The sequence below is a fragment of the Eleutherodactylus coqui genome, chromosome 8 (assembly GCF_035609145.1).
Source record: "Eleutherodactylus coqui strain aEleCoq1 chromosome 8, aEleCoq1.hap1, whole genome shotgun sequence".
In the NCBI taxonomy this organism is placed as follows: Eukaryota; Metazoa; Chordata; class Amphibia; order Anura; family Eleutherodactylidae; genus Eleutherodactylus; species Eleutherodactylus coqui.
In genome coordinates, this window is record NC_089844.1 from 189,607,376 (window position 1) to 189,663,352 (window position 55,977).

Here is a 55,977-nt window from a genome sequence, read left to right on the forward strand (position 1 = left end):
TCTGCTGGTGGAGTCACTGTGTACATACATTACTTATCCTGTATTATACTCCACAGCTGCACTCACTATTCTGCTGGTGGAGTCACTGTGTACATACATTACTTATCCTGTACTGATCCTGAGTTACATCCTGTATTATACCCCAGAGCTGCACTCACTATTCTGCTGGTGGAGTCACTGTGTACATATCACTTATCCTGTACTAATCCTGATTTACATCCTGTATTATACTCCAGAGCTGCACTCACTATTCTGCTGGTGGAGTCACTGTGTATGTACATTACTTATCCTGTACTGATCCTGAGTTACATCCTGTATTATACCCCAGAGCTGCACTCACTATTCTGCTGGTGGAGTCACTGTGTATGTACATTACTTATCCTGTACTGATCCTGAGTTACATCCTGTATTATACTCCAGAGCTGCACTCACTATTCTGCTGGTGGAGTCACTGTGTACATATATCACTTATCCTGTACTAATCCTGAGTTACATCCTGTATTATACTCCAGAGCTGCACTCACTATTCTGGTGGAGTCACTGTGTATGTACATTACTTATCCTGTACTGATCCTGAGTTACATCCTGTATTATACTCCAGAGCTGCACTCACTATTCTGCTGGTGGAGTCACTGTGTACATACATTACTTATCCCGTATTATACTCCAGAGCTGCACTCGCTATTGTGCTGGAGAAGTCACTGTGTACATACATTACTTATCCTGTACTGATCCTGAGTTACATCCTGTATTATACTCCAGAGCTGCACTCACTATTCTGTTGGTGGAGTCACTGTGTACATACATTACTTATCCTGTACTGATCCTGAGTTACATGCCCTATTATACTCCAGAGCTGCACTCACTATTCTACTGGTGCAGTCACTGTGTACATACATTGCTTATCCTGTACTGATCCTGAGTTACATCCTGTATTATACTCCAGAGCTGCACTCACTATTCTGCTGGTGGAGTCACTGTGTACATATATCACTTATCCTGTACTAATCCTGAGTTACATCCTGTATTATACTCCAGAGCTGCACTCACTATTCTGCTGGTGGAGTCACTGTGTACATATCACTTATCCTGTACCAATCCTGAGTTACATCCTGTATTATACTCCAGAGCTGCACTCACTATTCTGCTGGTGGAGTCACTGTGTATGTACATTACGTATCCTGTACTGATGCTGAGTTACATCCTGTATTATACTCCAGAGCTGCACTCACTATTCTGCTGGTGGAGTCACTGTGTACATACATTACTTATCCCGTATTATACTCCAGAGCTGCACTCGCTATTGTGCTGGAGAAGTCACTGTGTACATACATTACTTATCCTGAGTTACATCCTGTATTATACTCCAGAGCTGCACTCACTATTCTGTTGGTGGAGTCACTGTGTACATACATTACTTATCCTGTACTGATCCTGAGTTACATGCCCTATTATACTCCAGAGCTGCACTCACTATTCTACTGGTGCAGTCACTGTGTACATACATTGCTTATCCTGTACTGATCCCGAGTTACATCCTGTATTATACTCCAGAGCTGCACTCACTATTCTGCTGGTGGAGTCACTGCGTACATATATTACTTATCCTACACTGACCCTGAGTTACAACCTATATTATATTTCAGAGCTGCACTCACTATTCTGCTGGGGGAGTCACTGTGTACATGCATTACTTATCCTGTACTGATCCTGAGTTACATCCTGTATTATACTCCAGAGCTGCACTCACTATTCTGCTGGTGAAGTCACTGTGTACATGCATTACTTATCCTGTACTGATCCTGAGTTACATCCTGTATTATACCCCAGAGCTGCATTCACTATTCTGCTGATGGGGTCACTATTTAAAAAAAATAAAACAACAAAAAAAACACAATTTGGAGGACTCTTTAAAAGTATTGTACTGCATTTTTTTACTCCTTACCACTGGAGGGCACTATTGTCTCAAACTAGTATTGGCAATATGGCTTCTTATTTGAGCCCACGTAAAATGGGTTTTACTAAGAGCTGCAGTTATCCACAGTATAGGGAATAACTTTGTAATCAGTGGGGGGTCTGACCAATGGAACACCCACTAATGCTAAAGCTCCATTTACATGGGATGCATGTCAGGCAAAGGATGCCCAACACTTGTCCCTGTGTGTCTGCGCTAGGTCACGGAGCGGCCAGCAGGGGGGGGGGGGGCAGTGCAGGAGATTTCTCTGGTCTCACTCCCCAGCCCCCTCCCTTGAGATAACATAGCGGATGTTCACTACTGAATGTCCGCTGTTTAAACTGAACAGTGAGCGATCCGCTGATCGTCCATCGTTTATGCAGCATAAAAGATCAGCAATGAAGCTCACTGCTCAGTTTAAACAGCAGCCGTTCAGTAGTGAACACTTACCTCCTGCACTGCCCCACCCCGCCCCCCCCTGCTGGCCGCTCCGTGAGCTCTGCTATCTCCCTGGCAGGAGCGTAGAGAGACACAGGAACGAGTGTTGGGCATCGTTTGCCCGACATTCGTCCCGTGTGCATAGACCTTAAGAGAGAAGGGCCCAACAGTCTGCATTACTGGAGCGGGGGTCGCACATGAAGCAATTCATTTCAAACAGCACCAGAGATTGCCAAGCCCTCGTTCTCGGCACTATCTGGCACCATCATCAAAACGGAGTAGTGGCGCACATACAGGGACCATCAGGATCCTCTGTAGAGGCCCTAGCAATTGGACTCTCAACTTTAGATCTTGGCACAACCCCTTAGTGACCAAGCCTGTTTGCGCTTTAATAACCATGCCAAATTTTGGAAATCCGACGTGTCACTTTAGGCCTCCTTTCCACGGGCGACAAAGTTGCGTTGCTACTAATCGGTTTTCAATGGGTTCTTTCAGGCTACAAAACATCTGTCATGTGAATGAACTAATTGGAAACCATGGGCTTTAGGCTTCATTCACATAGGTGACAGCATCGCCGTTAAAAAATCTCACCGATATCGCTGCGGTTTCTCACAATGAGACCGAGATTTTGAAGCGCTACAAAGTCGGGTGACTTTGTAGCACCACATGCAAGGATTTTCGGGGGAAGGTGGGAGGGCTGAACTAGAAGCCCCATCTTGAAAATAAGCCCTAGCTGCAGAAATAAGCGCTGTCCGGGGGATGCTGCTGCAGCTTCTTCCCGCTCCCTGGCACTAGCCTTCACATCTTCTGGACGGGGATTGTAAAATCCCCGTCGCCTAGAGGTGCTGGCTGTAATTGGCTGACGCTTAAGTTGCATTAACACACAAAGGTGATCGCTCAATAGATGGCTTTTGAGCGATCATTTTTGCATAAACTACTGCTTGGTACTAATGCCAATTAGTAGGGTGAGAGTCGCCAGGAGCTATAGTCAGAGAAGAGACTACCCGCTGTTCTCTGAATAAATCCCCTTTGTTCTGCCATGGGGCTGACAGCTGAGAATGTAATCAGCGCTCCCTGGGCAGAACACAGCGTGTGGTCCTTCTTATCAGCTGTTCTGCCAAACGATGAATTTTATGCGAAACTGAATTTCATCATTCAGAAGAAAAATGAAACATGGGCACATTTACACGCAACAATTATCGGTTAAAACATGGCTTTAGCCAATCAGAGACAGTGCTCGATGAATGGCTGTGATTGGTTCAGAGTGCTGGTTGTGATTGACTATGCGTCAGCCAATCAGAGGCAGCAATTCCAGGAGGCGGGGATTTTTCAATTCCTGTTCAGAAGAGATGAATGAGAACAGTGGCGGGGACCTGGGGAGAAGATGCAGCGGAGCCCCAGACAGCACTTCTAAGGTGATGTGTGTGTATAATGTTATTATATATATATATATATATATATATATAATAACATCTCATTTTTTTTTTCCCTGCAGCTTGGGCTTAGGTAGTGGCTTTCCCAGGATTTCCTACCGTGAAGGTGTATCGCACCGCACAAAAATCGCATTTTGGTGACCAGTGCGATTTTCGAGCAGGGTCTATTCTATTTCTAGACGTTTAGCGCTCATCAACGATGAGAAATATTAGAAGCCGGAGTTGGCTGCAGCATCGCTGTGACCAAAAACTTAAGTAAATCGAGGCAAAAACGCCATCCAGTCCAGCCACAGTAGAGATGAAAAAGTATATAGTATACAGGTATGCACGTCTCTGCCATGTGCAGGCGACCTACATCTGAGATAAAAGTAGTAATGCAAACTTTGTGGCATGTCTAAAGACGGGTAATTAAGGTAGGCCTGGTTGGGATGGACACGTAGGGCAATAAGACTGGCTTTAGCCAGCATATAGCACCGTGGTATAACGGCAGAAAAAGATTGGAAAGGGTTAATTGTGCATCCTATAGCAGGAAGGGGTTAATGCCTTGAACAGCTCTTGCATGCTTTACGACGCGCATAAGGGGGTTTACCATTAAAATCAATTGGAACCACTTCCGATCCTCTATTGCCTGTGAAACCTGTGAGAGAACCATAATTTCACAAATGCGAGGAGGCGTTTTTTTTTTTCCAGGTCAAAATAGTCTCGCATCTGCAGGCAAGTCGCACGTTGGCACTCGCCCGTGTGTAAGGAGCCTTAGCTGGGGACACAGAATTAGGTTCTTCCTGTGTGCACAGCTTCTACGACGACCACCACCTCCTCCCCTCATTTTCTATACCTACACGCTTCCCCATGGAAGACAGAAATCAGATAGGTCATCAGACTGCATGCAGTTCTTAGCCATCCACAGGGAGCACTAGTGCAGCCTTCCAGATTCTCCCCTGTGCAGTGCAGGCCTCGGGACCACTCGTAGTTGTAACTCACACAGGAGACAGACCATGAAGAACTTATGTGATTTATTGGTGGCAGGGTTACATATGAGGACTGAGGTGGCTGCTCAGGGATCAGCTGTGTCTTCCTGTAGGGCTGCCTCCAGCTGGGTCAGCTTGTGCTGCAGTAACAGTTCATAGTTGACATTCTCTCCTGCGCTGGCCGCTGTACATCTCCGGGTTCTCCCCACTGCCTTCCCCTTCTTCCGCTTGCGTGGAGCAGCGCCCACATTCTTAAAGACCATACTTCGCCGCAGTGGTCGCTGACTGGTGAGAACCAGTGTGCCACCCTTCATTACTGGCTCTTCAAAGATGGTTTCAAACTTTCTGCATGAGAAGAGTGCGTTAACAGGTCTGTTTCCTAATCCAGTGGTCCACAACCCTTTTTGGCACCAGGGACCAGCTTCAAGCAAGACCATTTTTACAAGGCCCGGCAGGGTTAGGCGGGACATGGGCGGGGCTTTGGTTATATAGGGCGGGGTTATGAAGGGGGTTGGAGTTTAGTGCATTCTTATTTAATTATGACATTTAGAATGTCCTGGCAAAACACACATAGGGCAGTATATAATCTATCCCCCCCCCCAGCACACACATAGGGCAGCATATAATTTATCTCCCCCCCCCCCCCCAGTAATAGACAGCCCCCACCCATCAGTAATTAGCAGCCCCTCCCCCTGTAATAAGTAGCCCCCCACAGTAATAAGCATGTCCCTCACCCCCCGTAATAAGCAGGCCCCGCCCCCGTAATAGACAGCCCCGCCCCCGTAATAGACAGCCCCGCCCCCGTAATAGACAGCCCCGCCCCCGTAATAGGCAGCCCCCCAGTAATAGGCAGCCCCCTCCCCCCAGTAATAGGCAGCCCCCCCCCCAGTAATAAGTAGCCCCCCCCAGTAAGCATCCCCCCCCCCAGTAAGCATCCCCCCCCCCAGTAATAGGCAGCCCCCCCCCCAGTAATAGGCAGCCCCCCCCCCCAGTAATAGGCAGCCCCCCCCCCCCCCCAGTAATAGGCAGCCTCCCCCATAATATGCAGTACCCCTCCCCCCCAGTAATAGGCAACCCCCCGACCCATATACTTACCACAGCGTCGCTCTGTCTGCTTGCCCTGATGTCAGTGTGCAGCCTGGAACGCTTCCTCCCCGAGTCCTCTCCTGCGGAACTAATGAGCAGGGGACTCGGGGAGGAGAATCCTGGCTGCACACTGAGGTCACTGAGTGCACCCCTCCCGCTACAAGCCATGCTAGAGGAGTCACATATAACCTTATACAGTTTTTGATGTCAAAACCAGGAGTGGCTGGTGACGGAATCTTTCTGCGCCACTCCCCCTCCCCCGTATACTTCTCTTTAACCTCTTAAGGACCAGTATTTTAGTCCCCCAGGACGAGACACTTTAAGAATTTTACCCATGTGGTGGTTTTACTGCCATATTTTGTCTTCAGATACCAAGATTTGTTTTTACCAGTGACATATAGGGCTTTTTTTCTTTCTTTTTTAAAATATTTTTCACTGACTTTCCAATTTTTTTTTCTTCATTGGGAGTAACAATGCTAAAAAGTTCATTTAGATTGGGAACGTCCTATATGGAAACGGGTTACTCATTTTGTTTGACATTTGAATATACAGTTTGTATCACTTGAATTACAGTGCACGCATCGTGAGTTTGTTGGCATTAGTCATTTTCATAAAATTTGTTAATATATAGTAATTTTATTCTGTAACTTTTTTAAAACTCATTCTTGTAACTTTTTTCCCCCCTCACCATCTATGTCCCCCATATCATAACAACTCTGGGGGTCATGCCCATTGTCATTTTATGTATGGGGGCACCCGGTGGTCATATGATCGCCAGGTGGCACAGTGAAATCAATACTTTCACTCTATCACATATCGGTCATTGAGCGCTACGTAGCATAGAAAGAAGGCATAAGCAGTTAAAAAGCCACTTCTCCAGGTAACAAAGTATGTTAGGCTGAATGAAGACAATGTCCCCATCTACTCTAGAAAGACGTCTAGTCCCCTCTTAAACTCTCCTATGGACCACATCCTCAGGCAGAGAGTTCCACAGTCTCACTGCTCTTACAGTAAAGAATCCCCTTCTATGTTAGTGATGAAACCTGCTTTCTTCTAGACGCAGCGGATGCCCTCTTGTTACCGTCGCAGTACTTGGTATAAACAAATCATGGGAGAGATCCTTGTATCGTCCCCTAATGTATTTATACACAATTATTTGGTTGCTACTTAACCATCTTTTTTCCAGGGTGAATAATCCAAGTTTTGATACCTCTCTGGGTATTCCAGTCCCGTCATTCTATGAACCCCCTCCAGCACTACAACATCTTTCCTGAGCACCGGTGACCAGAACTGTACACAGTATTCCATGTTAGGCATTATATAGTGGAAGATGTTCTCATCCCTCGCCTCTATACCTTTTAATGCACCCCAAGACTTTATTAGCTTTTGCAGCAGCTGACTGGCATTGGTTACTCCAGTTTAGTCTACAATCCACTAGTACCCCCAGGTCTTTTTCCATCTCACTTTTCCCTAGCAGTACCCCATTTTGTGTATATTGGTGACATCCGTTTCTCCTGCCCATGTGCATAACCTTACATTTGTCAACATTGAACTTCATTTGCCATTTTTCTGCCCAAGCCCCCAGCTTATCCAGGTCCGTTTGTAGCCGTACATTGTCCTCCTTTGTATTAATTATATTGTATAATTTTGTGTCGTCTGCAAATATTGATATTTCACTGTGCAGCCCCTCTATCAGGTCAATAATATATTGAACAGAATGGGGCCCCAATACTGAGCCCTGTGCCCCCCCCCCCCCCCCCCACTAGCAACGGTGGCCCAATCAGAAAATGAACCATTACCACCCTCTGCTGTCTATCTCTGAGCCAATTCTTTAACGAGACAACCCTGTAAACCCACTGCTAGTTTTTTGGCTTCAAAAACTGCATCAGAATAACCACATGCGGCCTCCTTCAAGGCAAAGATGGCCAGGTTCTCTTATTACTAGAACCACCAGTGAAAGTTCTAGACTGTTCTTACTTTTTCTCTGTCGGGGTGTGGTAGTTCTTATTTGTGTAGATCTCCTCCAGACTGAAGTCATCTTTCTCCAACCTTAACAAATAAAGAAACAAAGTTGCAGACGGGTACCTGTAGCTTTGTATCAGACTCCGCCTCACAGGAGGCTACTGCTCACATCATCCATAAGAACGCGATTGGCAATAACCAGTGACAATTTCCATGAAGAACACGGCACTCAGAAAGTGATGCACAAATAGATGTAAGAGTATAGCGGCCATCCATAAACACCACTTCAGTCTGATCCTGGACCTTCCTCAAGCCACTGGATGGCATCTGTAGGTAAAGATGGCAAGGGGCAACATTAGCAGCACTAGGAAATGTCACCTCTGTCACTGGAGACGGGCACTATGTCTTTTTGTGCCTCGGTTCTGAGTGTGGGGTTCCTTTTGGACATTGTCATTAGGTGTAGGAGCGGGTCTGGGCACAAGTCCTCAGAGGGCTGTGCGTTACGCATGGGGTTATCTTCTCCCCTATTGCATCTATTCCATCATCAGCTACGAGAGAATGGTGCAGGCTACAACAGGTCTGGTGCCAAAGGACCATTCAGGCTAGCGTGGCCATAAGCTCATCAAGCATCTGGTGGAAGCTTAGCTTCTATCCCATTAATTTTGGCATCACCTATGTGAGCAAAGCTTTTGTCGTGACGTCCCATCACATAGGACATAGCATGACCCTTACCGGACACGTTTGGGTAGGCCCAATGGCGTCAGCTTCTCTTCCTGTCTCAGCACCCTCTTCCGTATGCGGATGCTGGATACTTTATTCTCTTTGGAACGAGAATGATTTCCTGAATCCTGGAGTGGAGAGAGAAATGTTTATAGAGACACAAGGTGGACCGCTTCCTCCTCGGCCACAAAGAGTCCCATTTCTCACCTTAAAGTCAGAATCTGGAAGAGATTCCTTTGTTACCTGGTCCTCAACCTGACTGAGGCCCGGCTCTCTATCCTTATCCAAGCCAAGGCCAGCAGGAGACCCCTCACTGTGGACGGAGCTGGATGGGTGGAATCAAACACAACAATGGGGGTTGAAACAGAGGGTAAGAAGAGGTGAAGCCCGGACAGGTGTGACCCAGGAGACCAGGTGAGGAAAAAGTCAGAGGGAGACAGACAAGTAAGAGGAGCTACAAGCGGGGGCCAGCACCGCCTACTCCATCATGTCTAGACAACAGACAGAGCTTAAGCCAATCCCCAGGAGAAGCGAGGCAGATCCTCAGCATACTGCACATCTATCCAGCCCTTGGGGGTCTTACCCAGTTGGAGACTTTCGCATGTCACCCGGCTGGAACGGTGATTGCCTAAGCACAGACGGATGATTCTCCTTTCGAAGGCAGGACAAGGAGAAAGAAGTCAAGGCCAGCTTCGGGCACTCCTCCACTGATCCCAGGCTGTGCCGCCTCCTCCGGCAGCTATATGGCTCAGCAGTGGGCTCCATTACATCTAGGCTATGCCTCCGCTTGTGCCGCCTGTGGGGAAGTAAGGGGCAGGAGTCGTAGCGTTGTAGGGGAGGGCGGCACAATATGGATGGAGAATGAGAGGGCTCTGTTTGCAGTCTAAGGTTTGCAGGTATTGTTTGAGACGGAAAAGACTTTTCCTCCAGCGCTGAAGAGAGAAAGCCACATTCTTCACAGTCTACACCATGATGCACGGGGGACAGACTAGAAGAGTGGACGGAGTCCTCGGCCGCTTCTCCAGGAACACAAAAGTCCTGTTGATTCGGCTCATTAGAATGGGCACCAGCTTTCAAGTTACGGGCATCTTTTCGACTTTTTACTGGGGAGAGAAAGATTTCGGCAAAACTCTCCAACTTGGAACGCACACTGTTGAATAGTGGAACCAAGCCCCATCCAGGCTCCTCTTTGGGAGGTGATAATGGTGGAGGACAAGTAGGGAACGTGTGTGAAGGCTCCTTTGTGGAGACGGGCAGGGCTGTTGGAGATGGTGTGATAACTAGTGTAAGGAAGAATAGGAGATTAATGGCAGAAAACATGATGCAATGCTTTTATTACCCCGACACGCTACACAGTTTCTCTTACCCGGACTCCTACACAAGCTGACAGAGCCGAGCCGGTCACACACCGTCCAGTCTTCAGTCCTCGACTTTCTGCAAGAGAAGAACTGGTGATACACGGCCTCATGTGACATTCCCATGTTAGACTCTACAAGGAGACGGTCTATGGACAGGAACCTATGAGCACAATCGTATTCACCGACATGAAGCGACTCATGAGCAGGAGACACCTCAGTGGTAGAGCCAGACTCTACAAAACCAGCCGGCCCACGTGTGTTCACAGTACACAAGTATGACAATATTCATACCGCTCACAAGGGGGAGTCTTCATCTGCAGTTGCTCAACCTGCAAGATAAGGAAGGCGTCAGCTAAGACAATGGGAATCACAGGCAGCCCTCAACCACCATTTTTGTAGTGTCCCAGACTTCCAATGTGAACTAATGGGATTATCGGATGGACTTGATATACAACTCCTTGATTGATAAGTCTGCACAAGTGAACTCTAGACACTGACCCCCACCCTTCAGGCAATTACTCTAGATGCCCAGGCTGACATCTTGCCTCATGACATTACATTTGGGGTATAGGTTAGCACCCCATTAACTGGTTCGTGCAGCCTTGTCTGTTACACACCCTCCGCTCATCCAGTAAGAGGCGAGCACTGACCAGTGTATCACCAGTTGTGACCCGCCACTTGATTGGCCCACACGGCTCCAACATGGAGAAAAGAATGAGCAGAGATATGGACAGGAATTTCTTTTTTTAACCGGCATTTTTTCCCGTAGCGCACAATGCACCTAATATGAGGAGGCGCGCTCATCATGTATCAGGCACATCCTGGCTACACAGAAATGTACTGCAGGTGCGATCTGTAGTAAATACCAGCAATTTACACTAGTATCGCGCATAAGTTATAAATGTGTCGGTCTGCCCAACGCCCCCTTCTAATGAGCCACACCCTTTTCGGCAAAAGGGGTGGACAGTGGTGGAACCGCAGAAAGTTGCAAGTTTTTGCATGAGCAATCCTTACACCACTAACTTTATGCCAAAACCTGCTGTAGGAGGTCCCCCATAGCGTTACTACGGCCGTGTTCCTACCTCGTGGGCGATGTCTCTCAGTTCCACGGACAGAATCCTCCTTCTTTCTCTCTCCATTGGGGATGCCAGGCGGAGGGTGTGGGGCGAACCTCGTGGTGAGCTCATGGCAGGCGTGTGCTGAGGAGGAGTCAGGCAGTCATTCGGGGACGGACTAATGAATCATACAAAAAGTGAAAGTTATTAACATGCTGGTGAAGAAATCTCAACAACTGATAAATGGAAGCGCAGAAAAGGCGCTGAGCCATCTGATCAGCAGTCAGTCATTCGCTTTACACAGATGATTGATTAGTTGTTCGCCAAAGTTATAGAGGGAAACGGGCTGCAGAGTATTTCACAAGAGAAGAGATGACTGACTTTACACCAGAGACTACTTTTAGGTGAGCTGAAAGAAAACAACTGTATTCTGAATCATCCTGTTGGTGGATATGTTTGCACAAATCTTTGGATTCACCCTTTCGAGTGATTTGGCTGACAGCTGTTGGCGTGAAGGTTCTCATGGACGCGGCCACACGGGGCGGAAATCATGTGGAATTTTCAGGGCAAATACATCATTTCTGCATCCAAAACAGTCAGAACCGGCATCGTTGGAGCAGACTCTGACACGAAACCAGCTGCACATCTGTATCAGGTTTGGGGAGATCCAGCGCACCCCTCCCAGCCTTGAACCAGTCCCAGGCAACCTGCAGAGAAAGCCCGTCGCACAGCCTTCTCCCTCCGCTGTTACCGCTCTGACAGCAACCTGTCCAGTGCCCGTCGCGCAGCCTTCCCCTTCCCGCTGTTGCCGCTCTGATACGGCCTGTAGGAAGCTCTGCCGCCTCCTTCCCCCCTCGCTGCTGCTACTGCCCCGACCGCAGCCGCCTCCCTCCCCCCTCGCTGCTGCCCCGACCGCAGCCGCCTCCCTCCCCCCTCGCTGCTGCCCCGACCGCAGCCGCCTCCCTCCCCCCTCGCTGCTGCCCCGACCGCAGCCGCCTCCCTCCCCCCTCGCTGCTGCCCCGACCGCAGCCGCCTCCCCCCCCCCTCACTGCTGCCCCGACCGCAGCCGCCTCCCCCCCGTCCTCGCTGCTGCCCCGACCGCAGCCGCCTCCCCCCCCCCCTCGCTGCTGCCCCGACCGCAGCCGCCTCCCCCCCCCCCTCGCTGCTGCCCCGACCGCAGCCGCCTCCCCCCCCCGCTGCTACTGCCCCGACCGCAGCCGCCTCCCCCCCCCGTTGCTACTGCCCCGACCGCAGCCGCCTCCCCCCGCTGCTACTGCCCCGACCGCAGCCTCCTCCCTCCCCCCCGCTGCTACTGCCCCGACCGCAGCCGCCTCCCTCCCCCCTCGCTGCTGCCCCGACCGCAGCCGCCTCCCTCCCCCCTCGCTGCTGCCCCGACCGCAGCCGCCTCCCTCCCCCCTCGCTGCTGCCCCGACCGCAGCCGCCTCCCCCCCCCCTCGCTGCTGCCCCGACCGCAGCCGCCTCCCCCCCCCCCTCGCTGCTGCCCCGACCGCAGCCGCCTCCCCCCCCCCCTCGCTGCTGCCCCGACCGCAGCCGCCTCCCCCCCCCTCGCTGCTGCCCCGACCACAGCCGCCCCCCCCCCCCCTCGCTGCTGCCCCGACCGCAGCCGCCTCCCCCCCCCCCCCGCTGCTACTGCCCCGACCGCAGCCGCCTCCCTCCCCCCCCGCTGCTACTGCCCCGACCGCAGCCGCCTGCCCCCCCCGCTGCTACTGCCCCGACCGCGGCCGCCTCCCCCCCCCCCCCCGCTGCTACTGCCCCGACCGCGGCCGCCTCCCTCCCCCCCGCTGCTACTGCCCCGACCGCGGCCGCCTCCCTCCCCCCCGCTGCTACTGCCCCGACCGCAGCCTCCTCCCTCCCCCCCCGCTGCTACTGCCCCGACCGCAGCCTCCTCCCTCCCCCCCGCTGCTGCCCCGACCGCAGCCGCCTCCCTCCCCCCCCCCGCTGCTACTGCCCCGACCGCAGCCGCCTCCCCCCGCTGCTACTGCCCCGACCGCAGCCGCCTCCCCCCGCTGCTACTGCCCCGACCGCAGCCTCCTCCCTCCCCCCCGCTGCTACTGCCCCGACCGCAGCCGCCTCCCCCCCCACGCTGCTACTGCCCCGACCGCAGCCTCCTCCCTCCCCCCCGCTGCTACTGCCCCGACCGCAGCCTCCCTCCCCCCCGCTGCTACTGCCCCGACCGCAGCCTCCCTCCCCCCCGCTGCTACTGCCCCGACCGCAGCCTCCCTCCCCCCGCTGCTACTGCCCCGACCGCAGCCTCCCTCCCCCCCGCTGCTACTGCCCCGACCGCAGCCTCCCTCCCCCCCGCTGCTACTGCCCCGACCGCAGCCTCCCTCCCCCCCCGCTGCTACTGCCCCGACCGCAGCCTCCCTCCCCCCCCGCTGCTACTGCCCCGACCGCAGCCTCCCTCCCCCCCCCGCTGCTACTGCCCCGACTGCAGCCTCCCTCCCCCCCCCCCCGCTGCTACTTTCCCGACCGCAGTCTCCCTCCCCCCCCGCTGCTACTGCCCCGACCGCAGTCTCCCCCCCCCCCCCCGCTGCTACTGCCCCGACCGCAGCCTCCTCCCTCCCCCCCCCCCCCGCTGCTACTGCCCCGACCGCAGCCTCCCTCCCCCCCGCTGCTACTGCCCCGACCGCAGCCTCCCTCCCCCCCCCCCCGCTACTGCCCCGACTGCAGCCTCCCTCCCCCCCCCCCCCGCTGCTACTTTCCCGACCGCAGTCTCCCTCCCCCCCCGCTGCTACTGCCCCGACCGCAGTCTCCCTCCCCCCCCCCCCGCTGCTACTGTCCCGACCGCAGTCTCCCTCCCCCCCCCCCCCCCGCTGCTACTGCCCCGACCGCAGCCTCCTCCCTCCCCCCCCCCCGCTGCTACTGCCCCGACCGCAGCCTCCTCCCTCCCCCCCCCCCCGCTGCTACTGCCCCGACCGCAGCCTCCTCCCTCCCCCCCCCCCCGCTGCTACTGCCCCGACCGCAGCCTCCTCCCTCCCCCCCCCCCCGCTGCTACTGCCCCGACCGCAGCCTCCCTCCCCCCCCCTCCCCCGCTGCTACTGCCCCGACCGCAGCCTCCCTCCCCCTCCCCCCCGCTGCTACTGCCCCGACCGCAGCCTCCCTCCCCCCCCCTCCCCCCCGCTGCGACTGGCCAGACCGCAGCCTCTCTCCCCCCCCGCTGCTACAGCCCCGACCGCAGCCTCCCTCCCCCCCTGCTGCTACTGTCCCGACCGCAGCCTCCCCTCCCCCCCTGCTGCTACTGTCCCGACCGCAGCCTCCCTCCCCCCCCCGCTGCTACTGTCCCGACCGCAGCCTCCCTCCCCCCCCCCGCTGCTACTGTCCCGACCGCAGCCTCCCTCCCCCCCCCGCTGCTACTGTCCCGACCGCAGCCTCCTCCCTTCCCCCCCCCGCTGCTACTGCCCCGACCGCAGCCGCCTCCCCCCCCCCACGCTGCTACTGCCCCGACCGCAGCCTCCCTCCCCCCGCTGCTACTGCCCCGACCGCAGCCTCCCTCCCCCCCGCTGCTACTGCCCCGACCGCAGCCTCCCTCCCCCCCGCTGCTACTGCCCCGACCGCAGCCTCCCTCCCCCCGCTGCTACTTTCAAGACCGCAGTCTCCCTCCCCCCGCTGCTACTGTCCCGACCGCAGTCTCCCTCCCCCCGCTGCTACTGTCCCGACCGCAGTCTCCCTCCCCCCGCTGCTACCGTCCCGACCGCAGCTTCCTCCCTTCCCCCCCCCCCTGCTGCTACCGCCCCGACCGCAGCCTCCTCCCTTCCCCCCGCCCGCCGCTACCCGCCCCGACCGCAGCCTCCTCCCTTCCCCCCGCCCGCCGCTACCCGCCCCGACCGCAGCCTCCTCCCTTCCGCCCGCCGCTACCGCCCCGACCGCAGCCTCCTCCCTTCCCCCCGCCGCTACCCCGCCCCGACCGCAGCCTCCTCCCTTCCCCCCGCCGCTACCGCCCCGACCGCAGCCTCCTCCCTTCCGCCCGCCGCTACCCGCCCCGACCGCAGCCTCCTCCCTTCCCCCCGCCCGCCGCTACCGCCCCGACCGCAGCCTCCTCCCTTCCCCCCGCCCGCCGCTACCCGCCCCGACCGCAGCCTCCTCCCTTCCCCCCGCCCGCCGCTACCCGCCCCGACCGCAGCCTCCTCCCTTCCCCCCGCCCGCCGCTACCCGCCCCGACCGCAGCCTCCTCCCTTCCCCCCGCCCGCCGCTACCGCCCCCGACCGCAGCCTCCTCCCTCCCCCCCGCCCGCCGCTACCCGCCCCGACCGCAGCCTCCTCCCTCCCCCCCGCCCGCCGCTACCGCCCCGACCGCAGCCTCCTCCCTCCCCCCCCCCCCCGCTGCAGCCTCCTCCCTCCCCCCCCCCCGCTGCAGCCTCCCCCCCCCCCCGCTGCAGCCTCCCCCCCCCCGCTGCAGCCTCCCCCCCCCCCCGCTGCAGCCTCCTCCCCCCCCCGCTGCAGCCTCCTCCCTCCCCCCCCCCCCCGCTGCAGCCTCCTCCCCCCCCGCTGCAGCCTCCTCCCTCCCCCCCCCCCCCGCTGCAGCCTCCTCCCCCCCCGCTGCAGCCTCCTCCCTCCCCCCCGCTGCAGCCTCCTCCCCCCCCCCCCCGCTGCAGCCTCCTCCTCCCCCCCCCCGCTGCAGCCTCCTCCTCCCCCCCCCCCCCCGCTGCAGCCTCCTCCCTCCCCCGCCCCCAGCCTCCTCCCCCCCCCCCGCTGCAGCCTCCTCCCTCCCCCCCCCCCCGCTGCAGCCTCCTCCCTCCCCCCCCCCCCGCTGCAGCCTCCTCCCTCCCCCCCCCCCGCTGCAGCCTCCTCCCTCCCCCCCCCCCCGCTGCAGCCTCCTTCCTCCCTCCCCCCCCCCGCTGCAGCCTCCTCCCCTCCCCCCCCCCCCCGCTGCAGCCTCCTCCCCTCCCTCCCCCCCCCCCGCTGCAGCCTCCTCCCCTCCCCCCCCCCCCGCTGCAGCCTCCTCCCCTCCCCCCCCCCCGCTGCAGCCTCCTCCCCTCCCCCCCCCCCCCGCTGCAGCCTCCTCCCTCCCCCCCCCCCCCGCTGCAGCCTCCTCCCTCCCCCCCCCCCCCGCTGCAGCCTCCTTCCTCCCTCCCCCCCCCCCGCTGCAGCCTCCTCCCCTCCCCCCCCCCCCCCCCCGCTGCAGCCTCCTCCCCTCCCCCCCCCCCCGCTGCAGCCTCCTCCCCTCCCCCCCCCCCGCTGCAGCCTCCTCCCCTCCCCCCCCCCCGCTGCAGCCTCCTCCCTCCCCCTCCCCCCCCCCCGCTGCAGCCTCCTCCCCTCCCCCCCCCCCCGCTGCAGCCTCCTCCCTCCCCCTCCCCCCCCCCCGCTGCAGCCTCCTCCCCCCCCCCCCGCTGCAGCCTCCCCCCTCCTCCCCCCCCCCCCCGCTGCAGCCTCCCCCCTCCCCCTCCCCCCCCCGCTGCAGCCTCCTCCCTCCCCCTCCCCCCCTGCAGCCTCCCCCCTCCCCCTCCCCCCCCGCTGCAGCCTCCTCCCTCCCCCTCCCCCCCCTGCAGCCTCCCCCCTCCCCCTCCCCCCCCCGCTGCAGCCTCCTCCCTCCCCCTCCCCCCCCCCCGCTGCAGCCTCCTCCCTCCCCCTCCCCCCGCTGCAGCCTCCTCCCTCCCCCCCCCCCCCTGCAGCCTCCTCCCTCCCCCCCCCCCCTGCAGCCTCCTCCCTCCCCCCCCCCTGCAGCCTCCTCCCTCCCCCCCCCCTGCAGCCTCCTCCCTCCCCCCCCCCTGCAGCCTCCTCCCTCCTCCCCCCCCCCCCTGCAGCCTCCTCCCTCCCCCCCCCCTGCAGCCTCCTCCCTCCTCCCCCCCCCCCCTGCAGCCTCCTCCCTCCCCCCCCCCTGCAGCCTCCTCCCTCCTCCCCCCCCCCCCTGCAGCCTCCTCCCTCCTCCCCCCCTGCAGCCTCCTCCCTCCCCCCCCCCTGCAGCCTCCTCCCCCCCCCCCCGCAGCCTCCTCCCTCCCCCCCCCCCCTGCAGCCTCCTCCCTCCCCCCCCCCCCTGCAGCCTCCTCCCCCCCCCCCCCCCTGCAGCCTCCTCCCTCCCTCCCCCCCCCCCTGCAGCCTCCTCCCTCCCTCCCCCCTGCAGCCTCCTCCCTCCCTCCCCCCTGCAGCCTCCTCCCTTCCCCCCCCCCCTGCAGCCTCCTCCCCCCCCCCCTCCCTCCCCCCCCCCCTGCAGCCTCCTCCCCCCCCCCTCCCTCCCCCCCCCCTGCAGCCTCCTCCCCCCCCCCCCCCTGCAGCCTCCTCCCCCCCCCCCCTGCAGCCTCCTCCCTCCCCTCCCCCCCCGCTGCTACTGCCTTGACCGCAGCCTTTAGGGAGCCCAGGGCACAGTCTTCTCCCTCCACTGTTACTGCTCTGATGCGGCCTGTAGATGGAGCCCATGTGTTATTCACGGATGTGTATAAAAGGGTGAAGTAATAATTGTTATACCCCTGGGTGGCGAGTAGCCGGTACCCCCAGCACTGGGAAAGATCCAGAAAACCAGTGTGTACTGCAGCGTACAGCGGGCACCGTGGGGTTTCATAGTAAGGGAGGCTGGATGGTGCCAGGGTGAGCAGTCTGCCTTGACTACAGTAAACGGGGCTCAAATCCTGAAGTGCTGAGCGAGAAGCCTGCGGTGAAGTCTGTCAGTGTAAACGGTCTGCACAAGCGATGACGACCTTAGCGGTGACCTCAGCGCTCTGCAGTTGTTTACCCGACTGTTGGCCATGTGATAGAGCGGTTACTTAGTGAGGGGAACTAGAAGACGGACGCTGCTTTGGTATTGATGAGCCAAAAGTACACACAAGTGTGAGCGCATCACTGGAGTACTTGATGCAGCGCGGTCCGAGTGACGGGGCCCCGGCGGAGCAGCCAGCAGCACCAACGGTAGCCACGGCGGGTGCGGGGCGTCCTCTCAGCTTGGTACAGCCAGAACATTCGGTGTGGAGTTCCACAGGGCCCCTGGATAGTTGTGGTGTCCAGAGCCCTTGCAGCACTCTCTGGTATCAGCCACCAGGCACTATTCAGAGAACTATTAGAAGGGGCCTGAAGTCACTAAGAGTCCCGGAGGAAGCACACAAGAATCCCACAGAAGAGACCCATCACCACGGCGTGCAGACGGCGCATCCAGAGCCGGGAAGAGTCCCGGCAGCGCCGGTGTTTACAGTGCTGGGTGGGGGAGGAGAGGGCGACGTCCTCACACGGGACGCCTTGGGCCAATGGAATAGGTTACTCACCGGTATATGAGAAGCCGCCTCCTACGGTGATGGCGGGGACTTTTGTCCTGTGACGTCATTGTATACACGGAGCTGCCGGTCCAGGAGAGCGCAGCATGCCGTGCAGGCACTTCCTTTACTAGCCCCGCCTTTTCCGCCTACACATAACTAAACGCTCCGTTTCTGCGGTTACATACCACGTGATTTCAGCAGCAAACTATAGCTATTGAAATGTGCCACGTCACGGCTTGTGCTTTATTACGGCCTCAGCCAATCAGTGGCCACCGTCTAGTGACGTAATACCTGCAAGCCAATCGCTGCTCTTTAAAAGCCGGTGGCGGCGGAGACGGATTTATTAGACCAACCGGTGAGTAAAAGACTCGCAGACACCGGCGCTCCTAGCAACGCAACCTTCACACCCGGTTACCCACACCGGAGCCCTCAAACTTATTCCTTACCTCCGACACCGGAGCTCTCAAACCTATTACCCCATCCCCCCCACTGGAGCCCTTACACCTGTCGTCCTCCCCAACACCGGAGCGCATATTAACATCATCTTCCCCACCTCTGCAACAATCAGCAATTCCAGAAATCTGATTGGTTCTGGCCCTCACACCTGTGTTCCCTCCTCCCAACACTAGGTCTTCTCACCTGTTCTCCTTCCCGATCCCCGCACCGAAGGCCCTCTCGCCTGTTTCCCACCCACACCGCCATCGCTGGAGCCCCCTCACACCTGTCCACACCTGCCTGCACCCCCTCCGACATTGGAGTGCCCCCTGATACCAGAGCACCGCGCACAGCCCTATTGTTCTCTAGGGGGAGTGTATTCAACGCTGTCCATACACAATACATTACATACCCAACGCCGCTAAGAGGCAGCAGGGGATTTAAAAGAGAAGTAAGTCAGGCTGCGCATGAGATGCGTGTGTGAGATACGCTGCCATGCGCAGGGCACTATCACCGCTGTACATGGCGTTAGCCCGCTTACCACTGGCTTGTAAAGCAGTACAATGCTGCATGATCCACACTGTATTTTACGCATTCGCCCTTGGATGGAAGTCAGTAAGCCTATTGCTCGCCACCAGATTTAGCGCCTTGTTTCACATCTACTTTGTACATGACATAAGCAAATGTTCCATCACTGGATTTGTAATCACTGTATAATAATCTTGGCGCATCGGAACTTTCCGGACACCGAAGTGACCGCCCCTCTAAATAGCCTGGAAGACTCCAGAAAATGACGTCATTGCTCTAGAAGCTTCTCATGGGGCATCAGGGGTGACCTGGCACAAGTCTGGAAGGAAGGAGAATGATTGGAGCTGATGAAGCAACGTCTTCAGACCTCAGCCTAAAAAAAACGAGTAGATAGCAACCCCCAATGTACTTCCAAAACTGCTGACCCCAACCCCATAGAGAGGAGGCTGACACCCTGAAGACGCCACATAACTGAGGCTGATGAGGCTCTGGGTAATGCATGCAGTAGTAATACACTCATGGACCAGTCAGAGAAGTGGAGTGGCAATTTTTTTTCCTCTAGGCCTGGAGGGTCTCTTTAGAAGGGAGAGTGACAGGCAAGCAATGTGCTGACATCTTGGCCAATCAGGTCCCCCTGATGGTGCAGCCATGGTGTCCTCCAGGATGGTGATGCTGTGTCCCAGCGCGGTTACCGGAGTGGCAAGATGAGGTCTAGCATCTTACCCGCTTTCAGCAGACCTGAGAACATGACAGGTTGTTCGGACAGCGCCTCCGCCAGTAGTCGGGAAGCAATTCGCAAATGTAAATGTATAGGATGAAAAGGGGACTCGCCAGGTGCAAACTGCTAAACCTGGAGAGGATAGCCGCTACGCCTCCGGTCCAAGGCTGTTGGTGGAGGTAGCGCCCTGTCGTGGGGAGATCCAGAGGAGAGCAGGCACAGAGATTCCCATGATAGAAAAATCTCAGGCAATGACAGAGAAAGTTGTTAGAAAAAAGTCCACTGCGCTCGCAGTGCAACCTCACCCATGCAGTGACCCAACTAAGTGGGACCCAAAGACCTCTTCCCTCACATATGGTCCAGGTGGGACGGTGCTGTGGACACTTGGTGAGAGATTCCAGTACAAGGAGTAAAAGGTATAATCCAATTTAATAGTTAAAAACACAAACCAAGTGATCATGTTACCTTCGTGTGGGCAAGAGCCCCGGGCCCATAGGAACATGACCCAGAAGGATAAAGGACACTAGGTGAAGTACCACAGATCAGCACTTCTCCCTATCTTCTACTAGGGTTAGTGACACAGACCTACCTGAGTGGGGATGTCGCCCCAATAAAGGACTGCCCAGCAGTCTTTGGAACTGGGTCCTATTTGCTCCTAGGAACAGATGCACCCTGGATAGGACACATACACATGCCACCACGGACAGGGACAACTGGACAGAGTAAGAAGACGCACAGAGCCAGAATCACGCCATACAGCAGCCAATATGCAAACACTAGTAGCAGATGTTAATGCTATAAACAGAATGGTAGAGTTGGAAGGGACCTCCAGGGTCATCGGGTCCAACCCCCTGCTTAGTGCAGGATCACTAAATCATCCTATATTTGTCCAGCCTTTTGTTTGAACACTTCCATTGAAGGAGAACTCACCACCTCCCGTGGTAACCTGTTCCACTCATTGATCACCCTCACTGTCTAATATCTAATCTGTGTCTCCTCCCTTTCAGTTTCATCCCATTGCTTCTAGTCTTTCCTTGTGCAAATGAGAATAGGGCTGATCCCTCTGCAGTGTGACAGCCCTTCAGATATTTGTAGACCGCTATTAAGTCTCCTCTCAGCCTTCTCTTCTGCAAGCTAAACATTCCCAGATCCTTTAACCGTTCCTCATAGGAAATTATTTGCAGAATGCTCACCATCTTGGTAACTTGCTGCAGTTTGTCTATGTCTTTTTTTAAAGTGGGGTGCCCAGAACTGGACACAGTATTCCAGATGAGGTCTGACTAAGGAAGAGTAGCGGGGGATCATAATGAGCTCACGTGATGTAGACTCTATGCTTCTCCTAATACACCCCAGAATTGTTTGCCTTTTTGGCTGCTGCATGACATTGTTGACTCATGTTCAGTCTATGACAGGGGTGTCAAACTGATTTTCACCGAGGGCCACATTAGGCTTATGGTGACCTTCAAAGGGACGATTGTAAGACAGTATAGTAAGGGCCAGTTCACACAAGCGTGTTTGCGTACATAATGTGCAGTGAATAGAAGCCATTAATTTCAAAGAGTTCATTCACATGATGTATAATTTCACACAGCATGACCTATTTTCTTGGGTACTACGCACCCCAATAGGCCATTGAAGTGAATGGGCCGCGCAAATACAGGAAACCTGTGTTCACTGCATATTTGCGCACCATTTCAGTGGGCCCATCTGCATTCTTTTTTGCGTGTCCAAATATGCAGGCATAAGCGATTTTCGATTGCGCAAATACACAGCGTATTTGTGCGACCGAAATACGATTATGCCCGTGTGAACGAGCCCTAATAGTGACCCCTATAGTGGTCTCTCATAGTGGCCCCAGTAAAAAGTGACTCTCATAGTGGCCCCAGTAAAAACAATTACCCTCATAGTGGCCCCAGTAATAATATTGACCCCCACAGTGGGCCGGGCCAATTAGTAATAGCTACCATAACCCCCCCACCCCAGTGGGCCAATTAGTAATATTGCCCCCCCCCCCCCCCTGCAGTGGGCCAATTAGTAATAGCGACCCCCCCCCACAGTGGCCTAATTAGTAATAGCGACCCCCCCCCCCACAGTGGCCTGATTAGCAATAGCGACCCCCCACGTTGGCCCAATTAGTAATTGCGACCCCCCCCCCCCCCCACACCACCACCACCCACAGTGGCCCCAGTATAGTAGTAGTAGCGACCCCCCACAGTGGCCCCAATAGTAATAGCGACCCTCACAGTAATATTAACCCCCTCAGTAGTAATAATGCCACAGTAATATTATCCCCCTGAGCAATAATATCTCCTCAGCAATATTAACCCCCCTCAGGCCTTGTGTTTGACACATGTGGTCTATGATCTATTAGTATACCCAAGTCTTTTTCACATGTGCTGCTGCTTAGCCCAATTTCTCCCATTCTGCATATGCTTTTTTCATTTTTCTTGCCCAGATGTAGGACTTTGCATTTCTCCTTGTTAAACACCAATCTGTTAGTCGCTGCCCACTGTTCAAGCTTTTGTAGATCTTTTTGAATACTCTGTCTCTCTCTCTCTTCCCTAGTGTTAGCTATCCCTCCTACCTTTTGTGTCATCTGCAAATTTGATCAGTTGTACAACACTGGGCCTAGGGCAGAGCCTTGTGGGGTACTGTTGTATCTTGTTCACACTGGAAGTAATGAGTGTACACCAGGGTAAGGCTGGTCAATCTGCCATGTGCAGCTGGCAGTCACGTGTACAGCACACGGGAATGCCAGCCCGTCAGCAGGTGTGATGGGGTCACAAACTTTACGACTTCTCTGTACACAGGCACTGATGTCACTGGTCAGACCTGAGGACATGGCTCTCATCTGCGTGGAGCGTTATGGATCAGGCAGTGTTCTCAAGTACATGGAGCGTGGTGATGGGACGTTGTGCTGTGAGGGGCCTCGGCTGGCCGGAACATATCGCCCACTGAGGGACTGCTTCATGGTGAGCCCTGGTCCTTTCTCTGCTTTTGGTCCTGGGCTACTTATCACTTGTTGTGGGATGGGGTGCATTGGTGCATGAGATGACTTCCACCGCTCATCCTCCAGGGGACGACCAGCCTGATTCATGACTGTGCTCCACAGCCCCCCACTCTAGAACCTGAGAAGGAATTGACCTGTTATTAGGGAAAAGTAAAGGCAAAAACAGGCCCATCTACTAGGAAGTAATGGCAAAAACAGGCCCAACTAATGGTCATTAATAATGGAGGGCGGTGACCTCTTCTCTAGGTGGGGTCAAACGTTACATGAGGGTCTCCTGTGACTGCCACAATTATATTTTTGCAGAGCCTCTTCCTCCCTCATGGTTATCCAGACAGCGTCAGTGAAGATTACTTGGATTATCAGCTTTGGGACACGCTGCAGGTAGGTGATGACTGACTGGTGGCGAGCCATGATTGAGGAGAACCTCCAGTGGGGAGTGACTGATGACGTCTTTCTTTCATTGACCTTTAGGCCTTCTCCAGCAGTGTGACGGGCTCTCTGGCCACTCATGCTCTTCTTCGCGGATCAGGCGTTGGCGATAGCACGGCCACTGTGACAGGCGCCACCATTACTTGGATTCTTCGAGGTACGTGTTGCCTTTTCTGATACTCTAGGTTGCTTTCATTCTTGGCTTCTGATCCATCTTATCCTCGCAGTGTAGATGGCACCGGGATGGTTGGACGCATTCTCTTCGCCTGGATGAAGGGGTATGAGACTGTCCTGATTATAGAGTAGTAGCTGCATACACATGACGACACTGTGAGGAGATGTGTCTTTTCTTATCAGGAGCCGTCTTGACTGCGATGCCAAGCGATGGAGGTAATTTTGCAAGGATCCAATGCAGAAGTGGGACAGAGAGAACAGCATGGACTCCGGATGCCCCCAACTCCTGATGTCGCTTCTTGCGGTTTCTCACTATTAGATTGCAGACTAGTAATTATTAGGAAATTATAGTAGCAGTGTTTCTGGTGGCACATCACACACACAGTAGCTTAATTACCACACAAGACAAACTTAGCTTGGCTCCTCCCACAGCAGTGACATCACTACATGTCCTTTAGCCCACTGAATCTCTGTGGTGGTAGGTCAGTGTGTTCTGTCAGGACTGCTGAGTTGTGTAGGAAATTATAGTACCAGTGTTTCTGGTGGCGCAATGCGCCACACAGCTCTGCTACATGGTATATGCATTATGATCTATACACATCACACACAGCAGCCTAATTACCACTCAAGACAAACACAGCAGTGACATCACCACAGGTCCTTCAGCCCACCGGATCTCTGTGGTGGAGGTAGGTCAGTGTGTTCTATCAGGACTGCTGAGTTGTGTCTGACATAATAGTGGTTTAGTTGTATTCTCATTTTGTTATTTTTGTACTCCCCTTTTCAAGAGCCCTAATTGTGTTGTTCTTCTGTCGATCAGACTTTGTGTTTTATATATGTTGTAGGACTTTCAGTGACATCACCAGGGGGGGGCAGAGCGATGATATCACCAGGGGTGGAGCATAAGAATCACACACATACATACACACATACATACATACATACATACTCAAGGACAAGTGGTCGTTAGTAGTTTGATGGTGTCAGTAAAGTTCTAATCTGAACGGGTCTACAATGTAACTTCTCCTTTAATTATGCATCCGTTAGTTTAGGTTGCCCTCTTTGTCTTCCAGGCTCTTTGCCGATGTGTTGAATGATCTGGCCATATTTATGGAGATCTTGGCTCCTCTCTTCCCATCATGCTTCACTCTGACTGTGTGCATTGCAGGAATATTTAAGGTATGGCTTCTCCAATCTGCTATTCTACCTCATACTGTCTCAATGTACACATCGTGTTTCACTTTTGATTGCCCGCAGTGCATCGTGGGAGTGGCTGGAGGGGCCACACGTGCCGCACTCACTGTGCACCAAGCCAGGAGAGACAATATGGCTGACGTGTGTGCGAAGGATGGGAGTCAGGTGAGCCTTGAACGTGTTTAGGTTCTAGACGAAGAGAGAGAGGGGACTCGCTCACAGACATCTTCACTCTTACTTCTATCCGATGTCTCTCCTAGGAGACGCTGGTGAATCTGGCTGGACTTCTCGTCAGTCTTGTGCTCGTTCCTCTTGTGTCTGACAGTTTCTGGTGAGTTGAGTCTCAGTAAATAGTGAGGGCGCTGGGTAGAAGAGCTGACAGCATGGACAGTCTCCCGAGCACTAAGGGCTCATGTCCACGGGCAAAATAAGAATTAAAATCCGCAGCGGATTTTAACTCTTCTCCCGCCCGCGGATCCGCACCCCATAGGGATGCATTGACCATCCGCGGGGTAGATAAATACCCGCGGATCATCAATAAAAGTGATTTTAAAAAAAATGGAGCATGAAAAAATCTGGACCATGCTCCATTTTCATGCGGGTCTCCCGCGGGGACGGCTCTATGGAAGCCGTCCGGATCCGCGGGAGACAAAAATCAGATTTTACTCACACGCTCCGGTTCTTCTCTTCGCCGCGGCGCCATCTTCTCTCAGTCGCGGCCGGATCATTTTGCTTCGGCCCGGCGCATGCGCGGGGCACGTCACCGACGTCATCATGCACATCCGCCGAGCCGAAGAAAGAAGATCCGGCCGCGACGAGAGAAGATGACGCCGCAGCGAAGGAAGTATCCGGAGTGTGTGAGAGGTAAGTTAATTCTGATTTATTCCTATTTTAAGCGCTCATGTCCGCGGGGCAGGAGGGACCCGCTGCAGATTCTACATGGAGAATCCGTAGCGGGCCTGATTTTCCCCGTGGACATGAGGCCTTACCCTATTGGAGCATGTGGAGGGGACTGGAGCTCTCCATGTATTACTGTGCGACCACGTCTCTGTTGAGCCGTGGTTTCTGTCTGCCGTGGGTGGTGTCAGGGGCAGCGGTCTCTTGTAATATGGTGGCACTCTCTTTTTAGGGGAACCTACCTCCTCTTCCTCTTCCTGACGTGTCTGCACCTTTATGCAAATTATCGTGCTGTCCGTTCTGTTGTAATGGAGACACTCAACCAATCGCGGCTTGCTATAGTACTGGAGTACTTTCTACGAGAAGGACGAATCCTGAGCCCCGCTGAAGCGAACCCCAAGGAGCCGCTGTTACCAGGTGGATGGCACCCAGGGGCTGCCTGGCAAATGTTAGCCTGGGGGGTGAGCACGTAGCACTTTCCCATAAGCAGAGGTTTAGATGGCTGCATGCAGCCCAACCACACTCACCTGCTGCAGCCAATGGCAGCACAAGTTAACGGCAAAATGCCAGGGTCAGTGGCCGCCGCAGGCCGGTGTAGTTTGGCAGTGGACGGACGTCTATTGTGTTTCTATGTGTAACCTGTTATTTAATGCAAATATGTTACCAGAATTAACCTTAGTATATACATATGCACCAAAACCAAGCTCAGTACATGAATACAGTACCAGAACCATGCTCAGGACATGGATACGAGAATCAGGTTCATAACATGAATACAGCACCAGAACCAGTTTATTTTTTTTTGAGCCTTTGCCCCTTAACCCCTTGAGTGGCACGCCCGGAAATTTTCCGGGACGAGCTCCACTGCTCATAGCAATATAGCCCGGAAGATTTCCGGGCTATGTATCACTATGGGAGCTGCAGAACACAATGCCACAAGCTGTGACAGTGTGCTCTGCCTGCACAGACCCAGAGAGAACAAAGCTGGACAATGAGAAGCAGGAAGATATTGCCGATATGCCGGCAATCTCCTGCTTTGTTTACAGGTTGCTATAGAGACCATCGGCTTGTCAGAAGCAAGCCGATGGTCCCTGTTGCAGGGAGAGCTGGTGCTTGGCTGACAGAGGACAGCTAGGTACCTGCTCTTACAGCAGAGATCGAAGAAAACTTCTGAGCTCTGCTGTGTTAACCCTTTACATGCTGCAGTCTATGTGACTGCAGCATGTAAAGGGCTGTCACCATGGGACCCCCCCCCCCCCCCCCCCAGAATGTGATCAGGGAGTCCTGGTGGGTCTCTGTGGAAGTCCCCTAAAGGGATAAAAATAAAGTAAAAAAAAAAAGTTTAACATTATTTTAAAAAATGTAATAAATAAAATTAAAAACACTTGTCTCCCTTTACTTTATGAACAATTAAAAATAAAATTACGCATGTGGTATCCCTGCGTCGTAATGACAGCGGTATTTAGAGTGTTAACAGTTCCGCCGAGCGGCGCGGCTCGTCAGAACTGCTGCCGCCGGGTGCCCGCTGTAAGAACAGCCTGCACCCGACGTTCAGGGGGCCCGTCGATGAGATCGCGGGACGCTGTGTGGTTGCTAGGCAGCCGGGGACCTCCTGAAAGGCCCCAGGGCTGTCTATGCAGAGTGCCCATCAAGCGCACGGCTTAATAGGCGCTCTGCATAGACAGCCCTAGGGCCTTTCAGAAGGCCCCCGGCTGCCCAGCAACCGCGATGTGACCGGACAGGCTTCTATCAGGCTTGATAGAAGCCTCTCCGGTCCCTGCACAGCATGATGTAATGCCATAGCATTACATCATACTGTGCAGAACAGATTGTTCGCAACTAGCGAAATTCGCAAGTCGAATGTTCGCAAGTCGGGGACTATCTGTATTGGCATAGCATGTGTCCTGACAATCTACACATTTGTGCTGTTCCTCTAAAATACCTCCAAATATATGAAAATAGTCAGTATTAAAACACAAATACTTGTCAGTCAGTCCTGGGTATAATAGATGATGGGAGAGATCTCTGTACCGACCCCTGATATATCTATACATAGTTAATAGAGCGCCCCCTTGTTACAGTTCTGGGTATAAATATATTATGGAAGAGATTTCTGTACTGACTCCTGATATATCTATACATAGCTATTAGAGCGTCCCCTTATTACAGTCCTGGGTATAATAGATGTTAGGAGAGATCTCTGTACTGACCCCTGATATATCTATACATAGCTATTAGAGCGTCCCCTTATTACAGAAGATAGGCCTTATGGCCCCACTATAGGCCTTATGGCCCCAGTTAATCCTGGGCCTGGGTGCAACTGCATCCCCTGCACCCCTATAGTTACACGAGTGCATCCACTGTACTGACCCCTGATATATCTATACATAGTTATTACAGCGCCCCCTTGTTACAGTCGTGGGTATAATAGATGATGGGAGAGATCTCTGTACTGACCCCTGATATATCTGTACATAGTTATTAGACCGCCCCCTTGTTACAGTCCTGGGTATAATAGATGATGGGAGAGAGCTCTGTACTGACCCCTGATATATCTATGCATAGTTATTAGAGCACCCCCTTGTTACAGTCATGGGTATAATAGATGATGGGAGAGATCTCTGTACTGACCCCTGATATATCTATACATAGTTATTAGAGCGCCCCCTTGTTACAATCCTGGGTATAATAGATGATAGGAGAGATCAATGTATTGTCCCCTGATATATCTATACATAGTTATTAGAGCGCCCCCTTGTTACAGTCCTTGGTGTAAATAGATAATGAGAGAGATCTCTGTACTGACCTCTGATATATATATATATATATATATATATATATATACACATAGTTTTTAGGTCGCCCCTCAGCCATCTTTTTTTTTTTTTTTTTTACCCCTAAGCTAATCCCCAGTTTTGATTACCTCTCTGGGTATTGTAGTCCACCCATCACATTTATTACTTTAGTTGCCCCCTTTGTACCTGCTCAAGCTCTGATATGTCCTTTATGAGTACTGGTGCCCTAGACTGTCCACAATATTCCATGTGTGGTCTGACAAGTAACTTGTAAAGAGGTAGAACAATGTTCTCATCATGTGCCCCTAGACCTCTTCTGATGCACCCCATGATCCTATTTGCCTTGGCAGCAGCTGCCTGACACTGGTTGCCCCAGTTAAGCTTACAGTTAACTAAAACCCCAAGTACTTCTCCATGTCAGTGTTCCCCAGTGGTTCCCCATTTAGTGTGTAATGGTGACCTGTATTTCCTCTGCCCATGTGCAGAACCTTACATTTATCAGTGGTAAACATCATTTACCACTTTTCTGTCCCCAACATATCCAAATCCATTTGCCCCCTTAGTTTTCATAGTTTTGTATCAGCGGCTCGCAGCACAATGGGCTGTGCAAAGAAAATGGCTGCAGCAGAACTTAGGATGCCGAACGGCCCAAAACATCTAATTAATATATACACACCGGCTCCAGCAGCACTCCTTAATCCGATTGCTCAATACGATGCACATCTCTGGAAGGATCAGGAACACGATCCACAAATACTCCAATGCACAAAGAAATCCAGGCAGCATCAACCAGGTGCTCTTAAAACTCCACCATACGGAGGAGATTCTTTATCGCATGCAACTTCACATAGCAGCAACGTTTCAATTCATAAAGTGGACGGGTCCTTGTCAAGCTTGTGCATCAGCCCAAAACATCTGCCACCTGCCCCAGCCCTGATGGCACCATAGATGGCAGTGAGCTAGTGGGGCCCACGGGGTTGCAGCCTCTGTAGTCTGATGTTCTTTTGCTGCAGGTCTCGGCTCACAAGTCTCGATTGATGTTGGCGTCCCCCTGAATGCCGTTGTTTCCAGGTAGAGTCAAGGCTGTCGCTACAGGTCACTGGAGAGGCATCATCTTATAGTGACTGACGGAATGTCTCTTACTGTCTTACAGTGTCTCACAGCTGGAACTCTTGAAGAAAGGGAATGATTGTCGGTACTTGCTGGGCTGGAGGAGAGATACAGGTGAGCAGGTGTAGCTTAGACATAGACCCTGCACGGTACCCCCATAACGCAGCTTTCTGCACTCTGAGTGCAACTGCTGCAGAACGCTCTTTTCTCTTGCTGCAGGTCGCCTCGCAGTTGTCTTACACGAGGGGGCGGACAGTGTTGACGTCATCAGATCTGTAGTCCATGCTGAGATCCTTCACAGAAGATCCACGAGTTCAGGTGTGTAACAGACATGTAAGAGGGATGGGTGTAGCAGCATGTGCAGAAGCTACACGTCTCCTCTGGGGATTCATACCGCCATATGTTTGCTCGCATTAGCTTTGCATGTTGGTGCAGTATGACAGTGTAATAAATACGACTACCATCCCTTGTGCCCCTCAGATCCTGCCCGCTACCAGATCTTGGCAGAAACACACGGACAAGTCCGCCACATGTTCCCGAACTTCTGCTATGGTACTTAATCTCTTCCTGTTCCCCGTCCTCTACATGTTTGAGCCAATCACTACATAATCCTGGGGGCGGTGGGATGTGCAGGGAAGGGTCTTGGGATGCGGAGTGTCTGGTGGCCACTAGTGGACGTCACTTGGTTGTATTCCTCCTTTGCAGTCAGTACTGTCTCTTTTGCAGGTCTATCTGCATCCGGTTGGGTGACTGATCGAAATCTTTTGGACTCTGATGACTGGAGGGCGAATTGGGACGTAAATAAAGGGCTGTGACTACAAGGATTGGACAATCATCAACACAGGACACCTACATGGGAGACAACAAAATATTTGCATTGATTATGGGACGCACTTTGGACTGTCCAAGGGGAGTGCAGACAATAGACAGGACAGAGGAGGAGATGGGAGATGCCGCTCAGAAATGTCAAGGGGAATGGAGGGACAGTGCTCGGGGTTGTCAGGATGAGGCATGTAATATGGACAGGTCCTTGTGATTGATCACACTGAGACAAGTATTATGGGAGAAATGTAGTAAAGGGGTTGTTGGAATGAAAAAATTATATATATATATATATATATATATATATATATATATATATATATATATATATATATTAACCCCTTAGTGACCAGCCCATTGCCTTTTTACGTCCTGGACCGCTGAGCTTAACTCCCAGAGGACGTAAAAACATGCATCCTCTGGGGATTACAGCCCTGCAGGCTTTGGGCGTGACAGCTCTATGCTGTCTGTTACCGGAAGTAGCTGACATCCTGGAGCTGTCATCCTGGGCGATCGCGTTAAAGTCATTGTAAAATGAATAAAAGTTAAAGTTTCAGCTCCCCTTACGGATCTGATCCATAATGGGAGCTGAGAATACTCACCCCTGTCCTCTGCGATGTCAGGCGGCTTTCTTGTCCTCCCTGGACATCCCGCTGGCGTCTGCGCATGCGTGCTAGACGGCGTTACGTCACACGCATGCGCAGAGGGTCGGGAGGCCTGGGAAATTCAAAAACTCCCAGCTCCTGGCTAGTATGAGTAACCAAGAGCAGGGAGCTGTCACCGGGAGCCGTTGTATGCGGTTCCTGATCACATGATCGCTGCTATCTAATGGATAACAGCGATCATGTAGCCGAGAGCCTGGAGATTTCATGGGGGGCTGCAGTACGCGGTTCTTGTTCACGTGATTGCCGATATTCATTGGATAATGGCGATCATGTAAAAGTAAAAAAGATCCGTGAGGAGAGGTGAAATGACTTAACTAAGGCCACTGGCGATGTCCCCGACGGGATCCTTATCTGTGGACCTTTCCCCAACTTTGGTGCATGTGCCTGCCGCCAAAATGGCGGATGCAAGCGCAGAAGCTGGGGAGGGCAAGGGGAAACTTGAAATCTCCTTGCTCCTGATAGGTAGCCGAGAGCCTGGAGATGTCACTAGGGGCCGCGGTGAGTGTTCCTCTGTCACGTGATCGCCATTATCCAATGGATAACGGCGATCACGTAAAAGTTAAGACAGTTAGAGTTTGATGCTCTGTTCAGTTTGGGCCCGCGCTGTGCATCCAGACAGAAGATTAGGGCCACAATGGGTATATTTCTGATCACAGGACAAACTGACATCTATTTTGGGGTGCAAATCCTCATTTTCATGTGCATTATAGAAAAAAATCCTGTGTTTAAAATTACATATTTGCAAAAATATGAAATTTTATTTTTTCTCCTCTAAATTGCATTAATTCCTGAAAAGAAACTGTGGTGTCAAAATTCTCCTGACCCCCCTCAGTAAATACATTAGGGGTGTAGTTTTTAAAATGGGGTTATTTGTGGGGGCATCTATCAATCTGATACCTAGGAGCTTCTGCAAGCTTGGCTTGGTGCAGGAAAACAAAGTGTTCCTCAAAATGTTAATAATTAATGTTGTACATCTCCTAAATGGTTAAACAAAAAGCAAACGTTTTTTCCAATGTGCTTCCAGAATAAAGTATACAGATGATGATGATGATAATCTTTATTTGTAAAGTGCCAACATATTCCGCAGCGCTTACATAGACAGGGGGAATACAGAAAGACAAAAGTACAAAAATCACAGAACCACGGTTACATAGTAATCAGTTGATGGAAACAATAGGGGTGAGGGTCCTGCTCCAAGGAGCTTATATACTACAATGGTCAGACATTTGGCCGTGTGACGGCAGAAACGGTATGACTGCAGGAGCAGTTTATGGTGGCTAGCAGGGATTGCAGTCAGTAGGAAAGTGGAAAAACCTAAAAAAAAAAAAGAATTTTGGTATCGTTATAACCGTACCGACCCACAGAAAAAATGGATTGTCTTATTTATGCCTCATGATTAACGCTGTAAAAAAAAAATCTATGGCAGAATTGATGCCTTTTCTCTCCCTGCTATCATTAAAAAAAATAAGTTTTACAATATAGTCAAATGTACCCAAAAGTGGCACCGATAAAAACTACAGTTTGCCACGCAAAAAAACAAAAAAATGGCGTGGCTAGCGGATGGCCGAGCAGGACGCATGAGAAGAGCGCTCCCGGTCTAACCTCTCCTAAAGCTACTATCCACCTCCAAATAGCGGCGAAAATATCACCAATGAGCCAGACAAGGAAGCGGGCGACGGCGAGGCAACAGCACTCACCCCTGCAGCGCTCGCCAGCCAGCAACTCATCAGGAGAAGATGAGCAGAGAGGACCACAAGACACAAGCAACGAGGAGCAGGAGACCTCCCAAACTACCCCAGGGGAGCAGCAAAACAGTGAGTAAAGGACATGACAGCCCACTTACACTCATGCTGCACAAATTACCCTACAGGGAGCCACAAACAGTCCCCAAGGCAAACAAGAAGGCAGACAGCACGGGGTGGTCAATATCATCAGACCCAAGTCCCGCTAGCAGCCCAGAGCGCGCCACAAACATAAAAAACACGAGCAAGGAAGATAAAGACGCGTGGAAAACACGCATCATGTCTATACCCACCAAAGATGAACTACATGCCCTGTTCACCAGGCTCGAGACATCTAACAAACAAGCGTTAGAGCGGATCCATACAGACATACAGCAAATGGGCCACAGACTCATAGAGGTAGAGGTAGAGGAAGCCCAGGAAGAAACAACAGCTATACTCGAATCACACAAACAAGCCATTCAATATCAGGCAGATCAAATCCACAATCTCACAATACACCTCGAGGACCTCGAGAACAGAAATAGAAGAAATAATTTACGCATCCGAGGTGTAACTGAGGAAATCGAGGGCCACCAATTAGAAGATTGGGCACAAACACTCTTCTCATAGCTCCTGGGTCGTTCACCAGACAACCCTGTCATGATGGACAGAATCCACAGAGCATTGGGGCCAAAAGCAACAGCCCCAAAACGGCCCAGAGATATAATTTGCAGAAATCACTTTTACAAGGAAAAAGATGCTATCCTGCGCGCCGCTAGGGAGAAGGGAGACCTCCTACACAAAGACAGACCGATTCTTATATTGCAAGATCTCGCGCGCCACACACTCCTGCTCAGAGGAGCCCTGAGAGCACTCTTAACATCACTTAAAGATAATAATATATCTTACCGCTGGGGGTTCCCTTTTTTCCTGACGGCCACAAAGGAAGGCAAAACATCAACACTACGTTCACTGGGAGATTTACCCAAGTTTCTAGGAACATTCCAGCTCCCGCAGATCACTCTCCCAGACTGGCCCACAATGCCGAACCTACTTACACAGAAGACCAAAGAGCAGTGGCAAACGGCTCAACCCAAGCAATGACGCGAGCGACGCAGAGGACCCGTAGCAGACACCTGAAATCGCACCTTGGCACCCCATGTGACCTACATAGTCCCAGGACTTTGAGCCAGGGCCCACGCCCCATTAATGAAAAGCTCAGAACCACTGTCGACACAATTCGCCTGTTGATTGTTCTAACATAGCTCGTTTAAAGTTTCTAGAGTTCATGCTCAGATTGTATTGCAGTTTAAACTCGCCAAAATTTGGAGGTGTCATATATGAATAGGACCCCTTACGGGTACCTCAGCTTACCCATATTCACTCTGGAGGGGAAGACGACCGGAGCCCGACCCCACTCTTGCAGACCTCCCGCCACTTCCCACCCAGGGTGAACCGTCGCATAATATAGCGACTACTAGCATTCCGCTAACACTTCATCACGAAATCACTTGCAGCTGTCTGTAGCTGCACAAGGTTTGTTAAACAAAACCTTAGTCCCCTCACTCTCACAGTCTTTTTCTCCTCCCACTTTCTCTCACCCCCTCAAAATCTACCCTCCCCCACCCCCACTCAACCTTAAGGTAACATCGGTAATCGAGACCACAAATGGACGACATCTCATTCGGCACATATAACGTAAGAGGGATAAACAAACCCGCCAAGAGGGGACAGATATTGGATCACCTGCAAAGACACAAAATTATGGTAGCCCTCTTGCAGGAGACACATTATCAGGCCCACAAAATTCCCAAAATCAAAAACCGCAACTACACTACCTGGCACCATAGCCCACACCCCACCAAAAAAGCGGGAGGCACATCAATTGCAATCCATAGACAGTTCCCCCACAAATTCATCTCCTCATCAGCAGATCCAGAGGGACGATATCTCTTTCTAAAAATCCAAACTGGAAGTGAAATCCTGACTTTCGCTAACGTATATTTCCCAAATCAAGCACAGGTATGCTTTGGAATCCGGATACTGGGGGCGCCGAAGGCCTTCACGGATGGCTCCAACATTATCCTCGGAGGCGACCTTAACCTTAGCCTGGATCCTGCGCTTGACTCCTCTGGGAGTAAGTCCAAAACCACACACACAGCACTACGCAGATTCCGCAAGGAGCTCCACAGCCTTAGACTGGTTGACCTGTGGAGGACATTACACCCAAAAACAAAAGACTATAGTTTTTACTCGCCCTCCCACAACTGCTACCAGCGTTTAGATTATTTACTTGTCTCGCACAAACTCCTTGACCGAAACCCCCTCAGCTCGATAGGGTCTCTCATATGGTCTTACCACGCTCCGGTATGGGGATCACTGAGAGGGAAACCTGGGGAACAGAAGGAGTTTAATTGGCGTCTAAACGATAACCTGCTGAATGATGCAATATGCGTGCAGGAAATTCAGCAGACTATCGAAAATTTTACGAACGATCACACCTCCGACCCCACCCCTGCGCCGACTAAGTGGGAAGCACTTAAGTGCGTGATCCGCGGAGTCCTCATCTCACACGGGGCACGGTTAAAAAGAGAAAGGGCCAATACCTTAAAAGGCCTCCTTGACCATCTAAGTCATTTGGAGAACCTAAACAAAAAAGCAGCACAGGATACCAGAACAGCAGAAATATCCGCAACCCGAAATAAGATACTCCTCCTCATGGACCAGATTTCATTGTGCCAAAGGAATAGAGCCCGGGGAAAATTTTATGAATATGGCAACAAATGTAGCAGAGGTCTAGCCAGGGCCCTGAATCCCCGAGCACCTCAGACATACGTCTTTGCAACTCAAACCCCAGGAGGCAGACTGGTCCATACCAACACCGAAATAATTGACAATTTCTATAACTATTATCACAACCTGTACAACCTACCAGACAAATATAGGGAACAAAACATAGAACTGATCCAGGACAGAGACGAGTACTTAACTAATTACACCCAAAAACGGATATCAGAGACAATGCAGGAGGCCCTAGAGGAAGACATCTCCCTCCAGGAAATAAAAGAGGCGATCCATTCCCTCAAAAACGGTAAAAGCCCAGGACCTGATGGCTACACCCCACGCTTCTTCAAACTTTTAGGAGAAAAATTAGCCTCCCTGATGCTTAACGCATTCAACTCCATATCGGGGTCTTGCCCCTTCCCCGCCCAGGCACTACAGGCTGTAATAACTGTAATACCTAAACCAGGTAAAGACCCAGCTGCCTGCGGTAGCTATAGGCCGATATCCCTTTTAAATATAGACACGAAAATATTTGCAAAAATTCTGGATACACGTATCCCAACACTGGTACATAGAGACCAGGTGGGCTTTGTTGCGGGGAGGGAGGCAGGAGACAGCACAATAAGAACACTGTCCTTGATGTCTAGGGCCTGTAAGCTCGGGGAGCCCCTATGCCTACTCTCGGTGGACGCCGAGAAGACGTTTGATAGGGTGAGCTGGGTATTCATGGAGGCGACATTACAATACACTGGCCTTGGACCCAGGTTCATGGACTGGGTGATGGCACTATATAGAGACCCCTCAGCCCGCGTAAGGGTCAACGGCCTACTATCACGCCCGATTCACATCCACAACAGCACCCGACAAGGCTGTCCCCTGTCCCCCTCCCTGTACACCCTAGTCATGGAGACCCTAGCGAGTGCTCTTAGGACAGATCCCAACCTGCAAGGAATTAGAACAGGAGAAAATGAACATAAAGTAGCTCTATACGCAGATGATCTGTTGATCTATATCAGAAACCCAAGAATAGCACTCCCTAACATATTAGAAGAGTTTAAAAGATTTGGTAGACTATCCAATTTCAAAGTCAATCTAAGCAAGTCACTAATCCTTAATGTAACCCTACCAAATACAGAAGTCGCCTTAAAACCATCTCTTCCATTCCAATGGAAAACCGAAGAAATAACGTACTTGGGAACAGTGCTCACTACAGATCCGGACAAACTTTTTACAAAAAAACTATGTGCCTCTCTTAACCAAATTAGAGTCAGACTTTAACAGGTGGAAGGGAGTCTCTTTATCCTGGTTTGGAAGGATTAGCACAGTAAAAATGAATGCCCTCCCAAGGTTTCTCTACATCCTCCAGACAGTCCCAGTCGCCCTACTGGGCTCTTTTCTGGCACGGGTTAGGAAGGCGATCATGGGTTTCATATGGGGATGTACCAAACCTAGGCGCAAGTGGAAAGCCCTAACCAGCTTAAGAGAATCAGGCGGCATGGGGGTCCCGAATATAGCCCTATACTACAGAGCGGCGCTGTCCAAACGAATCCTTGATCTCCTTCACGGCAGATGACAAAAGTTGTGGGTCGAGACAGAGCAGGACATGACACATTTCCAGGGCAAGGGGATCATATGGCTACCAGGCAAGGGGAAACACAGAGGGATGGGACTATCCCCATTTATAGAAGACATGGTGACGGCTTGGGTAGGCCCTGCGACTAAGACAGGCTTGATTCACAGGCCGGGCCCACTCACACCCTTAGTAGGAAATCCTGACACCCCCTCTTTCCTACAGGGCTCTGCGTTGACCAACATGATCACAAACACAATCCCAAGAGTACGGGACGTGATTTCTGACACCGGTATTAAACCGCTACACGAGATCATAAAGGAGCAGCGGCCCCATCCCGGAGCGTGGTTTCAGTACCTGCAATTATGCCACTATGTTGGCTCATTAGGGGATATACATCAGCTGAGGCGCCCCATCACTCCCTTCGAAAACCTATACATTACAACCCCCACAGACCATCACAAAATCTCAAACCTATATCGGATGCTCTTGGTCGAGGATACACAACACTGTAATGAGGCGCTGGAGCAGGAATGGGGGAGGGAGCTGAACACTACACCCTCAGAGGAGTCATGGGCAAAGGCCTATACTTTGACTCACAAAATAAATACATCCAGCAAACTACAGGAACTAAATTATAAAATCTTAACCAGATGGTATCAGACACCAGCAAGATTGGCGAGGATGTTTCCCCAGTATCCGGATACCTGCTGGAGATACATGACGGGAACTGGAACATTTATACATATCTGGTGGGATTGTCCATTGATCTGTCCCCTCTGGCGGGAGATCAACTCCCTCTACACCGCAGATAGCAGAAACCAAATACAACTAACCCCCGAGATCGCATTATTGTCAATGTTCCCGGGTACGCTGGCACAATCAAAAAGCTCCCTGTTAAGATTCTTCATCCTGGCAATGCGCCAGATAATCCCTAAGAAATGGAAATCACCACCCCCCTCCCTAACCCTACCAGACTAATGTGGCTAGAGGAGTTAGACCACATAAAATACATGCAGGAGCTATGTGCCTGGGACAAGATGAGATTTGACAAGTACCAGGCCACCTGGATGTCGTGGAATCAGTTTCGCTTCTCCCGCGACCTTGACCTCTGGCTAGAAAAGGGTTACCCCCCAACACGAACACAGTCAGCAACCCTTCTGACTCCATTAGACCTTGAAACTGTAACCTCCATCTCAAAGCGCAAGATGTCGCCCCCCCCCCCCCCCACGATCCCCCCATCAACCCTCTCTCCTCCTCTCTACTCTTAATACTTTAACCCTCTTAACCCTTCTCTCTACTTCCATAGTTCTCTTCATAGGAAGTTAAAACATCAGAATTGTTCAGCTTTTCTTCGCTTGTTTTATTCAATCAGTAACTGAAACCAGATATTTAAGACATCTACGTGAGAGTTACAAACTGCAAATGTTGATAGCATCACGGTTAATGTTGTAGTTTAAATAGTCTGTTTCAAAGAACAAGAATGTAGGTCAGACAAGGAAAGACAAGCTCTGTTACTGTAAAAATGTTTATTTGATGAAAATGACACTACAATTTTGTAACCCTCGTATCTATATAACAGACAAAATAAAAAACTTTTGAACCAAAAAACAAAAAAATTATGACTTTTGATAAATGGAGAAGAAAATCCGCCAAAACTCCTTGCGTCCTTAAGCCCAAAATAGGCCATGTCATTAAGGGGTTAAAGTGAATTCAGTATTTAATGGGCAGCCAGTGCAGTGATCGGCACAGGGCAGATGAAAATATATCTTATCAAAAAATTCTTTATTATGTTTGCACATATTTGAGATATTGCAGTGGGAAATGTGAAAAAATGACGATTTTTTTCAAAATCCTCCCAATTTTGGCGCTTTTAATGTACACAAATTCTATTGGTCTATTTTTTCAGCCTAAATGAAGTACAATATGTGGCAAAAAAACAATGTCAGAATCACTTGGATGTGCAAAACCTTTACGGTGTTATTCTATGTTAAAGTGACACATGTCAGATTTCCAAAATTTGGCCAGGTCATTAAGGTGCAATGAGGCGTGGTCACAAAGGGATTAAACTGCTGGCCATGGCTCAAAATAAACAATACTCTCCTCTCTTCTCCCCTAGCTTCTGCTGTGATATCGGTCTCTGTCGACAGTGGAAGTCACGTGTCTGCTGCAGCCAATCGCAAGCAACAGCGTTACTGCCCATTCTCCTTGCATTAGTGCTCAAATCCTGGACGCCATGATGCCAGGAGCTCAGAATGGCGATACTGCAGCGGTCACCTATCGCCATTCTGAACCCCTGGCATCATGGCGTCCAGGATTTGAGCACTAATGCAAGGAGAATGGGCAGTAACGCTGTTGCTTGTGATTGGCTGCAGCAGACACGTGACTTCCACTGTCAACAGAGACCAGGAATCGCCATGGGAAAGAAGAGATGTGAGTATCCTTCTTTTTTTTTTTTTTTGAGCAATGGCCAGCTGTTTAAAAATTGTTTTTTTTAATTGGAGATAACCCCTTGGCATTTCAAACACCAGTCTTAAAGGGGTTGTCCAGTTGTAAACTACGGATAGCCTATCTTCAAGACAGGTCATCAGCAGTAGATTGGCTGGAGTTCGTCACCTAGGACCCCCATAATCAGCTGTTCACCAAGGTGGCACACTCGTGCACTAAGGTGATTGCTGCAGGAAGCAGACAGCTCTGTTCTTATAACAGTGACGAGGTTTGGCATTGCAGCCAAGGTTCCATCAATTTCAGTACCAAGGTTCGCCACTGCTAGAAGAACAGAGCTGTCTGCTTCCTGCAGAAATCGTCTCAGTTACTCGGGCGTATTGTCCCTTTTGACAGTTGATCCTGAGCAATGGACCCTGCCGATTTACTATTTATGATCTGTCATGAAGATAGGCCACTAAGGGCGCCTACCCACTGGCGTTGCTGATTTTCGTGCGTGAAAAACGCAGTGTTTTCCGCAGCGTTTTTCGCGGCTTTTTCGTTAATTTCCATTGACAATCATGGGTGCATTAAGAGAAAAATAAGGAAACATATGCAACTGACAGTTCCTATATTAAAAATTGCAACGGACCGGAAAAAAACCCCCAATGGACAAGAACACATTCTATACTAATTGCTCTTCAGGAAAAACGCAATTTAGCATCGCAGGAAAAAAAAACGCCAGTGGGTAGGCACCCTTATAGTTAACAATTGGACAGCCCTTTTAATAATGATGACAGAGAATTGGCGGCTTCTGACTTTGTGGTCTCACTTTGGGGTAGGCTCCCTCCTGGATCAGCAACGAATAATGAAAGAGAATGTGAACCTCCCTCAACTATGAGCACATCTCTTCACCCGATATTGCTGCCCAACCTCATTAATATTGGAGGCTGAAAGACCTGGAATATTCCTACCCCACAGTCTAGAAAAAGGAGGAGACATTGGGGGACCAGCTCCATAATAGTGAGCATGGTTGTGTAACATGAAGTCTGCATGGACAATTGTTCTAAATTGCTGACAAACTTCTAGTCCTTCAGTAGAAGGACCAACTGGGGACAAGAAGGAATGGTGCCTAATGGTCATAAACTTACTGCTGGGAAACTCCTGTTTGATCAAGCCATGAAATTAACCTCAGGGAATATGGGCTCAAGTAAAAAAGAAAGTTCTCTAGAGTGTCTCTCCCTTAACCCCTAACTGTGCTATACTGTTTGGTGGAACCATCAGGAAAATGGGGCGTATGCTGACCTCTGTTTTTTCAAGTCACGGTGGCCTCATCCAGGTAAAGACTGAATGGATTGGTGACTGCATGGTGTTTTTAGAACTCTCACAGACATCAGTGGATAGAGCCATCTCTCCATTCAGACTCTACCTCTTCCTTATCTTTCAGCCCGCCCCCACCTAACACACAATTTTGCATATTAACAGGTGGGAATAATCTGTTTGATTATTGAACTGTTTCAATACAACATTTATGAACCAAGATTTGAGTTTTGAGAAAACTAGGCTTATCGTAGGGTGACGGTGTAATCTCTTCTCAACATGACAGCTTATGTAGAAGAAGGGAAACCCGCTCGCTCTGGGAATTAAAGCTGCAGGGGTTGTGGAACATGACAGCTCCATGCTTTTGGCTTCCAGAGGTAGCTGACAACCTGGTACTGTGATGGGGGAACGCGGTGAACAACCCCCGGTCATGCGATCGCTGTTATCCAGTGGGTAAAAGTAAAGTAAAATTAAAGCTTCAGCTTCCCTCACAGATCCGATCCATGAGGGGGAGTTGAGAGTACTCACCCCTGTCCACTACGATATCCCGCGGCGTTCTGGTCTTTAAGGACCTGACACCAGCGTCTGCGCATGTTCGCCAGACGTGCAGAAGGCTGGGCAGCCCGGGAAATGTAAAATCTCTCTGCTCTTGGCTACCAAACATAGCCGAGAGCCTGGAGATTTCACTGGGACGGTCCCGATAAGTGGTGCTTGGTCACGTGATCACCGTTATCCAATGGGAAAACCCATTTTATGACAAAGTATTAACCCCTTAGTGACCAACCCATAGTTGTTTTACGTCTTGCCTAAGTGGGCTTTAATCCCCAGGGCCGAAAAAACACGCTCACTCTGGGAATTAAAGCTGCAGGGGTTGTGCAACATGACAGCTCCATGCTTTTGACTGCCAGAGGTAGCTGACAACCTGGAGCTATCCAATGGATAACGGCGATCGCTTAAAAGTAAAAAAAAAAAAAGCTAAAGTTTCACCTACCATCACAGATCCAAACTATGAGGGGAGATGAAATTTCTTACCTAAGGCCTCCGGCGATGTTCCCCAACAGAATCCTTCTCCGCGAACCTTCCCCCAGCTTCGGCGCATGCGCCCATTGGCAAAATGGCGGACGCTAGCGCAGAAGCTACTAAAGGTAGTCAAGAGCCTGGAGCAGTGACCGAGGGCTGCGGTGAGCAGTCTCCAGTCACGTGATCGCCGTCCTCCAATGGATAATGGCGATCATGTAAAAGTTAAAAAAACTGTTTTTAAGTGTAATGCTCTTTTTGGCTTGGGCATTGTTATGCAGCCAGAGATAAGGTTGGGGCCACAATGGGTATGTTTCTGAACACAGGACAAACGGGGGTATCCATTCTGGGGTGAAAGTCTTCATTCATATGTATGCTGTACAAATAAAACTATAACAAATAAAAAAGACACAATTGCCAAAAAAATCGAAAATCGTAATTTTTTTCCTTCTGCTTTCCGTCGATTCATTCAAAAACGGTGGGGTCAAAATACACATTACACACCTATATGAATTCGTTAAGGGGTCTAGTTTTCAAAATGGGGTCATATCATAGAATGGTAGAGTTGGAAGGGACCTCCAAAGTCATCGGGTCCAACCCCCTGCTCAGTGCGAGATTCACTAAGTCATCCCACCCAGATATTTGTCCAGCCTTTGTTTGAAAACTTCTATTGAAGGTGAACTCACCACCTCCCGTGGTAACCTGTTCCACTCATTGATCCCCCTCACTGTCTAATATCTAATCTGTGTCTCCTCCCTTTCAGTTTCATCCCATTGCTTCTAGTCTTTCCTTGTGCAGATGAGAATAGGGCTAATCCCTTTGCACTGTGACAGCCCGTCAGATATTTGTAAACAGAGGTTTGCCAGCAGCACAGTTTCCTCTCCATAATATGGTAGGACAGGTTTATGATGCCCAGTCACCAAAGGATCCGATCCCAGGGTCTACTTCATCCACAGAAAATAGATAGGTAGCGGTGACAGCATAGAAGGTGCAAATAAAAAGTTCCTTTATTCCTCCATAGTTTACATTCAACATTTCGACTCCAAAGGAGTCTTTTTCAAGCATGCTACCTATTTTCTTCAAATATTTGTAGACAGCTATTAAAGGGGTTGTCTCGCAACAGCAAGTGGGGTTATACACTTCTGTATGGCCATATCAATGCACTTTGTAATGTACATCGTGCATTAAATATGAGCCATACAGAAGTTATTCACTTACCTGCTCCGTTGCTGGCATCCACGTCTCCATGGCTCCTCCGTCTAATTTCGCTGGCTTCTTGCTTTTTTAGACACGCTTGCGCAGTCCGGTCTTCTGCTCTGAGCACAAGCCGCTTCAGCGTGCTCGCCGCTACAGCTCTTCTGCGCATGCGCAGACGAGCTGTAACTTCTCGGGAGCGCGCTGGAGCGGCCATTCTGCTACCATCCTCTCTTAGAGAGGGGTGCAGAAACTTGAGCAGCCCAGCCCAGCAGCCCTGCCGTGAAGCCGCCCAGCCGCCCATGTAAGTGAGGGGTCGGGGGTGATGTGTGCGCAGGGGGGACTGTACCGCTGTGGCCCCGGAGCCTACCGCTGGGGCCCGGGGCCTACCGCTGGGCCCCAGGGCCTACCGCTGGGGAGCCGGTAGGCCCCGGTTACCTGCTGCCTGGCGGTGGGTGACTGTGGCCCAAGAGCGTGTGCCGTGGTCGGCCACGTTCAATCCCGAGGCCCGGTCGGTGGCTGTGGTGTCCGGTCGGCGGCTGCGGGGCGTCTGGTTGTCAGGGAGACACAGCTGGTAGCGTCTCGGGACCGCGCATGTCAGGCTACAGCAAGCGCGGTGCACCATGGGAAAAGAACCGGCGGCCATCTTTGGGAACCGTTTTATAAGTTGATGAAACACCAGAACTGTGAGTAGAAACCGGCCTTAAAAGCCGTTTACACTGCTGCATAGTAATGTATGCTTAAGAAGGGGGACTGGGCAATAAAAAAAAAATCACTGTTGCCTCGAGACAACCCCTTTAAGTCTCCTCTTGGCCGACTTTTGTGCAAGCTAAACATTCCCAGATCCTTTAACTTCCTCATACGACATGTTTTACAGAAACTGTGGGGTCAAAATACTCCTGACACCCTCAGTAAATACATTAAGATGTGTAGTTTTTAAAATGGGGTTATTTGTGGTTGTATCTATCATTTTGACAGCTATAAGCCTTTGCAATCCTGACTTGGTGCAGGAGAACAAAGTGTTCCTCAAAATGTTAATAATTAATGTTAAATTTGTATGTCTCCTAAATGGTTAAAAAAAGTTTTTCCATTGTGCTTCCAAAATAAAGTAAACAGATGGAAATATATATCTTGTCAAAAACTTGTACAGTATGTTTGCACATATATGAGATATTGCAGTTCAAAATGTGAAAAAATGGCAATTTTTTTAAAATCTTCCCAATTTTGCCACTTTTAATAAATATACACAAATTCTATCAGTCTATTTTTACCACCTAAATGAAGTACAATATGTGGTGAAAAACAATCTCAGAATCACTTGGATATGCGAAATCTTTACAGAGTGGTAAAGTATGGTACCGTTACACATGTCAGATTTCCAAAATTTGGCCTGGTCAATAAGATGCAAACAGTCTTGGTCACTAAGGGGTTAAAGCCATATGTACAGGTTCACACTCACAAGAGCACTTGAGGTCACAGAATTGTCGCACAGGCCCTGAACTTCAATGCTGATCTAGTGGCCGGGTGTCTCCTGTACAACTTAACCAAAAGTTACAGACAAATTAGAAAACCATAAAGATTATACACAGGAGACCCGCAGCTCAGGAACAGAGGTAGCCAAGTGGTCTCGCCACATGGGCAGAACGGGAAGGTCCTGGTAAGTTACCAGGCTTGGAGTAGGGTCCACGGTGTGCGGTGAAGCTCCAAGAAACGGGAAGCACTGTGGTTGTTTCAGGGGTGCAGGGTCACTGAGCAGGCAATCCCAGGGAGGATGCAGGATCTGGAAGGTGGATTTATGAGTGGAAAACTGGTGTTAACAAAGTCACTAATTTTGGTGCAAACCCTACTTTCAAACAAAAAAATTGTAACCATTTGTTAGCCTACACCAGTTTTTAAAAAGTGGTTGTGGCTTGTCAGAAGATTTCTTTTTAGACACAGCTAAGGTCTGCAAGAATCTTATTAAAAACAGTGTTTGAAACCACTCTTAAGAAATTATCTCTAATAGTAAAATGGTGCAGAATCTCAAGGGCTACATGTTTGCCGATCCACACTTCTGGACGCTATTCTTTATGAAGGTGATCCGTCCCCAGCTCTCTGAGGGCAGTACAAGGTTGAGCTGGGCATACAGATATCTACAGTGGATATATAAAGTCTACTCACCCCTGTTATGTCAGGGTTTTGTCATGTTAAAGAATTCTGTTGAAAAAGATGAATCCTGTCAGATTCCCCCTACCCCCCCTCTTCAGTGTGACCCGTTATCTATACAATTCCATTGGAAAACAAATGGAAATCTTTTATAAATAACAAAACTAAAATAATGTGGTTGCATAAGTGTTCACACCCTCTTATATTTGGGGATATGGTGGTGTTCGGAAGCAGTCAATCACATATAACCTCCTGATAAATAGTAATCAGTACTCTGCTGCCAGTATTTACAGGGATTCTGGGTTCCCCCATATAAAATTTGGTGCTTCTAGGAGGATTTGCATGACATTTTCTTGGTTGGTCTGTAAAGATCTTACAGCACATCAAAAGGATTTGATTTAGATGGTGCCAATCAGGAGAAGGAGGCCAAAACATCTCCAAGACATTGCATATACCATGGAGGACAGGGGAGAGAGTCGGCAAGAAGGGGATTAATGGCCCGACAATGACATCCTCGAGCTGGACGGCCATCAAAAACCGATGAAAAGGCCAGAAGAAAATTAGTATTGGAAGGTGCCAAGAGGCCGACAGCAACATTAAAGGAGCTGCAGGAGTTTCTGGTAAGTCCTGGTTGTGTAGTCATGTGACAATCATCTCCCGTGGTTTTCATATGTCTGGGCTGTGTGGGGAGGGAGGCAAGACGGAAGACAGTTCTAACAAGAACATCTGAGCCCGACTCCGGTTTACCAAAACCTCCATCAAGTCTGTTGGAGAATGTGTTATGTCTGTTGAGACTAAGAGATGTCATACAAACAGCACTTAAAATGTAACACCCTTCTCAGGGGAGGCAAAATAATTGCAAAGCTGTTTAAGGGAAAATTGACTCAAATCTCCCAACCAAAGTCACAATTCACATAGAAAGATATAAAGCGGCAGCAAAAAATTCTGGTGCAAAAATACAACCTTGATCCTTCCATCTTCAATAAAAAAGTTGCAGTGAGGTCTTTATCATCAATGAAAAAGTCACAGCGAGGTTTCGACTGTCCAATAGTCTTTATCAATAAAAAAGTCACAGCGACGTTTCATCTGTCCAACGGTCTTTATCAGATTTGTATAAAGACCGTTGGATGGTCGAAACGTTGCTGTAACTTTTTTTATTCAAGATAGAAGAATAAAGGTTGTATTTTTGCACCAGAACTTTTTGCTGGCGTTTTATATCTTCCTGTGTCTGATGAGACCGCGAGGGAACCTTGCTGACCATAATTCCAGAAAGGATGTTTGGTGTAAAGCCAACAGTGCCGTCACCAGAAGATCCGCAGTGAAGATGGTAGGTGCAGCATTATGTGGCGTCTGTTCTGCTAAAAAGAGGAAGAGGAGTTTCAGTACGACAACCACCGAAAGCAGACTGCCAAATCACCAAAATAACGATCCAGCCAGAGCCTAGACCTGCATCCCAGTGAAGATCTGTGCTCGACCTGAAAGGGGTGCAACACACGAGATGCCCTCACAAGGGCCTCTTGCCAAGTCAAGATAGGTGCCATGCTGACTGAATGCTGTTATGAAGTCAACAAAGTATTAGTTTTAGGGTGTGCATAATTATGCAACCACAGCGGACCACAGGAAGTTGTCTTTCACATTTCTGAGCTCCAGTTACCCCCATCCACTGATTCACAGCTGTAAATGCTCAGAGGGCCTAATGGAGGAGGCTAACTGCAGTTCATGAATATTAAGGACTACTTCCTGTAGGCCTCTCTGTGGCGACTAGTAATAAAATGTAAGTTTCTGAGAAGTTACTACACAGATACATAGAGCAGATGCATGGCTGTACTCAGCCTGTCACTACCTAAAGGCCCTATTACACGTGACGATTATCTTTCAAAAACCCATTGAAATGAGCAAAAGTGAGGTTCAGTGTAACCGCAGCCAACGACCGAGGAACAATAAATCATTCACTTTTCCTTAATCATTCATTTCATGCAGGTAGAAAAATCATTGTTGGCTCGTTCTTTAATCATCCGCTTTAAATCCCAATCGTTCAGTCACTTATACAGGAATGTGACGACTGAATGATTTCTCTGAATGAGCCAACGATGTATCTGTCGTATAAACAGGCTGCATAGGCGAAGCCCCACATCATTCACTCGTTCAAATGATATATCGTTCAGTGTAAACGGACCGGCCGTCTGCCTTCAGAGAGGTGGGAACAGATGCCCTTTAATAGTACAGAAATGTAGGACCTCCGGTGACGAGACCGTTCATCTAATCACACCACAACTCTCGTAATTTGTACATTTGCCTGAGATGGAACTGCATGCCAGGTTCTGCAGCAAAACGACAACTTCTGGGGGCGGATTGTTTTTTACAAAGAGTGCATCACCAATGTGTTCTTCATTAAACACATTTTATCCCTGTCCCCAGGAGCTGACAGTCTAATCTCCCAATGTCACACACTGGAGCCAATTAACCTATCAGGAGGTGTCTGATGGCAGCGATCAGTGCTGCAATCTGTTAGACCTTATTGATGTAACATCCGGGGTGCAATAATATCATTGCAAATAATGAGCAAGTAAAATGTAGATGTGTGCAGCTTCTGTAAGGGAGCTCACAATCATCCCCTCAAGTCGGCTTCATTGAGCCCTAGTCCAGTGTTTGTAGAAGTCTCTCAGCTGGCTGTGGGTTTGGGTCCGTACGTCTGTCTTATATGGCCGACATGCCTCATGCTTCTATGTAGCATTTTTTGACTCTACTTGTAACTCCTGGGGCTCGAACCCAGGACCTGGTATGTAGGAGACGCAAACACTGCCAGTGATCCCAAGACACTGCTAATCAGGGACTGTCTCTGCCACAGTGGGCTGGATTATATTTTCTCCAGCAGGTTTCGGGGTATTTTGTAGCTTCCAAATTGTATAGTGTGCACACATCATTGACCAGATCAGACACAAATGCTGGTCTAAACCGGGAGAGTCTCTACAATGTGTAGAGCCTCAGCCTTTTTATTATAACACATGACACCTGCCCTTTAATGGGCGTGCGACAGATTACATCAGTAACATATAAGATTCTCATTTGTCGGATCATATAGAATCTCCCGCCTCTCTGCCCAGCCTTCCTCAAGCCCGATGTAGCTTGGACTTTGTCTTCTTAGCATGCAGGCAACCTTAAGCAATGTCTGTGTACGTGGCAACTCATTGTTTAAATAGTGTCTGTGTGGGGGGATGGAAGAGGGCTAGGAAAACACTCAGTATTGGACGAGTATACATATAACGCTATGACCTTTAACTCTTAGAGGCTGTTTGTGCAACTTTATGTACTCAGCTAACATTACACCACACATCTTTCACCATGCAATTGTCTAGCAAATACCATGATGAGATTGTGTGGTAATTAACCTCCACTAAGTTAAAAAGTCATTACAATAGCATAATACATTTGGTTTATACAAATCAATAGACATTTTATACTAACTAATCATCATGTCTATCACAATCCCCCCTTAAAATGTCTATCCTCTAACTCTCTATCTAATTTTCACAGTTCTCTGCGCGTGAGCCTATAACTGGAGTGCGTTGAAGGTTCGTTTTAGAGTCTTCAGGGGGGTGTAGGACTTCTATGTCCACTCCTTCTGGGGATGCATCCAGCGAACTCATTGTGGGAGTAGCTTTTCCAGCATCAGTTTCACAGGTCTCTCTGACACAGGGGATAACACAGCAGACTAGAACAGAAAAGGTAATCATCAGTTCACATACAACAGCGACGCCCGTCTGTGCCAGGATCCTTTACCACCCGCTCATCCATGGCGAGTGCTTGTCCCAAAAGTTAGTTCTTTTTAGTTAGTGCGGTCAGCTTCTTAATGGCAACTGCGTCTTTACCTGCGGGTCACGTGTCGTCTGGGATGTAGGTACAACAAGTCTCCCCTATCATCTTACAGACACTCCCCTTTTTAGCTAAAATCATATCTAAGGCCATTCTATTTTGAAAAGTCATAGTCGAGGTAGGTCCTATTGGTCGACTAGTCCCTATAAGGCGTCTCTAGTATGATTTATAAACCACTGCTAATTATAATAAACATAATTAATCCAGTCAACGTTTATTTACCATAATGATCAGGAAAATGGACTCGAATCTAGTTTTAACTTGGTCTCTATTTTTTTTTTTTAAACTCGTCAGGTAACCCCCTTGGCTATCCTATGATGTCAATGTACACGTGTAGATCAAAACTACCACCAGGGGTCTCTCTTCTCGCTCTAGTATAATGTTACATTACTAGTAGTGTGCACAGGTACGCACGGCGTGGGACTCCCTGTTCTTCACCCACACCAATGTCCCTCCTGGAGATAGTCCGGATGGTGGACACGTCCAGGCCGCCTGCACTGACCCTACACTACCTAGTGACAAGACTGGAAGGAACCGCCGTACCTATGCGGAAAACAAGGATAGACCAACATGACAGGATAACCACAAAACACAGACTGAGTTGGATCGAGATAAATTAACTATTGGGGGTAACCTCATTATCCTCAATGTTGTCTGACAGGATGTGGAGGAGCATAAGGGCTTTACTAAGGCACACTCCCCTGTCCAATTACCCTCCAGGCGGGTCCTCTACCTCATGTCTCCACAAAGCCAGTAAACGTCTCCTGAGGACTGGACCTGATTCTGCATCCATTCCCCTCCTATCGTACCGTAGGAGGAGCAATACCCGTTAGTGAGTTCCCCAAAATCTCCCTCCACCCTGCCCATTTGCCTGGCAGGTGTAGTTTCCAGGGTAGTCAGTAATACTCTTTCTGGTGCAAAACACTTAAGTAGTTATAGAGTATTCCTTCTTCCACTTCTCACGGACAGTGTAATTAGCGGAAATGGTCGTGAAGAGACTAATAAACCACTCTTCAGCATCTACAGGGAGATTTAGGGGGACCATCCCCGAGTGTGGCACTACTGCACACGCAACAGTTAGACTTGTTGCTCCCGTTAGCATTGTACCTCATCAACTCCAACCAGAGATTCTGGTCAGAGTAGCCAGTCGCTACTGTCAAGGTGTCCTCAAAAGGTAGGGTCGGCTATGATCATCATGTTCGTCAAGGTCTTTATCTTACGGCGGAGGGGGTTAATTATGGGCAAGGGACTAAGTGAACGCTTCCATTCGGGTGCATCTACCATATCCCTTATTTTAAACTTCCCTAAGGGATCTGTCCTCCCGTACCAGTATGTCCCCAGACTGTAAGTCCCGTCCCCCCCCCCCCCCGTCCCCCGGGCTTGGATCTCCCATGGTTAGTGTAAAAACTGCATTAAAACCAAGCAACATACTAAGTTCAGCCTTCCAATACCTGCTGTCCTTATTATTCTCAAGGAGGCAATTAGGGATTTCCCGCTCTTATCTTTCTTATTTTAAGGCACTTCGCGGTTTATAGGACTAGTCTGTTCCTGCGTTCCATCCCACTAATCCCCAATAACGGCAGTCTTTTCCCCAGACATCAGTGGCGCGAACATATTGTATTCCCCGGGTATATAAGTCATATAACTAGCTGGACTGAGCTAAATCTGGCCTGCGGTGGGATCTTGCGCCTAGACACGGGACCACAGTACAATAGTCGAAGGAATATGCGGCTACTTGAGCATTGGACGAGTTATACCAGAAGGTAACCATACCCTCACATTCTTCCGACTAAGGATTCCAGTTGCCACCCTCCTCTCTCACTAGCCCTAACCAGAGTAATGTCCTTGGCACAACTAAGACTGGTCTCCCGGATCTGAAGCTTTCTTACAGTATGAAGCATGGATCCATGTAAGTCTTTCGGCTAGTTTCACAGCTGTGGCAGTAGTCAGAAGCACCTGGTAGGGGCCATCAAATCGGGGCTCAAGAGGGTGCTTCCTGGGGAACTTCTTGACGCACACCCAATCCCCAGGCTGCAAGATATGTGTCCCAGTGTCTGCCTCTGAGTCTGGAAGAGAACACCTGTGCATAGGCTTTGGTTAGTGCTTTAACAACAGAAATCACATACTTAGTCAACACATCAGATTGTAATTGTAACTACTGAGGATAGTAACGACCTAGCCTTGGGACTAGCCCAAACAATCTCGTAGGGAGATAATGTATGATCCCCCCTGGGTTCATATCTAACACTGAATAGGGCTATTGGATGGCAGTCTTTCCAAAGTGGCGTCATTTTTAAGTATCTTACTTTTTAGCGTGCCACTAAGTCTCTCCACCTTTCCACTACTCTAAAGATGGTAGAGTATGTAAAAGGCCTGGGATACACCCAGAGCAGACATGACATGTTACATTCACCTGCGAAGTTTATACCTCTGTCTGACTCTGAATCACTTCTGGTACCCCATATTCACAGTTTACCTCGTTCATGAGCTTCTTTGCGGTTACCTACTTGTTTGCCTTGGTAACAGGGTCGACCACCAACCTGCAAAGACATCAACAACAACAAGCACGTATTCATACTTCCCAACAAGTGGGAGCTGAACGTAGTCAATTTGCAATCCCTGAAATAGGTAGAGTGGTCCCGGCAAGTGTGATGTGGCAAATTTACTTCTGCCCTGACTCACCTATGGCATAGATCATGCTAAACTGGACAAATGATGCAGCAGCTACAGAGAACCCAGAAGTCGCCCGTCCTCTTTCAAGCGTCGACGTCATTGCTGCTTTACTAGGTGGGTCTTTCCGTCCATCAGCTGGGACATCATGGGATACAGGGACTGTGGTGGGCAAGTGCTGTTGACTGTTCACCATACACGGTCCTGTTTCTGCTGCTCCCATATTAGTCCATTTATTCTTTCTTTCCTTGCTGGCTTGTAACTGTAAAGTCTTTAGCATATCAAAGTCCACATTTTTGTCAATGTCCAAAGTTTTTACCACTGACTCATGCTGTCAGTATGTTTCTTCTTTCTTCCACGGCTTGAGGGCCGCTGCCTTTGCTATGCTGTCAGCGAGGGTGTCGTCTCTCGCCTCTCCAGTGTAGGAATCGGTGCGAACTCTCAACTTTGTCAGGTAGAAGTAGGGCCTCCATGCGACTCTGTACCGCTGCACCATTCTCAATTGGTTGTCCTGCTAAGGTAAAAACTGTCTGGCTTTCCATATTGGGCCGTAATCATGAGCTATGCCAAATGCATACCAGGAGTCAGTGTAAAGGATTGCCGTCTTACCTCTCACCACTCTACTCGCCTCAGTGAGGGCCTTCAATTCCGCTTTTTGTGCTGAGACATGCGGAGGCAGAGCTTCTGCTTCTAGGACATCTTGTTGTGTGACCACTGCATATCCGATGTGGAGTCATCAATCCTCACCCCTGTACCATCTGCAAAAAGCTCAACATATGCATCGTCAACAGAGGTTCTGGTAACTGTTTGCATACCTGCAGTTTCTTACTGTATTAGTACTAAATAATCGTGCTGATGTTCTATTTCACATGGCTCGGAATCTTGTAGCACAAAATCATTTATTTCCTTTTTATCTTATTTCATTTATTTATTTATTTATTTTTAAACCCAATAGCTGATCTACAACACCTAGATCATCTAGGACCCAGATCACCTATGCCTTCCCCCTTTTGAACCGGAATACTCAATGGAAAAAAAGAGTAATTGCGTTCAAACTAGTACAAGTTGAAAAAGGAAACCAAGAGGCACAAAAACAAGCACTTTGTAGGTCAAGGTGACATTGTATGCAGCGAAGTCTGTGAAGTTAGCATTTTTTAACACAAGGGGGCGCAACACAAGTAACATTTACGTCACCCAGTGTAATAGTATTTCAGGGAATGTCCAGCGTTTAACTTTCACTCTCCTGTCGGAATATAATTATAGCTTCAGTGTAGACTGACACTAGAATATACAAAAGACTTAAAGGGGTTGTCTCGCGAAAGCAAGTGGGGTTAAGTACTTCTGTATGGCCATATTAATGCACTTTGTAATATACATCGTGCATTAAATATGAGCCATACAGAAGTTATTCACTTACCTGCTCCGTTGCTGGCGTCCCCGTCGCCATGGTGCCGTCTAATTTCGGTGTCTTCTTGCTTTTTTAGACGCACTTGCTCAGATGGGTCTTCTCCCTTCGGCTCGACTCGTTTTGGCTCCGCCCCCTTGTACGCGTCATCACGTAGCTCCGCCCCATCACATGTGCCGATTCCAGCCAATCAGGAGGCTGGAATCGGCACATGTGACAGGGGCGGAGCTACGCGATGCTGCGGAACGGAGCCGAAGGGAAAAGACCCATCTGCGCAAGCGTGTCTAAAAAAGCAAGAAGACACCGAAATTAGACGGCACCATGGCGACGGGGACGCCAGCAACAGAGCAGGTAAGTGAATAACTTCTGTATGGCTCATATTTAATGCACGATGTATATTACAAAGTGCATTAATATGGCCATACAGAAGTACTTAACCCCACTTGCTTTCGCGAGGCAACCCCTTTAAGTCTTTTGTATATTCTAGTGTCAGTCTACACTGAAGCTATAATTATATTCCGACAGGAGCGTCCCCTGTTATTTATTCCTGGCCTCTGTCTCCATGCATCAACTCCAATCTTCCATACACTATTAACCAGCTTAGTCATCTACTATGTCCCAAGCTGCATCTTCACAAAGGTTTGTTTCCCTGAACCTATCACACATTCAAAGTGGCCACATCTTGGAGTGTAGAAAAGTCCGGTCAAACAAAACCTTACTTCAGATAATCATGATGTTAGCACTGGATACAGTGGCATTGGGGAATGTAGGCCTCCCAAGTGCAGCAAAATGGCCGCCAGAGGCAGAAAGGGGCGGGGCTACAAATCTCCCAGGTGAGGCAAGATGGCTGCTGGAGGAGGAAGGGGCGGGGCCAGGTCCTGTCCCGGATGGGGAGGGACCGGAAGTAACATCACACACCCTGAAAGTGAGCACATGGGGGGAAGTAACTTTAGGGTGGGGGCAGGGCTCCCCACATTTGCTGCAGAGTCACACTATGTGGGGTTTTAAACATTGCAAGTGCAGCCGCCATTACAGGGAGGGGCTGTAGTCAACACAAAGGCATTACATTGTTCATAAGCAATACACATCCCCCACTATACTTTCTCCCCTCTTGAATCTCTTTCCTACATTATACCACCTCCTAGCAAAAAAAGCTATCTAAAACACCTTTCTTTCTGCTGGGCTTCCTGCTCATCTTCTGAAAACTTTCTACAGTCTATCTTACCATACTCATTTCTGCTTATCTGTCCATAACCTGATATTTCTTTCTGCAACTTTTCCTGATCCTTTTCTTTGTAAAACGTTTCTACATGTTTTGCATATTCCAAAACATCCTGTATTGATCCCTCATTCTATTCTGCCTGCTTATTCTATCCTATTTGAACTTTCTAGACACAGTAAAACTCCTTTACTAAATTCCACCTCTTCACATTAACACTATAGGCAAAGGGAACAAGCGGGTTAACTGGGAAAAGCTTTCAGTGGCTTAACTTCAGTCCACTCTCTTATCAGTAACCCTCCCCCAATAATAAACACTGCACATTCTTTAACCTAAATGTCTGAAACACACAAAGACTTATTATTTTCAATGACCAAGAGTTTCTGGAGCCTTCAGCCGACACACAAAGCACGGCTATAATTCCCGCGTATATACCTTTTCACATATGAGAACATAACACGCTCAATCATACAGGTAAATATGCGTATCATAAATTTTCCTAACCTCACACTAGTTGCCTAGGAGTAAGTGTCTCTCTCTGGCGTGTTCCCTCAGACTTAAACAGCCAAGTCCGCCTCTCTGACACATTAACTCTCACAGAATTTATCTCTTGGTCTTGTATACACAATTTTTAACCGTCTCAGACATAGCAGCCACAGCATACAAAATACCCCTAGACAGGTAACATGATGATAATCGGGTGGACAGAACTAGAGTTATTACCTGCCTTTCAGTGAAGGTCTAGTCTGGATCAGATACAGGAAGATTAGCAGTTGGAAATCAGCTTGACACAGGTAGATTAAAATAAAGCAATCTTACCGTGTTCTGTAGATTTTTGGGCCCCTGAGTTCCGCATGCTATCTGCCGGTCTCTATACGTTCCAGGCTCTGACCTCACAGATCCACCCACGCACCCAGGAACGCCACTGAGCTGGATTATATTTTCTCCAGCAGGTTTCGGGGTATTTTGTAGCTTTCAAATTGTATAGTGTGCACACATCATCGACCAGATCAGACACAAATGCTGGTCTAAACCGGGAGAGTCTCTACAATGTGTAGAGCCTCAGCCTTTTTATTATAACACATGACACCTGCCCTTTAATGGGTGTGCGACAGATTACATCAGTAACATATAAGATTCTCATTTGTCGGATCATATAGAATCTCCCGCCTCTCTGCCCACCCTTCCTCAAGCCTGATGTAGCTTGGATTTTGTCTTCTTAGCATGCAGGCAACCTTAAGCAATGTCTGTGTACGTGGCAACTCATTGTTTAAATAGTGTCTGTGTGGGGGGGTGGAAGAGGGCTAGGAAAACACTCAGTATTGGACGAGTATACATATAACGCTATGACCTTTAACTCTTAGAGGCTGTTTGTGCAACTTTATGTACTCAGCTAACATTACACCACACATCTTTCACCATGCCATTGTCTAGCAAATACCATGATGAGATTGTGTGGCCATTAACCTCCACTAAGTTAAAAAGTCATTACAATAGCATAATACATTTGGTTTATACAAATCAATAGACATTTTATACTAACTAATCATCATGTCTATCACAACAGTAGTCATACAACTCCATCCTGGAGGGATTTCCTGTTCTGCTGCGGCAGAAGCCATGTCTGTAGCATCCAGGTACGAAATCCCTGAGATTGTTTCCTCGTAGAGAAAGAAGGGGTCA

General features: G+C 50.3%; 2 protein-coding genes across 3 annotated transcripts; one reads left to right on the top strand and one right to left on the bottom strand.

Annotated features, from left to right (window-relative positions):
- Window positions 1-4,819: 4,819 nt before the first annotated feature.
- On the bottom strand, window positions 4,820-18,370 carry PRR14 (proline rich 14). Of its 2 annotated transcripts, none has more exons than XM_066577127.1 (9): window positions 18,182-18,349; window positions 11,002-11,152; window positions 10,211-10,248; window positions 9,928-9,995; window positions 9,145-9,841; window positions 8,769-8,886; window positions 8,574-8,689; window positions 7,857-7,928; window positions 4,820-5,138 (listed from the first exon to the last, which is right to left on the bottom strand). In XM_066577127.1, exons 1-9 carry the CDS (start codon window positions 18,238-18,240, stop codon window positions 4,880-4,882), a joined length of 1,578 nt encoding a protein of 525 aa, XP_066433224.1. In that variant the 5' UTR covers window positions 18,241-18,349; the 3' UTR covers window positions 4,820-4,879. The 2 variants fall into 2 exon arrangements, 1 of the variants encoding a protein (XP_066433224.1); XR_010786458.1 differs by lacking the exon at window positions 7,857-7,928 and adding an exon at window positions 7,965-8,168 and having other exon boundaries at window positions 5,003-5,138; window positions 18,182-18,370.
- A 6-nt stretch (window positions 18,371-18,376) lies between these two features.
- RUSF1 (RUS family member 1) lies at window positions 18,377-30,561 on the top strand. Its single transcript, XM_066577129.1, has 15 exons — window positions 18,377-18,527; window positions 22,664-22,825; window positions 23,167-23,244; window positions 23,335-23,449; window positions 23,525-23,570; window positions 23,650-23,682; window positions 24,540-24,645; window positions 24,724-24,825; window positions 24,921-24,991; window positions 25,790-25,974; window positions 29,366-29,423; window positions 29,506-29,576; window positions 29,682-29,780; window positions 29,943-30,014; window positions 30,189-30,561. The coding sequence occupies exons 2-15, from the start codon at window positions 22,670-22,672 to the stop codon at window positions 30,275-30,277; spliced, it is 1,281 nt and encodes a 426-aa protein (XP_066433226.1). The 5' UTR covers window positions 18,377-18,527; window positions 22,664-22,669; the 3' UTR covers window positions 30,278-30,561.
- The last annotated feature ends 25,416 nt before the right edge of the window (window positions 30,562-55,977 follow it).

What these genes read in the sequence shown, in the direction of transcription:
- PRR14 (XM_066577127.1), bottom strand. Translation starts at nt 18,240, where the DNA reads ATGACGTCACAGGACAAAAGTCCCCGCCATCACCGTAGGAGGCGGCTT. An exon ending in AAGACTCCCCCTTGTGAGCG is followed by an intron (nt 9,996 to 10,210) that starts GTATGAATATTG and finishes CTTCTCTTGCAG; the next exon opens with AAAGTCGAGGACTGAAGACT. An exon ending in TTCCAGATTCTGACTTTAAG is followed by an intron (nt 8,690 to 8,768) that starts GTGAGAAATGGG and finishes TCTCCACTCCAG; the next exon opens with GATTCAGGAAATCATTCTCG.
- RUSF1 (XM_066577129.1), top strand. Translation starts at nt 22,670, where the DNA reads ATGTCACTGGTCAGACCTGAGGACATGGCTCTCATCTGCGTGGAGCGT. An exon ending in CAAGGAGCCGCTGTTACCAG is followed by an intron (nt 25,975 to 29,365) that starts GTGGATGGCACC and finishes CTTTTGCTGCAG; the next exon opens with GTCTCGGCTCACAAGTCTCG. An exon ending in CTGAATGCCGTTGTTTCCAG is followed by an intron (nt 29,424 to 29,505) that starts GTAGAGTCAAGG and finishes ACTGTCTTACAG; the next exon opens with TGTCTCACAGCTGGAACTCT.